Here is a 64,378-nt window from a genome sequence, read left to right as displayed (position 1 = left end):
GGCCTTCATCTTTTTGAGAATGATGTCTTCAAACATCTTCTTACGAGACGTCAGAAGTTGTCTTTGGAACTCCCCTGTTGTATCCGATTACGGAGCAGACTCAGATGTATTTCTTGCACTGTCCATTTGTTAAGTGACTAAAATGATTTAATTTGTGTGTTTGTAGGTATTTATATTTATCTTCGGGGAAGTTGAAGAGTCACCTGACTATTCACCTCCTGCACGAATATCAAGAGTCATCTGTCTTTTCCTCCGATCTCAATTCTTCGCATTTAATATTTTTTTATTTGCATTAATTTAGGGGGAATATTTTTTTTTTATGACTGATATTTCTGTGACAAGTCAAAAACAGAAGAAGATATGTCCTTTAGATAAAACAATGTGTCTACTGGATTTTATCAAAGTGCTGGATATATTTCAGTTTTTATGACTTCCAGTAGATATTATCATAAAACGATAAATCATCTTCTGATTTTCTTTTAGTAACCGCTTTGGATAGCCCGTTTTTATTGATTTTTAAAAATTTTAAATGATGGCCTTACCCACCACTCATCTTTTTAACTTTTCAGATCTCACCGTAAACATATTGACACGTGTCCCTATTTTTTCTCTGACGGCTGTACATTTTGAATTTAACCGCATCTTCTCTCTCCCATTTCACTTTTACGATTTCAAACTATTGCATACTTGCTACTGCTTTCTCTAAAACTTCCTTCTACTACAGAATCTACTTTGAATCCTTCTTATTTATAGAAAATGGCTGGATCTTACACAATCAATGCTTACCAAGTCAACTTTGCATCAGTTCTCACAATCAAGGATGAAAACCTTGTTCAAATGTTCAAGACCATTGAGAAATCTAGTCTTCAAAAATTTCTTGTAGCACCCGCAATCATTTACAAGACCACCCTCCTGGATTTCTATGCCAAGGCAACCATTGAGGATGGAAAGATCATATACTCTCAGGGAGATGCATCCATAACCATCGATGCTGCACTTCTGGGATCAACTTTCTTTCTCCCATTCTCAGGTAATTTTGAATGCTCAGTTATTACTAAGGAGGAGATGTCTATTGCTCTTACCACATTCTCAGCTTCTAGAGAGGAACTCTCTCCCTCTTGCTTTAAGAAGCTTTTGAAAATGGAGTACAAAGTACTCATCGATATTGTGGCAAAGGCACTTCTGGTCAAGGCTGGTACTTTTGATAAGCTGATCAAGGAAAAGATTCAAGTGATGATGGCCATCACTTCTAAAGCTAAAGTGGATTGGATTCGTTTTTTGTTCCAAATCATGAAGGACATGATTGTAAGGAAGGGTATTGGTTTTGCTGTTCAAATCAGCAAAATGTTGAAGGATGCTAGTTTTCTGTTTACATCTCAACAAGACGGATCATATGTCACAATGGCCTATGTTGACAACGTACTTGCTTTAAGGGCAAAGCCAACTATGGCTGAATTTGTTACCCTCAAAAAGGAGATTGGTGATGTTCAAACTGAGGCTCCAGTACCTCAGAAGAAATTCAAGAGGAAGAGAATTGTTGCCTTGACTGATTCAGATAAAACCATATATGAAGAATCTGCTGCTCCCACAAAAGCCTCACTCCCAACCTTTCCGTCCAAAAAGAAACCCCAGAACCACCATCCGCATCAAAAAGATAGCAGCCATTGCTGATCTTGACATTAACCCGTTGAGACAAGTTTTTCTCACAGTCACCTCGACCAAACCAGTATTTATCCCCTCCTCAAAACCAGCAGTCATCCCTACTGCAACCACTTCCACTTCTTTTCAAACTTCAGACTCTCATCTGGAATTTTTATTAGAGAACCTATTGCAGGGTCTTCTGCTTTTATACATGTGCAACATGCCTCCTCATCAGACAAAGGCAAAGGAAAACTCATTGAAGAACCCAAAATTCATGGCACCAAGTCATCTGTTCAAAAAACGTTTGATCTTCACATGGATGAAATAGAAAAATCTGCCAGTGAAGAAATTATTTTCTTCGATGATTGGCTTAAGATTAGAGTTTTCCACCCATTCACGTTTTTAAGAACTCCAGGTTCCTACGAAAAAATGGTGAAAAATGAGAAGCAGTTATTTTCTTTTGCTAAGACCAAAAATGTGATTGAAGCAATTAACAGAATAAGTTACAATCTTGATCAACTAAAGCGTCAAAAGCTGGATTCTGTTTTGAAGACTTTAAAGTCAAATTTTGATGCTGTGAATCCTACTGCTATCCAAGATCAAGATGTAATACAACTTTTGTCTGATCAGTTGAGATTGATGGATGGGCAACTTCTTGCTCATGAAAAAGATTTTTTCCAACCCCTACAGTACGGATCAGGCCTTGTCCCAGACATTCTCAAGATTAAGCCAGTTGAGTAAAGGACTGCAGCTCCTTCTGAAGCCAAAGTCTCCAGTACTCATGCATCTCCGACTTTGCCTACTAAATCTTCTTCACTTATCTCTGTTCATGACTTAGTGTCTGTTGATGAAGTCATTCAGTCGATTTTTCATGCTGCTATTGCACCAGAAATTTCTCAAGCTATTGACGTGGTTCCAGAAGGGCATCCTGAAGCTCAACCAGCAGTACAATCTAGGAAAGAATCAGATGCTGCTCCTTCATCTTCACTGCCAGATTTGGATAAATTTTCTGCTAAACATCAAGCAGAAATGGAAGCTCTGTTGGAGATCTCATTTGAATCTAATCCAGTTGTTGAGCCCATGGAAATACTGAAACAGATACTGGTTCGCACCAACCAGAAGAAAGAGCAGCACTTGAACAATCTAATGCTCCAGAAGACACTTCTGCAGAACCAGCAACAAATCCCTCTTCTGCTCAACCAGAAGTTGTCCCCTCTTCTGCACTGATTATCCCTCTAACTGAGTCTGTTGCACACATTTCTCATATTGCAAATATCATGCAGCGCATTCAAGAAAGATCTTCATCCCCACAAGAACAGTTTGACCTTGAATTTGAGATAGATGTTCTGAAAAGAAATCTTGGAAATCTCTCGGATACAGTAAAATGGTTGTCTCGTGAACATGTTGTTGAAGTTAGTGCTACCAAATTATCTCGTGAACAGCAAAATCGTTGGCCAAGCTGAATGTTGAAACCAGTATATTCAGGCAATCTGTTTTCACAAGTCAGAGTAACATCTTGCTCGGTCAAGCTAAGATAACTAAAACTTTCTCTAATCATGCTTCTTCTATTCCCTCAGTCTCCAACAATGTTACATCTTTGGATTTGAAACTTGAACTTATTGATACCAAGATTGAGTCTCAATCTCAATCTCTTCAGGCTCTTAATGAACGAGTTTCGAGTCAAGCACCATATCTGGAGATGCTGAATCATGGAATTCATACTCTTACTAGCCGAGTGGATGACTTACTCACTCGAATTCAGACTAATGATGCCAAAAAAGGAGAATCAGAAGGCAGAATTGGAGAAGGCAGAAATGGAGATGGTAGACATCATTCATAATCTTCTTTCAGAAATCAAGATCCTCATGACGAGGAAACTTTGTTCAGAGATATTGGAACCACTAATTAAAATCTTTTGTTTAATTACTTATCAATAACTTGTTATTAACTCTATCTGCTTTTTGTTATAACTGTTGTTCTTCATCTTCACTAACATCTAGGTTTTTGCATCACCACAAAGGGGAAAATTGTTAGACTTAATTTAATTGTGGTGATGAGATTCAAAACCAGTAGGCCGTGATATTAAAATCAGAAGACGGTATAAAAGCTGAAGCACTCGTATCGCTTAAACAGAAATAGTACTTTTCGAGTACTTAACGGCTTATAAAAGCAGAAGCAGAACTTAGCTTAAGCAGAAAGCAGAACTTAACGTTTGCCTGATAGTTACAAGTCTTAAATATTACCGTTACTTTACCTAGTACTGGTATTAATTACACCATTTAATGTTATACAAAGTCATTTAAAGCGCCTTACTAATTTTGGTATAAAACTAAGACTGATTATTCTGAAGCTTTCTTGCATGACCCTTTTTTTTGTGATATAATTGATTTACTCAGAAGTCAAAGAAGTCGTTTTTTTATAAGACGTTATATATTAAAGGATCAATCCAATATAGAAAACGATGCTTATCATTATCAAAGAACACATTCCATATCCAACATTGTTTTGAGCAATCAAGAACTACTACTTATCTTCAAGCTCAAACATACAGAAAAGCAGCACACCCTCTATAGCAATTATCTGATGTTCTGAGATCATCTTGTGCTGTTGTTTTGTTATCTCTTCACAAGCTATTCACTTTACTACATCTTATTGAGAAGAGTTTGTAATCTGGAAAAGAATCTTTTCCAGAACTTTGTTGTACCCATTTACTATGTTGTGAAACTAAGAGTTTCAGTAGGCTAAGAGTAATTCCTATTGAAGTGGGTGTGTACAAGAGTTGTACTGTAAAAATCAAAGTTTTTTAGTGATACCTTTCGGAAATAGAAGAAGGGGAGACGTAAAAGATTTCATCTTCGAACTTCCAGAAACAACCATTGTCTATTGCCTATTGTTTTCACCTCAAACCATCAGGTCGTTTCCGTACAAGTTATTGTGACCTACTGGAAATATATTTGAACAAGATAAGATATAATATCTAACATGATTCTAGCACTTTTGCAAAAAAAGATCAATAGAAAGTCTCTCTAAACTCTATATTGATCCCCAACAAGTATATGGATTTGGATAGGCTTTTTTTAGTGCTTTTAAAAGCACTTAATTAAACTAATATTACAGCCTTTTGAGAAGCCCAAGTTATGAAATTCTAATAGCTTTCTAATAACCTAAAATCAGAACATTATCCTTTTATCATCTCTCAACCTAAATTCTCCTCCATTCTACAAGGAAAAATTTTCAAACTCTTCTCTATTTTCATATAAATTTTTCTTTTTAATGCACGACTATTAGCATTTGGATGGGATGAGTCCTTTGATTACTTTTTTTATCTTAATAATGTCCGTTGATTTTTGGGTAGTTGGTCTCAATATTTGGGTTAATCTTGTTGTTCAAGCTCATGCGACCATTTAGTATGTCTTGTTTATCAAATATTTACTGAATCAGTAAATAAAATTTTAGTCTCCAATTTTTATATTTGTTGCTTTGTGGGATTGGAACTTGGAATAGTGACAACGACAATAGTACTAGAGCACATACATGGAATAATTGACAATTACGTTTTCTATTCATATGTTTGTTTTATGATTGAAATGGCATAGAAAAACTAAAAAAATCGAGTTATTAATTAATTATAATTAATCTTAGGAATTATTTGGTCTAATATTTTTCTTTTGCTTTGTTTTTTGAATATAGAATATATTCAAAATTAGCCAAATAAAAGAGGATGATAAGATCCAAGCCAAAATACCTAGGTATACAATTGAGAATATTGATCTCGGAGTTGTTGTTGATGGGAATACTAAGGCGGATTGGTCCGATCAGAAACCAAAATCTTTTTAAAATTGTGTTCTTAGGAAATTGAATAAGTAATAAGCCTAACAAATATTTAAACAAATAGGGTTATGAAAATTTATTTTCAAAATTTCGTGAGAGGACATGACTTTTGTTGAATCACAAAAAATTAAATTTAAAAATAAATGGGACCCTATGAAAAATTGGTACGACTTATCGGAAATAATGAGATCGGTCTTGGTTGTGATAATAACAAGATGCCCGTGCAAGCTAATAATAGTTGGTGGGAGGAGAAGATTGATGTACATAGTTTTTATGATACATTTCAAATTATTTTTATTTATTTTTACTTCACATTAATGGAAAATCCCGAATATGCAAAATTTAGATTGAGGATATCATTTAGAGTTATTGGAATGCATATTTAAAGGTTTTGTAGCAACTGGATATGATACAATAGTATCATCAGAAGATCAACCAGATCATAATAATTTGAATGATGAAGAACCTATATAAGAGTGGGAAAAAATACCGAATTTTCGGTATACTGAGATTATCGTACCGAAAAAATACCGAATTTTCGGTATACCGAAGATTTTGGTACGATACGGTGACAATACCGAATTTTTCGATAAAGTAACAGTATGAAATTTGAAAATTTCGCTATATATTAAAATACTGAAATACCGAAAAAAATATAAAAATTTTAAATTATGTAATATTGTAAAACAATAAAATTATAATTTTAAAAAATATAAGGTTTTTTCAGTATAAAATTGTATATACCGATACCGTACCGAAAATTTCGGTATGTATAACTAGTATACCGATTATACCGAAATTATACAGTATACTGAAAATTTCGATACATTATCAGTATGAATTTTCTTATACCGAAATTTTCGGTGTGGGATATAATTTTCGATACGGTACGGTACGGTATACCACTCTTAATGATGATACAAATGATTGGAATGTTGAGTTAGATGAAGAGTTTCAAAATGATATTTTTATTAACGCCGGAACCAAGAAGTTATGGAAAAATCAAAAATCGATGTTGACAACTTTAAGGAACAATGAAAAGAAAGAGAAAGAGAAAGAGAAATGAGAGTCGGGAAAAAAGGAGTCTTATTGCTACTAGGTTAGCTAATCAACTTGACCGTGTGCTCCAAGAATTTGAGATTCAAAGTTTATACATGAAACACCAAAGGATGTTCCATGTAGCATTAAAAATTGCTTAGAGGTGCTACGTAATTTGCCTGGTATGGTAATTGGTAATGAACATGTTAGGATCGAGAAAGAATTTAGATGAAAGGGTGAATAAACTCTTTAAAAAATATTCGTTTTTAAAATTTGTTTTCAATTGTTGTTAGGCAGTTGAAATTTTCTCAAACGATTAGAAATGTAAACCACTTAAAAAATGTAGAAGGCAGTTCAGAATTTCTATTGATAGCTACAATAGATTGTCTATCATGTTTAACAAGAAACGGTTCAAAATGTAAGTGCTTGCAAAAAGTAAAGACACGGAATTTAATGAATGTTCGGAGATAAAAATCTTACGTGACCCCTTCTTCCTCTTCAAGAAGGATTGCACTAAAAGACTTTGGCTTTACAAACTATTGTAAATATTCACTCCAATCAGGACTTATCTGCTGTAAAGAAACAGTATGTTTTGAGTAGCATGAATTTGATCCTTGAATGATTAGATATATTTCTGATGAGTGCGTGCTTGATGAGTGATTAATTATGTAACTTTAAGTGCGCTCAAAATCTTCAAGTATGCAAACTTAGTAATGAGGCAATAACACGGTTGAAAAGCATGTATATCTTGATGATCGATCTGCCTCTGCATTCAACTCTTCTTTGTATAGGCTATCATTCCAACGGTCGAAAAATGATGTGTGACGTAAAACTGTAGCGTTGAAATAACGTGTCACTATCAGCTACAAAAACATTTAATGTTCTCTTTGCTTGTGCTGCTTTGAATCTCGTTCATATAAAGAGTTTCTGCTCGATATCCTTTTTGTAGTTACTGTTAGCTCCATAAGAACTCGTAGGATATTTGAGCAATCTTTCTATTCTGGGATAATGATATAAATGAAGATCTTTATCGGGACTCGTGCAGACATAGTTGACTTGTAGCGGTGCAAAACTATTGAATGTCATGAGCCGGTTAGAGAATGTTCTTCATTAAGAGTTCAATATATAGCTCGTTAAATGAAGCGATTGAAGTCTTGGAACAACCGGTTGGAAAACTCTAAAGGTTGGAACTCTTTAAGCTGGTGAGATGCTGTAGGCGGTTGAGCTCCAAGCGGTTCGAAGTGTTCCTGTTATACAAGATAAATTGCATATGTTTCCTGAAACAGTTAAGTGTTGTGTGATTTTGTCGATCACCAAAACTTAAGGGTAATACCAATAATTTAACAGAGCAATTTTTCATAGTTACTAAAGTTTTCGATAAAGAAAAAATAAACAAACATTCATCGAATTGAAGGACCCGGAACTGCAGCTTGGTTGGGAATCAACTTTCATTAAAGATGATTTGAATCGCTATTGACACGAGTTTTGTTTTTACGCAAATTATTTGCCACTTTATTTTTCCTTATTGAGGAGTTAATTTTATTTTGTAGCATTTTTATATTTTTTCATTTAAGAATCTAAAACATTTATTGTTTATTGTTATGGGCCATATCTTATTTTAATTTATACCTTTTCACAGAATGTCTAAGAGTTCTGATTCAAGTTTATCAGATAACTCTGATGCACACATCGTGACTCTAATAAAATAATGGTTTTGTTGTCATTGTGTAGTGTTACTAATTATGTTTTGAAATATATTGTTAGAAGAATATAGGACATCGTGGCTATCAAGATTTCCATGAGTGGCGGGGATATTGAGTGACAATGAGACGCGATACTTTAAAATGTTTAGAACGATGAAACATGTGTTTTATAAATTATGTGATGATCTCATAAAAAAATATAACTTACAACCCACATGAGGTATTTAATTATTGTCATTCGATTGGCTCCTAAGTTCAGATTAAGAAATGAAGTATTTAATTAATATCATTCAAATTTAAGAACGATTATTGAAATAACATTTGAAATATGCAAGGCACGATGGAAGTATTACAAAATATGCCGACACTTTCTCTCGATACTCAATTCAAAATCATAGTGTTGTGTTTTGCTTTGCACACTTTCATAAGATGGTATAATGCGACTTGAGATATTCCGGACAACTGGAAAATATTGATGATTTGCAAGAAATCGAGGAAAATTGTGATATTGATTATGTCTATAATAGAAGTACAAGATAGCATGAACCAACATAAGACAATATTAGATAAATGAAAGAAGTGAGAGATTGTATAAGAAATCCACTGCAAATACAACAAGACAAACTTTAAAATAAGTTTTATATAAATAAATTATAGTCAATGGAACGTGAAAACTAACAATTGTTTTTAAGTTTTTTTTATATTTTCAATATGTATGGAAATTTTTTGATTTATAAATTTAATATCTTATTTAAATTATTTATATTTATAAATTACATCTATAGAAGAGGAAAACATATTTCAATTCATGAATTACAAAATACTTCAATGATTTTCATCCATACATATTTTATGAATTTTAAAAATGTTTTTTTTTATCTATTTATCCATACACAAATATATCATTCTTTTGCTTAAAAAACATTTTTTTAATTTTAAAAAATATTTTTAAGTAAAAAGCTACTAAAACCAAACGAGCCATAAAGTGTCTTTTCCTTTTTTTTTTTTAATCAACGTCTTCTCCAAGTGCAAGCGCAAGCGCAGATCGATCAATACATGGCTTCTCTTCTTCTTCAATCAAAAACCTCCGGTAATCATAGATGTAGCTCTCATCGATGAACTGATCCGCAAAGTACGGCCAGCACAAGAACCACACCGGCACACCCCGTTGCTCACACCGCCCATCGTCGAATTCCATCCACAATGGCTCACGAAGCATGACAAAGAAAAATGCGAGAACACCTTCTGTTGAGGCGCCCAACTCACAATCTTCTCGAGATTCTAGACTCTCTGTTCGAATCCTTCTGAGTAGGATTTGCATGTGTCTTCCCTCGCGACCTGTAGGAACGTCCTGTTGGTGCGTTATAGGCCGAGGCTCCATATATATGTTGGCTGCTCCGTTGTTGTGGAATTCCTTCGGTACTGTTGCTGTTCTTTTACAGGCTTGCTTTTAGGAATTATGTATCAACAATTTTACTTGAGTTTCCACGTTAATTGTTTTTGTATTCATCATTGATTAATGCCATGGAATCAAAATTATGTTTCATCGCGAACATGTGATTGGGGGTGAAAAGAAGACAAGTTTTCAGTAGGATCTATATCAAAATCGAGGGACAAGGTTGTGATTGTAGAGTAGGTATCCGACCAGAGATCATGCTTTCTCCTTGTGCGTTGTTTTTGGATGGGTCCAATTTAAGAAGCTATCTCTTTGTACTAATTTAAAGTCATGAACCTTTATTGGATTTGAAAATATAAGTATTTGTTGTGGTCTATGCCAGTAGATATCTTTTGAGACTATCTCACGAATCTTTATCTGTGAGACGGGTCAACCCTATCGATATTTACAATAAAAAATAATATTATTAGCATAAAAAGTAATACTATTTCATGGTGACCCAAATAAGAGATATGTCTCACAAAATACGACCCGTGAGATCATCTCACACAAGTTTTTGTTGTCCGGTAAAGTAGCAGAGTTTGATGATTGAGTGGATCAAAGTTTTAAACAACAATCGAAGCACTGTGATGAGACATGTATGTATTTGTATTCGTTAGTTATCTTGCTTCAAAATGTTACATCATCTCATTGATTTCAATGTCTCTCGCATTTTCAGGTTAATAATAAACATTACTACCAAACCATAGAAAAAGTTCGTGAGGGTTGGCTATTTTCTATTTTAATTAATGAGAATTAGTATATATTTACGACTTTGAATAGATGTGCAATATTTTCAATACTAGATGGAAAGTGAATTACATGGAATGTTGAGTGGTGCAGTGACTATGATGACTAGAGAAAGAGTCACGCCAGGATATGAAGTAGGATTAAAGACTTTTATTAACCATGTAATCTCCCCCATATAAGAGGATATCATGAGGTACTTCGAAGCTTAGATAGCATTTCAGCTGGTAGTCTCCCTTTCTGCTGCCAAACGATCCAATCAAGGTAAATTTCTACCTCCATTAAGTGATTAACATATTGTGCTTGTGTGCTTCATCAAAAATTGTAACACCAGCCACCAATATCAACTTCTATTGCTTCCCGGATGATTGGATTCATATTGTATTCAACAATATATTTATATTTTATACTTTGTATTTGTACTTTTGATTTTGTATTTCAACATTTTACAGCAATATTCGAGAATAAAGAATGATTTTGCCGATAACAATGTCAATTCCTAATCACAAGATCTTCGAAAAGATTCAGCGTAGAATTATGCAACATTAGAAGACCAAAAAAATACCAATAAAGAGAAATGCAATTTTTGAGAGAAAAATAACTAATTGTGGGATTTATCGACATAATCAACATCTTGTTGAAGACAATAAGAATACGAAAACTTGCTCAAGATGTCCAGAACACGTGAAAGAAGAAACCAGTTCTTATATGACAAAAAAGAAAGAACTAAAAAATCAAATGGATGTGATCCCTCACTTTGATGATGTTGCAGAACAACAAGAAAATTCTGAAGTCGAAGAAGAGTTAATGGCAAAAGGGAAACTACCTAAATCAGCTCCATTTTGTCAGCGTTTTAATCTTGCGTCAGATTTTCATGGAAAGAAACTAAAACAAATTGGTCCAAGAGATTTATACTTCCGACAAAATATTGATGATACTATACAACAAGGAAAGAAAAAAGATTAAAAGCAGCGAAGTTGTATGATGAAAATAAGAAGAAACTGAGAGATAATGTGGTGCAAAGGTTCGCTAGATGGATGTATGATGCAGATATTTCATTTAATGTCTTGAATTATGATAGTTTAAAACTATTTATTGAAGTTGTTGGACAATTTGGTTGGGAATGAAAGCCCCTGCTTATCATGAAGTTAGACATACTTAAAAAAAGAATTAGAACATAAAAAACTAATATTGAAAGAATACATTGATGACCATGTTAAATATGGAAAATTTGATGGCAGATGGTGGACTGATAAAAAATTGGACATTGATTATTTTTTTGGTAAATGGTCAAAAAGGGGCTGTGTTGATAGAATATGTAAATGGGTCGAGCTATTCTCACACGGGTCCGAAACTGTTTGATTTGTTCGAAAAATATGTGCAAGAAATTGGGAGCAAATTGTGGTTTAAATTGTTACTCATGGTGCAAGCGCAAATACCTTACTTGGTATGGTTTTAATTTTTACATTTTGATATCAGTTATATTACTTTAAATAATATTATTATACTATTTAAATTAAAGTTCTAACTTCTAATATGTAATTTTTATATTGTATTTAAATTTTAATGAACATGGCGTTATTTGGAAGTACATTATCCTCACTTAGAACATGGCGTTATTTGGAAGTACATTATCCTCACTTATATTGGTCTCCATGAGCTCCTCATTGTTTAGATTTGACGGTTGAAGATTTCATTAAACTTCCTCACTTGAAGAATGTATATGAAAGGGAATAATGGTTCATGGATATTATATATATATATATATATATATATATATATATATATATATATATATATATATATAGTATAACTAACGCACGTACAACAATTTTTCTTTTGAGTTTGTCGCCCTTTTGAGGCTTGAATCAACACACTGATTCAATAAGCCAACTCTCGTTCCCCCGTGTTTAGGTATTTAGTGGATTATCAACTTCAAAGGGCCAACCAAACCCACGCACACTTGCAGAAAGTAAGCAACACAATAGTTTATGGGCTATTGCCCAACCTTGGCATTCATCCACAATCAAGTAAGCAACACAATAGTTTATGGGCTATTGCCCAACCTTTGCATTCATCCACAATCAGAATACAATAGGAAGCCAAGGTTTGCGTACACCAAAGGCTCACGGTCGTGAATATGCCCTTGTGCAACTCATGGCAATGCATATAAACAAAAATACAATGCAATTAAACCAAACTAACTACTTGGGCAACCTGTCTTGTCAGAATTTGGACAAGTGTAACTGTCATGCTAACTGCCCTGCTGCATGCATGGATGACAAGTGTTTCTGATCCTTGCATGCACACTATCCAACTGTCACATATTTTGAATGTTGCCAAGTGTCCAAACTCGAATTGCAATAATTCCAAACCTTCTGAAAAAGATCCCCACGTGTCCAACAATTAGTCAACTCAAATTGGCTTGACTTGCCCAACCAAGCTCAACATGCCAACTTCATATTGCATCAAACACATCCACCTAATGTGTAAACTTTTTTATACACTTCGTCAACTCAAATATGCATTATGTAGAACATAACTAAGTATTAGGCATGCCCCAAGTTTTAAACGTGATGAGAAAATTCAGGAGACAGAAAGATATGGTTACAGCCAGAAAAACTCGTTTTACAACAATTTTTTTTACTTTAAAGTGGTTTCAAAAGCACAAGGCGAGTTTGAGAAAAAAAATTATATTTGATAAATGGATCACTACTTGATTTGCAAAAGAAGCACTATGTAAACGGCAAAATAGGTTATAATAATGTCTTCATTTTGGAATATGGTCGTTTATGTTGTTGAAGTGGGGTCCTATGGTGAAAGTTTTTTGATTGGTCGATAGAGAAAAAAAAGCCTGGCTATATTTATGAGGCAATGGATCAAGTTAAAGAAATTATTGCTAACTAATTTGATCACAAGGAGAATAAGTATAAAAATATTTTTGATATAATTGATCATAGGTGGACGATACAACTCCATCGACCTTTACATGTTGCTAAGCATTTCTTAAACCCGGAGTTCTTCTATTTGGATTCTAATATAGAAAATGACAATAAAGTTGTAATAGATTTGTATAAATGTATCGCTATGATGCGTGAAACTGAGAAGTTACAAGATAAGATCATAGATCGGTTGCTAATGTACAAAATACTGAAGAAATTTTTTGAAGATCCATGGCAGTTAGACAAAGAAACAAAAATCACCATGTAATCAATACTTTTACTTTTATTAATTGATATTTAATAGTTTTAATGTTCAATTTTTAATTTTATTTCAAAATTACCAGCGGAATGGTGGTCGGCTTATGGGTGTTCGACACCCGAATTTCAAGTGTTCGTCTAACCCATCTGATCCTGAACAAAATTGGATCGTGTTTGAACATGTGAATACTAAATATTAGTATTTAATAATATATTAAATAAAGTTATTATTTAAAGCTAAAAATAGTTTATATCAAATATATGCAGCTTCATTCCAAAAGAATAAATAGATTGGAGCAAAAAAAGTTGAACGACTTGGTTTATATCAAGTATAATGAGTCTTTGAGACGTCGATATGATATCGTGATAATATTTCTTCGGCTGATATAGATAATAATAATGAGTGGTTGATGGTACACTAATAATAATAGTGATAGCGAAAATAATCTCGTGTTTGATGATGATAATTTGACTTGGGGTGAAATTTTTACGAACTTCAGAGTTGATGAATATACCTATAATTTTAGATCTCGAAATTCATCATCTGCGAAAGAAGCAACGGCTGGTACAATTATCCGTCTAGATAATCTTGTAATCTAATTTGTTTGCATCACACGTTTATTTCGATATTTCAAAAATATTTTAATAGAATGGTTGAAATTTGTTAAAATATAGATTTAAGGCCCAAATCAGGTTGACGATGGCAACGATCGAGAAAAGGGGCGATTTCTTATTTTTAGATGTCATGAAATTAATAACATTAACATGTCTCTTGTCTCGCTTTTCGAACAATATTACTGTGATTATGCCTTTGATTTTAGCTGGTATATACACTCCGAAGCTCAAATTTTCGGTTTTCGATTTATATTCACACGAACACCCAGTCCTTTATTGCGGCTAGCCATGCTGTGTCCCTTTCGCCCATGGGCCCTTAACTTCGACCAATGTAGCTCATATATTAATTCTAAGAATTTCTTTTATTTTCAAATAAGAAATTGTTAACAAATAAATAATGTTGAAAGATCGTGTTTTTCACACATACAAAAACCGCATGTTAGATTGCTTAATTCTAAAGGATTATTCTCAAGGGGTTATAAAAATTCCAAAGGTTTCAATTAACACAAAAACGTGTTTTGATATCGTCACACTGGTCAATTTTGTTATATAGATATTCTACTTGGGTCATTCACGAAAAAATATTATTTTTTATGTTAAAAGTATTTTTTTATTGTATATATAGACATGATTGACTCGTTTCACGAATAAAATTCATAAAATCGTCTCACATGACTTACTCTTCAATTAATTCCCGCGTCAAAGTGCAAAGAAAATTTTCGCAACGGAAGTTGACGAAAACGCAATTCAGAGTACGTGAGCATTCTAGAATGATTAATTTTCTTTGGCTCAATCAATTCCCTATGTTATAAATCATAACATCTTCTATTATACTATAAATTATAATAAAATACAAAATTTATCTGTCAAATTTCATAGGAAGAACTACCTTCACTATAATAATTTTTATATAAAAAAAATCCATGAATTTTTCATACCCAAATTTAAAACCTATCTTCAAAATCTAATTATTTTTCAAAGTTATATTTCCTTATTAAATTAGATAACTACTGGATTAAAAAATTAATTTGCATAGAAAACTCGATTCAAAAATTTAGAATTTTAAGTTTATTATTTTTAAATAAAATTAAATATTATTTTTGTTCTTAAAAAACATGAAAGCATGTATATAAAATTTCACAGACTACCCACATATTTTTCAAAAAATAATCAAGCAATAATTTTAATATAAAAAATACAATTAAATTGTTTAAATGTTTTTGATAAATCTAATATAATAAATAATTAAATGTTTTTGATAAATCTAATATAATAAATTATGAAGGATGAACAGTAAAAAAAATTGGTGTCACATTGATTTATCAAAATTAGTTAATATGAGATGTTTAGGTTTAATAATATAGTATATAGATTTTAAAAAATGAGAATAACAGATATTTAATGTAGGCAAGATAAACATTCAATTGACAAATCGGCATCCATAATTAATGTTATCACTAATAAGTTTGTTCATTTAATTAAAGAAACCCCACTCCGTCAAAATTCGCACAACCTTCGAACCGACGATGACACGCACAAAACGTCCAAAAGCAAACGTTTAATTTTCCGACCAATCCATATTTAAAAGTATTGCTTCTAATACATATATCCAACCATTTATATTTATTCTTACAGTTCCATGATTTTTATGTAAATCTCATTGACATAAATAACGAGCAATCAACTAATAATGAGTTGGATTAGCCCTCAACAAGGTGTCCACGTTGATGGAATAAGAAAACATATGATCAACTGGTCACATGTTCGATTTTCTACAAATACTATATTGGATGAACTTGTCACATAAAACTTGTCTAAATGTTTTACTTGATTGATGATGTTTGTATACGATTGTTTTTAGCTCGATATTTTATCTAATACACATTTTACAAGTTTTTTCTCAGTTATGAAAAGTAAATAAATAAATAATGAGTTGGATTACTGCCAATATCCAAACTTCGTGTTAATAACACGTTTACGATCGCTAAGTCAATCTCCAACAAGTATGCATTCGGATCTATGAAGATGTATTGATTAATCTGTAAATTTTACATAATGATACTGCGATTTGATTAAAATATATTTCATCAACTCATATTTTGTAATATCTTCTCAATTTTTTTCTGACTGAACACAAATCCATCAACTAGTATGTTAAGAGAAATTTATACATGTTAAAACTCGTGTCTGACCATTTCTTTAAACCAAACCTTTTTTATTTTTACAAACCTAGTTTTAACATATATAATTAAATCCTGATAAAAATAAATATAAAATATAAACTTGAGTAATGAAAAAAAAATTCCTAGAGCTTGAGCACCCGACAAATCCTCGAGCATAGCATAGCAAAACTTGAGGTCGGGTCTCAAATCAAACTTGGTCTAAGAGAATTGTTTTCTTAACAAAGTTAAGATTCACATTCAGAATTCATTACTTGCTTCCCAACTGGATTTGGGTAGCAATACAAAAGAGAGGTTATTCAGCCCTCAAAGGATAAAGATAGTGATAAAACTGGAAGACTGGATTTGAACCATTACTCATACAGCAGAAGGCAATGCAACTCACAAACAAATGAAAGAGACTCTTCAACAAACCGATTCTTCAAACTTCACAAAACACAAAACATAGATGCTAAACACGTAAAAAGCAATAAAGCTCTTCACACAAGCACTCTGTAATACATACCCGTCATTATGATTCTCTAGTTCCTAGAATCGCAATCTTTTACAATCATCTGCTCAAGTAGTCTTCTCCACATCTGCATTGTACAAAAGGTTAATAGATTAGTCTACTCATTGAATCCACATTATAAACGATAATATCAATTCCTGTGCATTTTCTAAGGAGCTATCTTCTCCAACTTGTCTAGGTATGATTTGAACCAACCATCGATGGAGGTCAGGTTGATCCTGCTAACGTAATTCTTCCAACTATATGAAAGTCAAAATGTAAAAAGTAATCGATATTGAGACTGGTTAACAGCAGTTGCACTTCTAGACAGTGGTATCTTTCCCCTGAACGCAAATAGTCAATAAAATATTTGCGGCTATCACCTTCTGTCAAAGAATTTTCTTATGGCCTAGAACAGTTCCACAGTACAACTATTCAATTTGCTTCAGCCATTTATTTATATTGGACAATGTGATATATATGAATGGCTGTGAGATCAAATGCTAGCGTATACTTTGATGCGTTGGTATAATAAAATACATATGTCACATATAGTTTGTCAGTACATTTGTCACGTCCCGAGCCCGGGCCCACGGCTGCATGAGTGCACAATGGGCCCCTATAGCAACTATTTCGTATTCGTCCTCGCTTTACAAAAATGATTAACCCAAATTGACAATTGCTATAGAAGTCCATTGTAAACTATTATAAACTCATTTTAAATATTTCATTTTTAAGATGCGAGGCATCACAATCATCCCTCCTTCAGAACGTGACGTCCTCGTCGCGACCTAACCCCTCGATCCACCAGCGCCGAGAATCTAGAGGTAGGCTCCTATTGGTTAAAGAGGTGGCTCCCGTGATGTAGCACTTTGTCCCGCAGGTTCAAGAGGGAGCTCTCATGCACGTAGCACTTAGCCCCGCATAGCACATAATTCACGGTGTTTCATGCCGGTGAGCGACTCTGATACCATTCTGTCACGTCCCGAGCCCGGGCCCGCGGCTGCATGACTGCACAATGGACCCCTATAGCAACTATTTCGTATCCGTCCTCGCTTTAAGAAAATGATTAACCCAAGTTGCTATAGAAGTCCATCGTAAGCCATTATAAACTCATTTTAAATATTTCATTTTTAAGATGTGGGACATCACAACATCAGATGGTGACTACCTATTAATACATCGATCATAGACATTTGGAGGATTCTAATGTCATTGAAACATTGCTTCTTTCTTCCCTGTGCTCTTCATCCTCCATTTCTCCTTCAACATTTCAATTTATTGGTGTTAATTGCTCAGATGAAGAATGTCGTTATGATATGAATTTGGATGCATCAGGCTCTAAATAGAAGTAGTGTGTTATGCTCTGACATTATAAAGTTTTTCAATAATTTAAAAAAAAACTTCTGTTATTCATCAATTTTGACAAAACACATGTTGATATCATTCTAATGTCAGTTTCAGCTGAATAGTTCATATGTAGGCAACTCATATTTCATAGAACTGAAGAGGTTATCTTGCTTCGTCAATCATTCCTTGCATTAGTCGTAAAATGGGGAGTGATTTCAAAAAAGTGGCCCACAGATGTCAAACAAAGGATCTTGCACTGTAGAAGCAGCAACTATTAAATACCTCTCGCAAAAGTCAGAAAACTATTTAATTGCATAGCCTAGGAACTTGGTCCTCCTCTAATTTGGTTAATAGCAATATATCGACCTTCCTCTTTTCCCTGAGGAGGTTAACTTATCCGCTAGATTGAAAACCTCCAGCCATCAAATGTAAATTGTTAAGTGTTTTAAGCAAGTTTCATGTCAACTAAAGCGAGGGCCGACAAATTGGTAGCCAATTTCTAAATCTGCCACCTGCTACTTATACATCTACAGGATTGTGAGTTTTTCAAACTACAGCTAATGTAAAAATAAACTACTCTTCCTCAGCTACCAAACCTCATTTCCAACTCAAACAACAATTCAAAGTTTATCCATCCACCATAAAATTTACAGTGCACCTTCGAATTCAAGGGCCAATCATTTATTTATTCATTTAGTTTCTTGGAGGTGAACATCACTAATTTACATACAAAGGGTAAAAAGAATCCAAGCCTACAAACAAAGCACTTTGTCGCCATCTTTATTTCCCTCCCTAACATAATATCATTGAACAAGCTATAAGCTTTGCAGATATGTTATGATCTCAAATAACAGGAAATAAACTTTTTAAGTATTTTGGAAGCAAATAATTGCATTTACTTGGTACCTGCATTCTCATCAGAAGCATCAAGATATATAGGTTCTTCTTCCTCCTGCACTGGATGCAGGCCTGAGCTGTTCCTATCCACCGCGTTCACCAGACCTCCTGTAGCATTAGCGGGATCCCCATCTTTCTCATCTGGAAACCTCACAACTACCACGGGGCAAACACAGTGATGCACACAATAATCACTTACACTACCAAGTCTCCCTTTGGTAGTCCTCCTCGACGCTCCAAATCCCCTACTCCCCATAACCATCGCACTCAACCCTAGCCTCTCCACCTCCAAGCATAGCCTCTCCTTCATATCATGATCCTTCACGATATGGATCTTGAACGGAATACTAGCCTCCAACAGCGGCTGCGCCAGGTTGTTCGCTTTCGTGGTGGTGAAATTATCGAAATCGTCCTCGAGTTGCTGCTGTGATTTCTCGCCGTCGGATTCGACCGACACGTCGGTGGCGCCCCAGTCGGCTCCGTATAGGACGGAGGTTGGTCGGACGTGCAGGAGGATGACGGCATCGCCTGGGCGGAGGTAATTCTGAACAGACCACTTAACGGCAAAGGCGCTCTCGTCGCTGAGATCGACGGCGATCGCGATCTTGCGATTGGCGCCAACGGTTGGGGTGACAGGTGGAAAGCGAGGGGAGGCTGGCTGGTGCAGTGTTGCCGCCGATTCCATGCAGTGAAAAGGTAGTGATCAATTGAACGCCGCCGGAAGTTAAGGGGTGGGAATCAGATGTCTTCGGGTGCACCCAATTGCACAACACACCGAGGAAGACATCAACAGCGATGGATTTTATTATTATGATGAGGGCACCGTTTTTTTTAATAATAATAACAACTTTCCATTCGTGTAAATAAATTAATGACAAAAATTCATGTGTGACGGTCTCACGGATCATATTTGTGAGACGCATCTCTTATTTAGGGTCATCTATGAAAAAGTATTATTTTTTATGTTAAGAGTATTATATTTTATTGTGAATATGGGTAGGGTTGACCTGTCTCACAGATTAAGACAGTCTCACATGAGACCCACGATCATAAATTAAAAGTTACATAGATGTTCGAGTTGATGAAATGGTCACACGTCTAGATTCGCACTAGCGTGAAAACCTGATGCACCAGCGCTCCTGTAATCATAGAGGTGTCAAAATCAAACACGATTCATCAACCCGACACGGTTCAACCCGAAAAAAATAAAGTTTGGGTTTGGGGTTTTCGGGTTCGGGTCAGATCGGGTTGGACCCGATAGCTGACCCGAAAAAAATGATCGGGTTAGGTTGTGTTGGGTTCGACCCGAATTGACCCGAAAATTTAATTTAATTTTTTAAAATAGATAATTAATATATATTGTCTACATTTTTTCTATATTTTATGTCTAAAAAAATATTTATTTTATATTTATATCATAAATTTTCATAATTAATATTTATTTTAAAATTTTTTAATTTTTAAATAATTTGATTTAGTAAATATAATTTATTTTTCTACGATTAAACTTTCAAATTTAAATTATATATAGGAGGGAGATTTTGTTATTATGTGTTTAAATTAAAATATTGTTAATTTTTTTTAATTTTATTTAGTTTTCTTTAAAAAATTCAAAATCGGGCTATACGGATTGATCGGGTTGATTCGGGTTCAGGTTCGGGTTGATAATTTTCGAGTTGTCTCGGGTTCGGGTTGATCAATTTTTGAATAATACTATTGCTCGACCCGACTCGACCCACCTAACTCACCCGAATCGACACCCTTATGTAATGGAGAAATATAGGACTCGCGTGCATCGGCGTGCTACAATACATATTTTTTGTATGGAAATCCTAAAGTAGGATTTTGTTTGTAATTTTTTATATATATACATTGTAGAACATTATATGTGAGGTTATGGTTTTTCTCGTGTCCAAATTGTACCGGAAGTTTAAATTTTTATTTTGACTTTCAAAATTTTCTTTGGACACTCGTATAGTTTAAATATAATAAAAATACATAGTATGTTTATAATTTTTACCTTCAATGAATAATTCGTTCGACTCCAACTATTCTGGTATTGACGGATATAGCTCTTGTTGAATTTTCCTACGAACTTTCTACAAGAACTCATAATCCAGTCCACGACTAGAATATTTGTTCCTCTTCTAACTTGCACTAGAAAGTATAAAAGATATTTTTCACGTTGGAGAGCAAAAATTGAGAGGCGGCTCACAAACCTAAAAGTTTGCAAGGCAGCCGAAAAATTGAGAGCATGTGGAGGAGGATTTTCGAAAAAGATTGAATTTATTTTCTCAAAATTTAATTAACATAAAGTCAACTCCTTGAATTTTCTATATTATAATTTTATATAAATTCAACTCCTTCAATTTATTCTCTCAACGAGAACAAATGATTCAGTGCTTGTGTGACTCTCAATGGTTCAGAAACAGCTAGCCGTAAGTACACAATTCTTTGTGATTCAGGACATTTAATTTATTCGTGCTTACTCTATTTTGTTTCATTTCATGAACCAACATTTGGTCATGAGAATGTCAGAAATCATTTTCTGATTAAATCCATCGAATCATGGTAAAATCGTCTAGCAGTACCGCCCCATGATTCACTGGGTATCATTGATAATGCCTGCAAGAACCAGTCGGTTATGATTAACGTACAGTACGGTCCCTTCATCTCATATATCCCGATCGAATTTGCAATCATTTGTTCATCGAAGGTTGTATATTAGATTCGATAGCTATGTTATACAATCATGAAAAATTCATAGTGTCATTGCATGCACAATTAGAGAACTCTTTCTCTAATGTACATCCCACACACTGACCAGATATTTCATGGACTATTTTTTCGTTAGATCATATGGGATATCCACACCTATAAGTGGGCGGTGAATTCTCGACTACAATACACTGACTCCTACATATGTCGCAATTGCATCCAACCTCGCCACCTTTTGACCCGCGTGGAGTCGGTAAACGAGTAAAGCACAATCCTAATATGCAAAGCCTCGATGTTGCCTCGGGTCGTAAGGACTAATCATGAAATACGGTACACAACATCCCAGATGCTAGACTCATACTCAAGCGGCATTTATCTTTATTTTAGGCGGTTGAATCGACTAGAGACCAATCTAGAATATGCAATGATTACAAATGAGTTTCAAGATCGAATTACGATTCATTTGTATTAAAGTATAATCAAAAACTTTATCTATGCTGATTGCATAGGTATATAGATAAAACAAAATGAAACCTTGAAAAGTTATATTATATTAAAATAAATATTTTTTGTTACACTTGAGTCAATAAATTTCTTAGTCAATTATTGACTTTCAGGACATCTACTATAACATTATCAACGTGATTATTGAGTTTAATACAAAAGATTTGGTGAGTTTTCTCTCAAACTTTTTCAAAACCTCGCTCTATTCAATCATTAAAAGCAAACGCGCTCAAAAAATAGAGTCACACCCTTGATTAGATGAAATAAAGAACGTTCTGATGTCCCAATCTTTTGAAACAATCAATGATTTGTGATATTCATCTCTAAGCTATGAAATATTAGCAACAAATATTCACGACTTATACAATTGAAATTCAGATTAACTTTCAAAGAACTTGTCTTTGACAATTCGTATGAAAACAATCGAACAATGCCACAAAGAATAAATCTTTGATAAGACACTTGATGAATGGTAAAGAGTTTGATTCCCAAATGATATCTTCTCGGATGATCTTGTCTATATACTTATCGTGTTTTTCAAGTTATTATGTTTGAAGATTACTCATTGTTCATCGAATGATAGTGGAAGCGGATTCTCATCTCATAAAATAAATAATGAATAATAATAATAAAATAAAACATTGAACCACTTAATTTTCGTATACAAATAATTTGAGATTTTAAGTTAAAGTAGAAAAAACATACGAATTTGGGTACCTTGTAAGTTGTAGCATAGAATTTTCCACGAATTTGATATTTTTTATGTGGTGGGTTATAGTTAAATTTGGATGAGGTGAAAAGAATTCCTTGTAATCTTGGTTAATTTTGTTTAATGTGTTGATAAAGTTATAGTATTCATATTATATAAATTATGAAAATCAAGTGTTGTTTTAATCAACACATTTGCATTAATGTTTTCATTAGAGAAGGGGAGGTAGTGGAGCTGAAGCCTCTACGAGGATGAATGATGAGTTGTGTTTGCTAGAGCTGCTAAAAAATATTAATTTCATTTATAAATTAATTAATAGTTTAGCATAATTTAGTAAAATGTCAAGTATTTTGAGGGAGAAGTAGAGATAAACTCTTTGATCATAAATTCAATTTCATATTCAGTCTATATGTCATAAAATTGTATTTTTTACTTCCTGATGCACAAATTGTTTTTTTTTTTTAAATTCACTCCATATTTCATATTTTATCACATTTTCCTCTTTAATTCTATTTTATTTCTGTTTTTAATTTTATTTCCTCTATTACATCAATTTTTTCTCTTCCTCAATAATTTCTCACGTAAATCTCTAATTCATCTCCATTGATTTTCATGATATAGTTAATTAGTTACTGTTATTTGATAGAATAATAGCATTAATTAAATATAAGTTGGTATATAGTCTGCATGAATTTGTGGTACTAGATCTTCGATAATGTGGTGTACTTTTGACACAAAATGTGGTACTTTATAAGCTAGATTTTGATACAATGAACACGAACATCTGGTACACCTTAACATATACAACAACAATATCATCTCATGTATATAATTTGTTACAAATGTACGATACCATAACAGTTATATTAAAAAATGTTCAAACTATTTTGTACACAACTTCTATTGTTCTCCTCGGAAAAAAAGTTGATGATAAAAATATTTGAATTGTGGCAACAAGACATCATAAGGTGATAAAATAGTATGGATTGTTTGGTAATTTATGATAAATGGTGAAACTAAAACTTAGTTTTATATCTTATTTCATATCATTGCATTAAATTTGCATATAATACATGATATAGTTACTGTTATTTGATCGAATAAAGGTATTAATTAAATCTAATTTGATATATAGTATGCTTGAATTTGTGGTATTAGATCTTCGATAGTGTTGTACATTTTGAGACAAAACGTGATACTTTATAAACTAGATTTTGGGTTTAGATTGTTTTCCTTTGAAAATAAAAAATAGTATTTACTTAGGAAGGTGAAAGTATGATATTATCTCACTAGGGAGTGAATAGTTAAAATATAATTACTAGGGATTGAACTATAGATAGATTTGAACTTTGGCTTTTTCCCCAATTTACAGCTATTTTGACCATTAATTTGTTCTTAAGATATGTGTGCGAATTTTTTAAAATGTTAAGAACTGATGGTGAAGCGTCCATTTTAAATATTTTACTGGGTGGTTTTGTGAAAGAAAAAAAATTGAAAACATGGCTTTGCAAAAAAATATAGTAAAAGATTTGTTCAAAAAAATAAACGGAAAAACATTTGTGACATTTAAAATAACTAACTTCTGGTATTATGGTTGTTTAAAAAAAAATATTTTTTTGTATTAAGGTCTGTTTATATATATATTAATAAAGTTTTAAAACTTTAATGTAAGTTACATATAGTTCAGCGGACATAATCTTTGTTTATTAGACATATGTTCAATTTCTATTGGGTCTTTTTTTATTTCTTTTATTTATTTATTTTTTTAATTCATATGACCTCCTCAAGTATATTTTAAATACACTTGAGGATGTCATTTTCTTAAAAAAAGAGTTGACCGAGGTTATTTAACCAATTTTCCCTCAACAAAATTGCAGTATAGTATCTCATTTTTTTTTATATTTTGATCATCGTTTAAATATTAATCAAATAAATTATAAAAAATACCGTATAGGCGTGGTGCATTAGGGGGGTGTATTCAATCTAAATTTTTAATGACTTTTATGGAATTTTAAAAGCTAGAGGTATTCAATCTAAACTTTTAATGACTCTATGTATGTTTAGTGGTATTCAACATGGATTTTGGTAGAGTTTTAAAAAGTCACGTGGTATTCAAACTTGACTTTTTAAAACTCTACAAAAGTCAAGAGGTATCCAAAAAATCCATGGATTTTCAAGGATTCTTATTTTATTATTCATGTACAAACCTTGAAGCCTTATGTACAATTGCAGAAAATCTAAAATATTCTTCCACTTATACCAAAGATTTTGATGGACTTTCTTTTTTGAAAAATACGCTATCTCTCTTCTATCTCAAGCCATCTCTAGGGTTCTTCTCTCTCTCAAAAAAATTTCTTCTATTCAAATGTATGATTGGTCAATCTTGAATTTATTATATTGCCAATATTTATGTGTAAAAATAGATAAATTGTTGTTTTTTTCTTGAATCATTATGATTATTGTATTTCATAAATTGTTCATTTTAATAAAATTTTATTATGATCTTATAAAAATATTGTTCATTAATATGTTGAATTGACATAAAGAATTGAAATTTTGATTTCAATAAATTGGATAGTTCATTTATCGTTTATCACAAATTAAATTTATTTAACCTTTAAATAAGTAAAATTTATTTACATTTTCATAAATAAAAAAAAAATTAAAATTTAATAGGTTATACATGTCTAATAATTATTTAAAAGAAATTAATAAAAAAATAAATCACAATTATAAAAGTTTACAAAAGTCTACAAAAATCTTGAAAAAAAATTTATAAAAGTCTATGAAATATGTTTTACAATTCCATGAGAATCTATAAAAGGCAATCAAAATCCATCAACTCCACAAAAGTCCACCTTTTAAAAAAAATCATTAAAAATCATTAAAAGTTTAGATTAAATACACCCTTATATATATATATGTATAAAGGAGCTTAAACGGAGTGGAGGCAGATGCTATGCTATCCTTAGTTATTTTGTTAGATTGATTCCCTTCCTTGGAATATCATTTGCTTCAATCCAAGTTCTACTTTTCCAAAAAAACCCATTTCACATTAACCTTACATTCTTTTTTTTTTCCTTGCCTTAAACTCAATGGATCAGCTAATTTCCTCTGCTTTTATATATATGTCCATCTTGTTTCCCCATGGTATTAACAGAGGTTTCATGACAAGAAATAACCATTCCTTGTCTGTCTTTGTTAATTCATATTTTATCTACCAAAATTTTGTAAGTCATGTCCACCGATCAAGAAATGCCACCGGCTAAAAACGAAATCACCTCGAAAGATTCATCCACCGCTGCCCAAAATCTCACACAAAACACCGCAGCCAATGAACCTGAAACTGGGTCCAAGACAGATTCCGTTTCGAGCGTCCCACAAGTCGAAAACGATACCACGTCCCAAAACAGTACTCTCCCTCCAAACGAAGGGGTAAGCAACCGAAAGGAAGAATCTACTGGAACCTTGAAACAGGGTTCTGCTTCTCATGAAATCAAGCCAGCAGAAAATGAGACCTCAAAAGATTCTGATAATACCAACCAGGCTGCGGAAACCAGCAAACAAGAACCCGATCACACTGAAAACGTTAAAAAGGATGCTGACGATGTCAATACGTCCAAAATTTCATCCCCTCCCAACGACGATCCCACACAAGCTCCATCAATTGGCAAACAAGAAGATGGTGGTACTAAAACTTCAAGTCAGGATTATAATCCAAGTGTCCAAAAGATCCCATCAGCCCAAGACGAAAGTGCATCCCAAAACCCACCACCTCCTGAGGATAATGTTTCAAAAACTACAGAAATCAGAAGCCAGGTAACAGAAGAAACTGAAGCTTCTACACAGGATTCTGCCAGTTTGGCTGGTCCAAGTGTCCAACAGATCCCACCAGTCCAAGATGAAAGTGCATCGCAAAACCTACTACCTCCCCAGGACAATGTTTCACAAACTACAAAAATCAGAAGCCAGGAAACAGAAGATACTGAAGCTTCTAGACAGGATTCTGCCAGTTTGGCTGATCCAAGTGTCCAACAGATCCCACCAGCCGAAGATGAAAGTGCATCGCGAAACCCACTACCTCCCGAGGATAATGATCCACAAACTACAGAAATCAGAAGCCAGGAAATAGAAGATACCGACGCTTCTAGACAGGATTCTGCCACTTTGGCTGGTCCCAGTGTCCAACAGATCCCACCAGCCCAAGATGAAAGTGTATCTCAAAACCCACTACCTCCTGAGAATAACGTTTCACAAACTACGGAAATCAGAAGCAAGGAAACAGAGGATAATGACGCTGCTAGACAGGACTCTTCCCACCGTTAGGCTGATCCCCAACCCGTAGATGCCACACTGGCTGAAAATGAAACCAACTCAAAAGAATCTTCCCCACCGAAGGAGGATGTCACCCAATCTACGCAAACCAGAAATCAAGAAATTGATGCCATTGAAGATCATCCCCGTGAGCAAGATGTAACACCATCTGTAAACGAAGCCACCGCTAGACATGCATCGTCTCCAAACAATATTCCTACGCAGTCAATAGCAACCGGCACACCAGAAAAGGTCCCAAACCAGGATACTGCGACGAAGGCTGCTGATTTCCATCCCCCTGTCAATGAAATCTCTCAAGATGAAAAAGTGAACACGGTAAAACTCTCTTCTTCCCTCCCAACTGGCTCCGGCAATGATGCTGATTCCCGTCCAGAGAAAATCTCACGTTGGAAAACGTTTCGTCGTCTCTTTCACCTTTTCAAAAGAAGCAAAGACTCATCGCCCAAACCATCAGGTGTCAGCCCAACCACCAAATCTGAGACTTCTCCGACAAGTTCGTCTGAAGTTAAAGCTCTTCCAAACTTGATAGCAGCAGATCTTGAGTCTGTCGAGAAGGAAATATTAGCGCTCAAAGGAGTACAACGATCGCCTGACTAGTCTGAATAAAGACGCTCTGGAAGAGTTCTCACAGAAAAAGAGCAATCATAGTGAGTTGAGAAAGTCTATGATCAAATTGAAGCTTCTGATTCCTTCGCAGTCGAACGTTGATTCAGATGCGTTTAAAGATTTACAATTACGACTCAAGGCCAGGGAAAGCATTCCTCCGGATGTGCTTGAAAAAATGCCTCGGTTGCACAAGAATGATATCTTTTACAGCAGTCCAGAGATGAAAGATTTCGAAGTTCTTTACAAAAGGCTCGAGACCTCCAAGTTGAGGATTTGTTTGTTATGTTTTTCTATTTTCCCTGGAAATGAAACGATCCGGAAGAGATTAATGACGCGGTGGTGGGTTGCTGAAGGCCTTTCAAGTGAAGAGGAAGCCGAGCAACACTTTCGTATATTAAGGGAAGAGGGGTTCATTGTTCCCGTCAATAACAACAGAAGCCCTTTTGTTGGGCGTTATCGAATGCATACCCTTTATCAATCTATGCTGAAAATTCTCGCTGAGAAGGCCAAATTCTTTAATTTTGATGAAAAAGGAGAGCCAACTCAAAATTACAAAAACTCTTTTCAGGCCTGCTTGGTGGGGGAAGGATTGCTTTCGTACTGAAGATATGAAAATAGGATCACTGACCGTTGATGATTTGGAGAAAATTCATCTGGTGATGAATGTAAATGAACCAATTCTTGATTTCAAACCTAATTGGTTTTCCATGATGAAAAACGTGAATGTGTTGTACTTGGGTAGGTGGCAGGCATCAGATGCGGCTCACATTGAAGTCGAGCAGACAGACTTCTTGGATGGATTGAAGAATATAAATTCCATAAAGTTTTTAAGCCTTCAAGGAATTTCGAATATCATAACACTTGCTGAATCTATCTTGGCTCTCAAAAGACTCGAGTTCTTGGATCTAAGAGCCTGCCACAACCTTGAGGCAATTCCATCACGAATAGGATCCCTTACATGCCTAACACATTTGGATATTTCCGAGTGTTATTTGCTGGATCACATGCCCAAGAGTCTTTCAGAGCTAAAGAATCTGAGGGTATTTAAGGGGTTTGTTGTCAAAGGGAGAAACTCCAAAAACTCGTGCACCCTTGCTGATTTGAAGGAGCTGAAAAACTTAACCAAATTGTGCATCTACACTACTTGGAACCATTTCCCTGATGAAACACAAGTCAGATGTTTGGAAGGTATGACTAAACTTCTCAAGCTAACTATTGCTTGGGGAGGAGAAGCCTTAAAAGCAGAAACAGGAGGCGACACCTCCAACCCTTCAGAAGTTGGAGGAGAAACCTCAAAAGCAAAAATAGAAGGTGGCACCTCCAACCCTTCAGAAGCTGGAGAAGACGCATCAAAAGGAAAAAAAGCCTCCAAACTTCCTTCCCAACTGGCGAAACTGGATCTCAAGTGCTTTCCACTGAAAGCCACTCCAAGTTGGCTGGATATTGCGAATTTGGAGAACTTGAGGAAACTCTACATCAGAGGTGGGAGATTTTCTGATTTAGGTCAGTATCAGTGCACTGATAGTTCAGATACATCGCCACACAAGAAGGATGTGTGGAAGGTAAAAGTGTTGCGTCTCAAGTACTTATCCAATCTAGAAATGGAGTGGAGACAGCTCCATGAGCTGTTTCCTGATTTAATGTACTTGGAGAAAATCAGTTGCCCAAAGCTTACATTATTCAACTGCGGTGCCTGTGGGGTGTGGATCAATCCAACAAAATTGAAGGCTTGGGAAAAGGAAGTTCAAGTTGATGCAGCCACAGAAAAACCCAGCGTGGGCTGATTGACCCCCCTAGCTAGCTCACTTGAAAATATTTAAACGTTCTATGTCAACAATCTGCGTCTGTTTGCGAGATTGTTATATATCTTCATGAATGTGTGAACTTTATTGTATTGTAAATTATATGTATGTATGATTGTAAATGTGCTTCACGAGTACTGAGTGTATATATGAATTGCATGCCTCTATATGCATATGCGTTGTTAAAACAAGTGCTAGCGAGCCAACTTGTAATTTGGATTTTATAGACTTTTGCATAAAAACAATCTTTATTTTCATAATATTTTACGATTTTATCTAATTATGACATTTAATTTATCTGTATACACAGCAAGATACATAGATAAAGTACTTGAATATACATTTTCTCGACAAAAGATAATGAAAATCATTAGGAAGCGTATTGTATATTATAAACTGGTTTATAGTCGATTCAACAACCTAATATAAAAATAAAGATCGCTCAAGTTTAATACTAGCATATGTGATGTAAATTGTTTTAAAACATCATATGAATGTTTAAATCATACGACATCCAGGAATATTTTCAAAGTTAAAGCAAAAAAAAAAAATTAAAATTCTCGTTGTTATTTGAATGCGAGAAAACAGTACACCAACGTATATATGTGTGTGTACGCTGTCACGCACGCACGCGAGTTAACAGTTTGCGCTGTCGTTCGGAACCTGCTCATTCGTCTTGCACTGCCTACGTTATCGCATAAACCTAGAAAAGTTGTCATTTACATAAATTTCAGTATGAATAAAGTCTGAAAACCTATTTTATAGATCTCATTATCAATATTTGAAACAAAATTAGTAAACCGTAAGATCACATATTGTGCATATTTGGTGTATTGGATTTACAAATGTATGAAAAGTTTTATTAAACTCTTCAAATTCATCTTATAGTTACGTGCACTCCTCGATTCTTCTAATATGATCGTATTTTATTATATTATTAACGTATTAAAATAATTAATTGTTGATTTACTTCACCAAAATAAATTATTAAACTTTTACTTTCAATTCTTAATCAGATAAAGGATATACAAATATGTTATAACTAAACTCCGTATCATTACCTTCCATATATCTCCTCGCGACGACATAATTGTTATTTCATTAGAAATTTCAATAAAAGTATATACTTACAAGGAAAATAGAAAGAATTTAAAAAGTCGAAATGCTTAATAAAGAGAGATTAATTGAGAAGACTAAATTATAAAGGAGTTATTCTATATTTTTGAAGTAAATACACATTAATATAAATCATTACAATCAATAAATTATAGTTATATGTGTTCTATTGTTGTACAGTTAATTTTTTTACATGCCTCGTTGAATTACTTGAAGTCAATATGACATAAATCACTACCGTCAATCTAAAATTATAGAGATAATTCACTAGAATTTGTTAAAATATTAATTGTGTATTAGGTCGACGAGGGATTATTCGGATCCTCTACTGTGTTGAAAAGACAACATTTGGTACTGTGATTTTTTACACGAGATGATCACGTGATCATCTTGTGGACATCACACCATATGAGATAAATTTTAAAAGCTGTCAAATTAAACGAGATAATCATGTGATCATCTCGTGTAAAAAGTAAACAGTAATTGGTGATGTGTTTTCAACACAGTAGAAGATCCAAATTCGTCGATGAGAGGCTACATTTAAGATATTTGAAAAACCCGTCACTGACAACTGAATACACACATTAAGTAGGATGGCCAAGCATAAGTGAACTACTTTGTGTTGTCGGAGCCTTCCTCTTTTCCTTGGTCTCCTACAAATGTTTTGACCACAGTTTCCCCCAACATCTTGGCAATCAACGGCAGTCCTGCACATCTTTTCACAATTTCGTCCTCCGCCTTCTCCATGTCGGGGTCCACGTAATACCCTTTCTCTTCAACTGTGTTGGTATAAATTTTCCAGATACTCTTCTTATCTTCCAGAGGTGTGAGTCTATGCAAGTTCTTCTCGCCGACCATATCTACTGCCCAATTCTCAGACCTGCTAGTTACAATCACACAGCCACCACTAGCTTTAGGCAATCCATAGGACAGTCTCGCTTCGTACTTTTCATCATCTTTTGCTAATGAAGAGCAAAATTCTTTAAACCGCTTGTCCAAATGCCAAATATCATCAAGAACAACCAAGTATCTTTTACCCTGCAATTGCTTTCTGAGTGCCAACAGGAGCAAGTCGAGACCTTCTGCTTCGATTTTGTCAATCACACTGTCTTCAAACCCAAGGCTCCTCAAGAAACACTTCACCACCTCTTTCTTGTAATCATCATCGTTCTCGGGCTGTTTCGACATTTCTACCCAAATCCTTGGCAGAAAGTGTTTCTTCACTTCTTCGTTATTGAAAGCAACTTGGCAGAAAGTTGTTTTTCCGACCCCTGTCATCCCTACAATCCCGATGGCTCGAAACCCGTTATTCCTTGAATCTTTCCTCACAAGAAGCCTCTCCATCGCCTTGGATTTATCGTCGATTCCCCAAATCTTTGAACGATCCACGTGATAAGGATTCCCCAATCCGCGGTACTTTTCATCATATTTCTCCTTTTCTTGTGAAGCTTCAACCTTGTGTGCAGCTTTGTCATCTACTTTCTCCTTATGTTTTGAAGACGTTTCATCCTTCTGTTCAGCAGGTTCTTCAAGCTCCTTCCTGATTTTCTTCAACCTTTCAGGAAGCTGGCCGTTCAGAAAGATTTGCGCTGTTGGAGAGCAGTGGTTGTGCTTCTCCAGTACTGCTCGCCACTCGGCTACTATGTTGTTGAGATAGTAGAGATTTTGTTTTCGTGTTGCATCATCTGCCGCACCGGTACCCTCTTTCTTTGCTTTGATCAAATCCTTCAATCTGCTGCATTCATCGAAGACGGAGCTCGGCTGTTTAACGGAGCTCGGCTGTTTAACTTCCTCGATAGCTTTCTCGAGTTGTTCAAGCAGGAAATTTTCAATGTCCTCCATATTTCTATATTTTGTTGTTTTAGTTGGGGGCATGCAAACTGAGTTCACAGAGTCGGTTCCTTTTTATGCTTGGAAGATGACAAAAAGTATATGTGCCGTATACAAGAAGATAGAGATCTTTTTAAGTCATTCTTATTCTTAACTTGGCTTATTGTATTTCACTTTAGGGTCTCTTCTTTTTCTCTAAAGTTCTTCATGTTTGCTTCTTTTTTCTTTTGATGAGATGTTGTAGCTCTCAGCTTCAAGTGCAAGATTTAGAATTTCACGCATTGTATCTATCAAATGTAAATGTGTTAAAGAGTACTGATGCCCCAAAGGAACCCGGGCCCCGGGTACAGACCCTGACCCGAGAGGTTCTCGAACTTGGGCAAGATCAGAGCAGAGAGAAAATATCAAAGTGCAATTGCTTTCATTAAGCCGGGGTGAAAAACGGGATTCCGGATCTTCAGACGCCCGGCAAGTTGTGCATTCAGTTATCTGAGGAATTCACAATGATCCCAGTGAGTAATTAGCCAATACCCGGGGTAAAAACTTCCCGGTCCGAAAAGTACCTCAGAGGCACCCGGATGGAAAATACCCGGGAAGGAGACACGTTCTCTCCCGGACCACCAGGTCTTCCGGATATCGCGGAGCCCATTCTCCCACACTTCATGACCAAGTCCACTCTCAGTACATGGCCCGCTACTTTGCAACGTGGCCCATGACCCCAAGTCATGGACCACCATCCGAACTTTGCGGGCAAGTTATCTACCAGCCTCATCTATAAATACCCTCCGTTGGTATTTCACAGGGGTATCGACTCTTCTCTGAATATTCACAAGCACTCACAAGTATTTTTACTTTCTTCCTCAGTTTTCCTTTGCGTGCATCACTGACTTAAGCGTCGGAGTGGATACGCCGGAACAACTTCCGGCGCCTTACCCCCCCCCCCCCCCCCTTTTTACGTTCTGTGATTTCAGGATTAATACCCAGGTCATCCCGGGCGTTGGTTCTCAGGCTATAGGGAACTCAATCCTCCCGGATCACCGGCCATTCATTATAGAAAATTCAAACACCAGACTTGGCAGATTGCACACCCGGCTATTACCCGATTTGCCCGGTCGACATCATTGGCGCCGTCTGTGGGAAACTGTAGCTAAAGACGTGGATATGGTTACCACTCGTAAAACTACGGGGAACCACTCTGGTCCTCAAAATCCGGAAGGAGGTCAAGAAAATTCATTGCCCAGTCACCTCCCAGAGGAGTTGGCTCAGTTGATAGCTGCTGCGGTCCAGAAAGCCCTCGCAGAAAGGGGCTTACCTGAACCCAGCCACTCAAAGGAAAATGAGGCAATGGGAGAGTCTCCTCTCGAAAAAGAGAGATAGAGAAGAGAATTCCCAGGCGTTTTCCAAAGCTCCTACCCTTGCTATGGCCCAGGAGCTAGAAGATTTGAGGAAGAAAGTGAAAGAGTTGGAAGCTAAAGCAGGGTCATCTCAGGTTTCAACCCCGGCTGCTTCCCAGGGATGCCCTTTCTTCCTGCAGATTGTGAGTGAGCCCCTCCCAGCTCATTTCAAAGCTACCAAAATACGGGAGTATGATGGAAACTCAGACCCTGACGAGCATCTCACCCGGTTTGAGAATATGGCCATGTTACATTGCTACTCTGACCAAATCAAGTGCAAGGTGTTCCTCACCACCCTAGTGGACTCTGCTCAGAGGTGGTTCGAAAAGTTGAAACCCCGGAGCATACAATCTTTTGCAGGTTTCAGAGACACTTTCTTGCATCACTTCAGCAGCAGCAAGAGGTATAAGAAGACTGCCTTTAGCTTGTTCGAGGTAAAGCAATCAGGTGATGAATCTCTTCGGGCATACATTCGCCGGTTTAATAAAGCATCCCTGGAGGTGCCGGCTTGTGCTCCTGAAACCAAAACCACAGCGTTCACTCAGGGACTTAAGGAGGGAGATTTTTTCAGGTCCTTGGTGAAGAAGCAGCCTGGGAATTTTGAAGATCTGCTGTCCCGGGCAGAGAAGTATATAAATATGGAGGAAGCACAGCGGCAGAAAAGGGAATCTACCCGCAAAGAAAGGGGCGATCGGGTGGTAAAAACTGATGACCACACCCGAGGAAACAATCTTGGGCGTTTTTCTCGATACACCCCCACGAAGCCACACCGGGATGAAGGAATCCATATTTGCGACGATGAGAAAAAAGCCAGGTCATACCAGTCGCCCCCAAACCTGCCATATATCACGAAAATATGCTCCTATCACGGAGAATGTGCCCACAGCACGAGCGAATGCCGGAGAATGAAGCGGGCCCCTTCCCAGTCGGGCCCTGGTGCTTCGGAGCAGGTAGCGAAGAAATCCCGGGGACCACCATGGGTGAATAGAGATGCAGGGTATGGGCCGGGGAACAAAGGCCCGGTCAGACAGGAGAGGAATGGTGATGCCAGTCAAGCATCTCAAAGCCGGGAAAATAAGGACGGAGGAAGGTCACCGACCCTCGGGGTGATTAAAATGATCTCGGGAGGATCGACAGATGGAGACTCCAACCGAGCCAGGAAGGCACATTCCCGGCATGAGAGTTTCGGAGTGGAAAATACAGTAAGGGGTGAGGGACCAGTCATCAGTTTCAGCCCTCGGGATCTTCAAGGAGTCAGTCTCCCACACAACGATGCCCTAGTCATCCAAGCGAAGGTGGCGAATTATGACATTCGCCGGGTCTTCGTCGATTCGGGGAGCTCAGTGAACGTTATTTTCCAGGAGGCCCTGGATCAGATGAACCTGGAAGACTACCGTTTGCAGCCAGTAGAAACAGCGTTATTCGGATTTGCTGGCCACACTGTTTATCCCCGGGGGGAAATCACCTTGCCCCTCACCATAGGAGCTGAAGAACTCCGAAAGACGGTGATGACGGTTTTCACGGTGGTAAGTGCCCCCACATCTTATAATATCATCTTGGGCAGGCCTGCTATGAATGCCTTGCGGGCCGTGGCCTCGGCTTACCACCAGAAGCTAAAATTCCCAGTGGGGAATAGAATCGGAGAAGTAAAGGGGGACCAGCCGTCCTCCCGCAAGTGCTATGCGGAAACCGTCAAAGTTGAAAATAAAAGAGCCCGACGAAGTGGAGAGAGTAGAAGACCAGGGAAGGAGGAGGTGCACTCTATCCAACAGGTATACATGATGGAGGGAGAGGAGCAGGAGGAAGTAAGCATCTTACCCGGGCAGCCCCTGAAAACAACAAGGATAGCCCGGGATCTTGAGCCAGTCACCCGGGCTCAATTGCTACAGTGCCTAGCAAAGAATGCGGATATCTTTGCATGGTCCTCATCAGAGTTGACAGGGATCTCCCCTCACGTGGCAGAGCACAGGTTAAATATCATCCCGGGCTCCCGGGCGATAAAGCAGAAGAAGAGGCACTTTGGTCCCGAAAAGGACAAAGTAATTGCTGAACAGGTGGGAGAATTATTGAAAGCCGGGCAGATCAGAGAGGTCCAGTTCCCCACCTGGCTATCCAACGTGGTCTTGGTTCAAAAATCAGCCGGCAAGTGGCGAATGTGCGTTGATTTCAGGGACTTGAATAAAGCGTGCCCAAAAGACTGCTACCCCCCTGCCCCGGATTGATCAATTGGTGGACTCAACATCGGGATATGAGCTGTTGTATTTCATGGATGCATACCAGGGATACCATCAGATTCCCCTGGCCCGGGAAGATCAAGAAAAGGTTAGTTTCATTACCTCGGGAGGAACCTTCTGCTATGTGGTCATGCCCTTCGGGTTGAAGAATGCTGGGGCCACATACCAGAGGTTGATGGACCGGATATTCATCAAGCAGGCCGGAAGGAATGTTGAAGTTTACGTGGACGATATCTTGGTGAAATCCCGGGCACAACTTGACTTCATCCCAGACCTCGAAGAAACCTTCTCTACTCTTCGGGAGTATGGGGTGAAGTTAAACCCCGCCAGATGCACATTTGGGGTAAAGAGCGGCAATTTCCTCGGGTTCATGGTAACTGAGAGAGGAATTGAAGTCAATCCGGAGAAAGTCAGGTCTATCACTGAAATGACGTCCCCAAAGTCAATCAAGGATGTGCAGAGACTCACGGGAAGAATCGCCGGCCCTGTCACGTTTCATTTCCCGATCTGCACACCGGAGTTACCCTTTCTTTCAAGCTCTAAGGAGGGCCCAAAAATTTGGTTGGGATGAAAAATGTGAAAGGGCTTTCGAAGAATTGAAGATCCACCTAGCCAGGCTCCCTATCCTGGAGAAGCCTGGACCCGGAGAGAAGCTCTGGGTATACCTTTCTGCCACCGAATATGCTGTCAGCTCTGTACTAGTCCGAGAAGAAGGTACCGATCAAAGGCCGGTCTATTATGTGAGTCACGCGCTCAAAGGGCCCGAGATCAGATATACGGAGGTAGAGAAGGTGGCCCTGGCTCTGGTGATTACAGCACGGAAACTCCGCCCATACTTCTTGTCCCATCCTATCACCGTGCTGACTAACACCCCCCTCGGGAAAATCATGACTCAGCCCGAGATCTCGGGAAGGCTAGTGAAGTGGACTGTAGAATTGGGAGAATATGACATCGAGTACCAGCCCAGGAAGGCAATTAAGGCCAGGCCTTGTCAGATTTTATCACAGAGATGATTGTTCCCGAGGCAGGCGGAATTTGGAGAATATTTGCAGACGGGGCTTCCTGTAAAGATGGCATTGGAGTGGGAGTATTGCTGATATCCCCTACCGAGGAGAGAATACAGCTGGCAGTGAGGCTGGACTTCCGGGCCTCCAATAATGAAGCGGAATATGAGGCAGTTATCATTGGGATAAAAGCGGCCCAGAATGTTGGAGCTACCCGGGTCCTTATCTATACGGATTCGCAGTTGGTAGCCCAACAGGTGAGAGGAGGGTACGAAGCACGGGAAGAAAAGTTTGTAAAATATCTAGCTATCATCAAGGAGTTGTCGACACACTTTGCAGACTGGAGTATAGAGCAAATTCCCCGGGAGAAAAACAATGAGGCTGATGCCCTGGCAAAAATGGCAGCTTCACTTTCGGATTGCAGGAAGCCAGGTGTCGCTTGCCACACTAACCTGGTGTCTTCAGTAGATACCAGGCCTACTCCTACCCGGGATGATAGCTGGACCACCCCAATTCTCGACTACATCTCCCGATCATACCTACCCGAGGATAGCAAGGAAGCTAGTCAAATCAAAAGAAGAGCGGCTCAATTTGTTGTGATCGAGGATAATTTGTACCGGCGGTCCTTTCAGGGTCCCCTTCTCAAGTGCATTTCCGGAGATGATTCCACTTATGTTCTAAGGGAAATCCATGAGGGTTGCTGTGGGGATCATATTGGAGCAATTTCCCTGGCAAGGAAGGCTTTGCTTGCCGGGTTTTGGTGGCCTACTATGCATAGAGACGCTGCCCAGGTAGTTCGCTCCTGCGAAGGGTGCCAAAGGCATAGCAACATTAACCACCACCCGACTGCCCTGATGAAACCCATCTGGGCATCCTGTCCTTTTGACCAGTGGGGCCTGGATATTGTGGGATCCTTCCCTGTGGCCCGAGCTCAGAAAAAATTCCTGCTAGTAGGGATCGACTACTTTTCCAAGTGGGTAGAAGCCGAACCCTTGGATAGAATCACCGAGGAGGAAGTACTCAAATTTTTATGGAAAAATATTGTCTGCCGATTTGGGATACCCCGGAATCTCATATCTGATAATGGCAGGCAATTTCAAGGGAATAAGGTTAGAGCTTGGTGCGAGGAGATGAGGATTACTCAGGCTTTTACCTCAGTCGCCTACCCGCAATCCAATGGACAAACCGAGGTGACCAACCGCACTATTGTCCAAGCGCTCAGAGCCCGGTTATTTGGGGTTGGTAAGGATTGGGTAGAGGAACTTCCCAGTGTTCTTTGGGCATACCGGACTACGCCTCGGACAGCTACCGGGGAGACACCGTTCAGCTTAGTGTATGGCTCTGAAGCTGTGCTCCCAGCCGAGATCGGACAGACTTCACCCCGGGTAAACCGCTATCCAGAAGACAATGATGAGGCCCGATCCAATGAACTTGATCTCATTGAAGAAAGGAGAGAAAGAGCGGCAATCAGAATGGAAGCTTATCGACGGCGGGTGATGAAAGCTTATAACCAGAGGGTTCGACACCGAGAATTCCAGATCGGAGACATGGTCCTCAAGAGAGCAAACCCGGCTGGAGATGTAGGCAAGCTCGAGGCTCGATGGGAAGGACCCTACAAAGTGCTGCGCAGAGTCAGCTCGGGCACCTATTATCTTGAAGATGGGCAGGGCCATCCTCTCAAAAGACCCTGGAACGCTTCCCATCTCAAAAAGTACTTTCCTTAGAAAACAGTTGTAAATCTCTTGTAATTATTCAGTAATAAAAGATCAAGTTTCTGGGAAGATTATGCGTAAGCCCGTCAAGTCCCGAACCCCGGCACATATAAGGGCCCGGGTGATACCATTCCCTGGCTTCCCTTCAACCCATTATTAAGGGCCCGGGTGATACCATTCCCCGGCTTCCCTTCAACTCGTTATTAAGGGCCCGGGTGACACCAGGCCCCGGCTTCCCTTCAATCCGTTATTAAGGGCCCGGGTGATACCATTCCCCGGCTTCCCTTCAACTCATTATTAAGGGCCCGGGTGGTACCAGGCCCCGGCTTCCCTTCAATCCGTTATCAAGGGCCCGGGTGATACCATTCCCCGGCTTCCCTTCAACTCATTATTAAGGGCCCGGGTGATAACAGGCCCCGGCTTCCCTTCAATCCGTTATTAAGGGCCCGGGTGATACCATTCCCCGGCTTCCCTTCAACTCATTATTAAGGGCCCGGGTGATACCAGGCCCCGGCTTCCCTTCAATCCGTTATGGAGTGCCCGGGTGATACCAGACCTTGTTTTCTCTTCAATTTATTATTACGTTGGGGTCAAAAGCCTCAGATTGCTTATCTTTCGGGGCTTAATATTATTAAGTATTATCATTCAGAGGTTATCCGAGCCCGATTATTGACCGCTAATCGGTAGATTTTTAGTATTTACAGGCTAAGGCAGGGACACAGGGATGAACGGAAAAAGTTTTTTACATCAAGAAAACTATTACAACTACGACGAAAAGAAGAGGGGTGGAAATACAACAGATCTAGGCGGCAGACTCCGACTCTGAGTCCTCCTCCGCCTCGGACTCTTCTTCGTCTGGGAACTCAGCACCACCATCCGGCAGGGAGTTGGCGGCTCGGGCCAAGTTTAGCAGGCCTTTCTTTTCTGGAGGTAAAAGGCCGGCTTCTTTCACCTGCTCCTAGCATTTGTTGAAACCCACCTTGAAATAAGGAAAGGCTTTGTCGGCTACTAGCTGCTGGAATTCTGCAGTTACAAGGAAAGTAGCCCGCCACTCCTCCTCTAGGGTGGCCCGAGTTGCCAGGTCCACCTCCCGTTCCACAAGAGTAGCCGCCAACTTATCCGCTTTCTCGGTGGCCAACCGGAAATCATCCAGAGCGGCCCGAGCGTCTAAATCTAGCTTCTCTGCTCGGGCCTCCATCTTTTCCAAGTGGGCCTTTAGGGAGCCAATCTCTGCCCGGGCTTCCTCAAGCTGGCCCTGCAAGCAAGTTATGGTGGTCCCCTGACCGTGGGCCTCCTCCGCATGGAGGTCCCGGAGCTGAGCTAGGCGGGCCAGGGCCTCGGCATGAAGGGCTTGGTCGGAGGCGGCCCTGGCCTCGGTGCTCTTTTGCCAGGCACCAAACTTCTCAAAGGCAGCTCTAGCCATCTGCCCGCTCTGCGAGTAGACAGAAAATACGTAAGGAAGAAGGTATACCGCTGCAACAAAGAAATAGGAGTAGAGTAAAGAAAGTACTTACAGCCAGCAGGAGATTGAAGCTCTCCAGCATGAGATCCCCTGCCTTCGAAGCCAGAAGGATGGTCTCCTCGGCAGGAGTTGCCACCCGCTTCAACATGTCGAAGCCCAGCGACGAGCTTCCGGCCGAAAAGATGGTCTCGGGCATGGTAGGAGGAGGGGACGTAGTTGTGGTAGGGATCAGAGAAGACCCAGTGGGAGAAACTGGTGGGACGAGCCCTGAACTCTGAACCACTCGGGTAACCACCTGGGGTTCCACACGAACAGGCTCTTTTGAAGCCTTCCTTTTTCTGGAGGTCTGAAGGAGTTGGTTCGGGACCTCATCCTCCTCCTCAATTGTAATAACCCCAAGCTCTTTAGGCCCGGTGGCCTCAACAGTAGCAGGGGTCTCTCGTTTAGCGGGCACCTGGACGGCCCGCTCTTCCTCAGCCTGGTCCTCAGGAGCCTCACGGGATGTAGCCTCCCGACGTTCCCGGGCCTTTCGCTCAGCAGCAGCAGCCTTATGAGCAGCCTTTCTAGATGCCTTTTCCTCAGCTATCTTCCGGACAAAGGCCTCTTTCATCTCGGAGTCTGCAGAAAATAAAATAGCCCATCAGAAACAGATAAAACGGAAGAGCAAATAAAGGAAGAACAAAAAGAGCAAGCAGAAAAAACCTACCGGGGCGAGAGGTATCGAACTCCTCGATGATACAATCGGTAGATTCCTCCACCCCGGGGCTCACCCATAGGCTACCAATAACTTTTCACTGAGGAGGGCAGAGGAGTTATACACCTTACCCCCTATCACCTCCTCGCCTAGGGTGTAAGAGTCAAGTGTGCGGTAATTTTCGGGAAGACCCGGCTGAGCAGGAAGGGCAGAAATAAACCCAACCGGGCAGGGAGGGAGGTCGGCGGGACGGATGTAAAAAAACCGACGTTTCCAGTCCTTAACGGAGGAGGGAATATCTCCGAAAAGTTTATGGTGAGACCGGCTCTTGAAAGAAAAGGCGTAATCGCCAATGTAGCAGATAAAGAAAAAATTAAAGAGTGATGGCTCAAGGGGGATATCGGGGTGCATGGAGATGATAGTGAAAAAACAGGTAATCATCCTAATGGCAATAGGATGAAACTGGTTGAGAGGAATGCCGAGAAGGGAGGATATCCCAATAAAAAAGGGATGAAGAGGAAACCTGAGACCATTGATCACCTGGTCTCGAAAGAAGGTAAGATATCCCTCTGGTGGCTTATCAGCCCGGTCGCCAGGGCCCGGGATGACAATAGTGTGGGTAGTAGGGATTGAGCCGAGGAGACGTATCTCCTCGGCAGATTTGGCTCGGAGGGAGCTCGTCATGGTGGTAAACCATGGCAAGGGGCCAGGAGCAACATCCCGAGGGGGAGAGGTGACTACCCGGGATGAGGGTGTTAAAAAGGTTGCCTTCTTTTCCTTTTTCTTCTGGGAGCTTGAAGGCCCAGCCCCATGGGAGATTTTAAGCTTTTTGAGGGGAGGGGGAGAAAGAGTTGGATTCCGAGGGCGATAGGCGGAAACAGGGGAAGCGGAAAGTGGACTATCACGCAGGGCGTCTGACTCGAAGTCCGGGGAGCCCCGGCGATTCTGGTCCGATGTGGAAGAAGTATTAGAAGAAGACATGACAAAAAAATGAACTTACAAGGATTTTGTGAAGAAAAACGATGGTCTGAACGCCGAAGGTGCAGTGGAGTTTTTGCAGAATTTCGAGACGCGGGAGCTTTAGTTTGCTGAAAAGTGGAGAGGGGTGGAGGAGAAGGCATATATATAGGAGTGGGGAAATGATCTGAGCCGTATATCTAACCATCATCCGAGGGTCCACGTTGGTTCAGAAGAAGGCACCCGGATCATAGGTCTCCACCGTTGATCTGGATAGGTATGGACGGGCGGGATACACCTCGTAAGTCGTACCAGGCATGTGAAAGGACATGTAATCATGAAGGTGTCAGACTTATCAGATCCTCGGAAGACGGAACGTTACCAGCCGTTGGGAGAAGAGAGGGGGCACACGTCGTCATAGCATCATGCGCATTATTCAAAAAAGATGGCCGACGAGTTATTTTAAGCCCGGGAAGTTTTAGGCCCCGGCACGTTATCTTAAGCCCGGGAGGTTTTAGGCCCCGGCACATTATCTTAAGCCCGGGAGGTTTAAGGCCCCGGTACGTTATTTTAAGCCCGGGAGATTTGAGGTCCCGGCGTATTGTATTAAGCCCGGGAGGTTTAAGGCCCCGGTACGTTATTTTAAGCCCGGGAGATTTGAGGCCCCGGCGCATTATATTAAGCCCGGGAGATTTTAGGCCCGGCACATTATCTTAAGCCCGGGAGGTTTAAGGCCCCGGTACGTTATTTTAAGCCCGGGATACTTAGGACCCGAGCGTGTTATCTTAAAGTTTTGGGAGGTTTTAGGCCCCGGTCTTTTATCCTAAGCCAGTAAATTCAAGAAAAGTGAAAAGCAAAATACGCGAAATAAAGTATTATTAATGGAACCGGCGCCGTATTACAGCTGCCATCCTAGAGTCTACACGAGCTTGCCACGCAGACATCCAGTGATGCAGTTCAGGGAGTGGGAGATTGGCAAGGGACTCGGTCGCAGCAAGCTTGTTCAGCTGATTCCTTTCCTTCCGCAGCATCGCCTGCCGCAGAACCTGATCAGTGGCTAGCTCCGCCACGCGCGCCACATGAAATTCCCGCTTGTATCTCCTCGCCAGTGCCCTCTGCGGCCGGGTGAAGGCCAGGCCCTCCCGGTGGGAGCACACAAGATCGTGAATCTTACGCCGAGTGGACATGACTTTCAAATGAATAAACTCCTCGATAGTCCTCTTCAGCGAGTTTAGGCGAGCACGCGTTGAGGGGGGCAAAGGGCCATAGGGGCTGCTGCAGACAGTGGATTCGCTCGAACTCGGCATATTGAAATGTTGTTTTCACCTCACCTGCATCTGCTTATTTATAGGTAAATGGTACTGAGTACGGGGGAAGCTGAAGAGTTCCCGACCATACCAAACGACTGCGCATTTATGCAGCGAAAAAGTTAAGCGCCGCCGTTGGTTTAAGAATACGTGTATGGTCAGGAAGCGCCTCGTAAGTTGTTACGATCAGTGGAAGGGATGTGAACAAATATCTATGTCGCAGTGTCATCATTGCCTCGGAAAATGAAACGTCTCTCGATAAGATTTCAAGGTTAATAATCAGAGGGGTGTGGTGGTGACACCATACCAGGGGTCGGGAAGTCTTAGGTTACCGGCATTTCGTGAAGCCCGGGGGACACGAGGCCCAGGCGTGTCATTTGCGGCCCGGAAAACACGAGGCCCCGGCGTTTGTGTTAATGTCTCGGGAGGTATTAGGTGTGGGAATTCTAGTGAGTCAGTTCATCAGATAATGGTATACAATTTGTGATATACATGTCAATTGATGGATTCATAAATGGTCATATCCGAGCAGTAACAGAGAAGGGAACTGAAATAAAATTTTTATACATTGGCCCGTACTACATCGTCATATTTCTCTTCTATTACAATTATTCGTATCTTCAACCAAGCCGACAGCGGGGGAGTGGAGCCTTGCATGAAGCTAGGAGAACCGAGAATGTTCTTCAGGAGCTTCAATTCCTTCCGAAGCATTAGTTGATATACACGGCCATCAGTAAAGATGTCCACCCACTCAGCTATGTGTAGTTGTTGGCGCACTTTCCTTAGTTTGGATACCAGGGCCGGGGTGACGGCTCTCCCAGAATCGTAGAGGAGTTTCAGTTCTTGAAGCTCTTCCCAATATCCGAGAACTTCGTTAAGCACTTCGTCTTCTATGAGGGATTTTTGGACTTCCAGGTTGGGCTCCCTAAGGGCTTCAATCATCCCTGGAGTTCTGGAGTTGCTGGTACCGGCCATATCTGTTGAAGTAATCGGCAAGGGATAGTGGAAGGGTGGGAGGACACCATATATATATAGGGAGGAGGAGTGTATCACGATCGTCAATTCCCGAATATATCAACGGTTGAGATGAGTATTGGAAGTTGCACCGAGCAGGCGAAAAGACAGGCTTAAATATCGAGATATCATAACAGTCTTCGAAACGCGAAACATTGCGGATAAGTTTGAATTTTAGGGCTTACGACAGCATCAACAATGATATCCACATTTGTAGGATTCTAGAAGACTCCGCTATTACCAGGAGAACTGCTAATCGGGACAGCGAGACAGACTCTAGCCCGACTTTTTTAGGAGGGAGTGGTGATGCCCCAAAGGAACCCGGGCCCCGGGTACAGACCCTGACCCGAGAGGTTCTCGAACTCGGGCAAGATCAGAGCAGAGAGAAAATATCAAAGTGCAATTGCTTTCATTAAGCCGGGGTGAAAAACGGGATTCCGGATCTTCAGACGCCCGGCAAGTTGTGCACTCAGTTATCTGAGGAATTCACAATGATCCCAGTGAGTAATTAGCCAATACCCGGGGTAAAAACTTCCCGGTCCGAAAAGTACCTCAGAGGCACCCGGATGGAAAATACCCGGGAAGGAGACACGTTCTCTCCCGGACCACCAGGTCTTCCGGATATCGCGGAGCCCATCCTCCCACACTTCATGACCAAGTCCACTCTCAGTACATGGCCCGCTACTTTGCAACGTGGCCCATGACCCCAAGTCATGTACCACCATCCGAACTTTGCGGGCAAGTTATCTACCAGCCTCATCTATGAATACCCTCCGTTGGTATTTCACAGGGGTATCGACTCTTCTCTGAATATTCACAAGCACTCACAAGTATTTTTACTTTCTTCCTCAGTTTTCCTTTGCGTGCATCACTGACTTAAGCGTCGGAGTGGATACGCCGGAACAACTTCCGGCGCCTTCCCCCTCCCCCCCCCCCCCCCCCCCCCCCTTTTTACGTTCTGTGATTTCAGGATTAATACCCAGGTCATCCCGGGCGTTGGTTCTCAGGCTATAGGGAACTCAATCCTCCCGGATCACCGACCATTCATTATAGAAAATTCAAACACCAGACTTGGCAGATTTCACACCCGGCTATTACCCGATTTGCCCGGTCAACATCAAGTACATTTTTCTCGTACCCAAAAAACATCATAAATTTAACAAAAAATTCTTTTGACGTTTTTTGGGCATCTTGTGATTTAATGACATTCATAGGACGTTAGAATATTTATCTTTGCGTTCTAAACATTGGATATCAAACTATTACAAATTTTAAGCAAAGATAGTTCTTCTTGTATTTCCTTGTGAATTTTCTTCAATCTCCTAATCAGATCCACGATTAGAAACTATATTCCTCGTGTTGACTGCACTAGAAATCTACACGAATTTGCGTCGAGACTGGGTCGCCGAAATTTCAGAAATCTGACGGAGGTGCGGTGGAAGAATGGCCGAAATTTTCTCTCATGTATGTGTTTGCTATTATTGAAAATAATATGCATAATTAAATGATTATCAACTTTTGATATAAATGTGTGTGTGTGTGTGTGTTTTAAACATTGTTATTCCATTATTTAAAATCTATCATTATGTATTTTCTACTCTTGAAAATATTATGCATAATTAAATCAATCATCTAGAGCTTTTTAGAATGTTTCATATGAATTTTGCACTTAGTGGTAATTACTACTAATATTATATTAATGAGTAGATTCTAAATTTACTAAATAAATAATTGTGAACTTATTATAACTTCTATCGGCAATCACACGACGACAATGTGTTGATTGTATAAATCCCGTTCACATAATAAAAAATGAAAATTTTCAAGGACAAAATTTTCCACTGGCTCATTTTTTGTCGCTGTTAGTTTTGTAACTTTTTCACTAAAATTGAAATTTTCACTCTCCTCACTTAATTAGTTGTTAAGCCAACTTCCGCATCTTTCATCATATGGAATTAACTCATAAACTACTTTATAAGCAATCTGTTTGATCTCCATCAAACTACAGTTGCCAAATTCAACTCCTTAAAATTGACAATCTCAACGGGAACAGAAAATCCGATATTTGTATGACCCTCAATGGTTCAAGAATACGGCTAGTCTGGGTTCATAAGTTCATGTGATTCAGAATAATAATTATTCTTATCCGGGCTTACCCTATTTAGCTTCATTATTTTCATCAACCCTTTGATAAAAAAACTTTAGAAATCGAATCGGATTGCACTCATCGGATCATGGTAAGAGCGTCTAGTAGTATCGCCTTATGATCCGTTAAGTATAATTGATATTGTCTTCAATAACCTTAAGTTATGGTTAGAATACAGTATGATCCCTTCAATTCATATATCTTGATCGAATTTGCCATCATTGGCATATAGAGAGTTGCAAATGAATTTGATAACGATGTGTTATATCTTTAAGTAATAACAGTGACATGGTATGTGCAACTGAGGAAACATCTTTCAAAATGCACATGTCTTACTCTGACCAGAGATTTATTGTACTATTAACTCATCAGATCACATATAATATCTTCTCACGTGGGCGGACAGTGAATCCCCTACTACAATGCATTGACTCCTACATATTTCAAAACTACTCCCAATCTCGCCACTTGATGACCCTCAATGGAGTCAATACATAAGCCAAAGTGCAGTGCTAGAATGTAAAGCCTTCATGTTGTCCCGAGTCAAATGACTAATTGTGTACAACCATAACCATCGACTTTTTCAATCGATAAGTGATAACCACTTAGACAGTTCGATGGTGAATTATTCAGTGCATCATCAAATGATCACTCGTCTGTATTAATGAACATCTTCATTCCATTATCAATGAAACATGGCGTTTACATCACAGATATTGGTCTCAAGCTCCAGATACATTTATCCATATTTTAGGCGGCTTCGACTAGAAACTTGTTTAGAATATACGGTACACTTCCTAATGAGTTTAATTATCTTACGTTGTAAGGCAAACCTCATGGTACCTATTTTATATTCAATGATTTTATCTATACAACTTGAATGAATATACAGATAAATAAAATGTCATAATTGAATAAAAATCATAAAATATTATTAAAATAAAGATTGTTGTTCATTAAAAGTCATTAAAGCACACGCCACAAATTAGCTCGCTAGGCACCTACTCAAACAAAATGATCAATAAATACTTACATGGATGGAAAAAGTGGAAAATCCATAATTTGTCTCATTTTGAGTTTTTATCATTGAGTATTCGAATTTAAGTTTAGGTTTAGGTTTCATAACTTTGATTTTACTTGGTTTTAATCTAAATTCGTCGAAGTACTAATGTAACACGGAGAAAAAGCCAACGTGACATTGAAAAATTCTGATATGAGATAAGAAATTGTTGATGTATTCAGTGTCATATCAGCAATTTAACCAAAAAAATAACCATGAATTAGAAGTTATTGTATCAAAATCAATTTAAATACTTAATGAATTCAAATCTCAAAATAGGTAGGTTAATGGACCAAATAAGTTAATTTACTTTGTAGAAAATGAATGTGTTCGTAGCTTGAATTAATTTTTTTTAAAAAAAAATCGATTAATATTGTATCAATCAAACATCGTGTACAATCTTAGTAAATGATATCACAAATAATTTCTGAGACATTATACAATTATTTTTCATTTTATATATATTAAGTAAATCAAGTTTCAATTAAAACTGTAATATAAAATTTGAATTAAGTAAATTCAAATTTTATTTATTAAAAAAACAAAATATTTTTACATCTACTTCAATAGTCTAGACTAATAAAAATTTATCAGATTTTTTTAATTAGAAAACTTAATAATATTATATAAATTTATAAAAGTTCGATTTGTTTGATTTAATCAAATTTTTATACTAAAACCAAAATCAAACCGACATAACAAAGTTAACCAATATTATTTATAAAAATAATAAACCGAATTTCTGAACAAACCGAATCTAATTTTCCATTAATTCCGTTTGTTCAATTAATTTGCTTTGGGCACCCTGACCACACTGCATAGCATTGTTGGACTCTGCTTCTGGTCCGACCGATGGCTTCGGCCCAGTTGTATCGAGTCCCAATTGGTTTTATGTGAGCAGCCAATCTAGTGAATCCAAGTACGATTTCTATGCTAAAAAAGTCAGTATCAGTTCGAGTTGTTTTTTATACATACAATATAAATTCAAGCACAAATTTCAGAAATCATTTAGGTTGTGTTTGAATAGAAAAATATGAAATACATGGATTTAAATATATTTTTATTTATTAGATAACTTACATTTAAGAAATTTAAAATCATCTATCTACTTATTTACAATATAATTATATTAATCACGATGAATTTCAAAACCTTAGAATATTAAAATCATTTGAAATCAATTGTTTTTAATATCATTATAATGTAAATGAGTTGAAGATGGATTGAGTTTCCTCTACAAAATTTATTTAACAATAAAACTAAATTCGAAATAATGTATTTCAAATGGCTCGATCCAACTGTTAGTGACATGATAATACCATTCAAAATACTTTTGAAAATGAGTTTAAATATAAATAAGTATGATCTAAAGCGGTTCAAAGCACTCGTCAATCCATTGGAACTGTTCATTTGTTTATATCCCAGTTTGATGAGTAAAGCAAAGTGATATTTCATGGATGTGCTCATCTAAATCAGGCCTAAACTCCCGGTCCATCCCTAATCCAGGTGGAGGGCTCATGAAAGATCCATGTATTCTCCTATAAATATCAGTTTTGAGCGTACGATTCATATATTCACTATATTATTTTCAGCAGCACCCTTAGCTGCTATTTTTAGTCTCTGACTTGAGCGTCGGAGGGGCTACGCCAAGACGCCTCCTGGCCTCCTTCTAACGGTCTTATTCGTGATTTCAGGCTCAGGATAATTTCGAAATCTGCGTCAGAACTAGTGACACTTGCTGGAATCGGACCCAAAATTTCCCGTGAGTATCACAAAGATTAATAAAAATTAATTTTATAATAGACGTATATATACCACTAAATGGTGATTACCATTGCTTCCAACGATACTAAAGGTTTATCCTTTGGAAGAGACACTTCAACCTGGATGACATCAACCCTTCCCTCCCTCTTATTTATCATATTATCACACTGCAAATTTTATAGCACAAACAACAAACATAAATAAAACATTCTTTTTTAAAAAATATATATAAATAATAAGCATTCTTTTAGTCTCTTCTCTTGAACGTCAAAACATCAACATGACCTTTTATGCTTTTGTTTATACATTTTGGAAGCTAAGTTTGACAAATTGAAGTACCCTGAGTTCGGCTTTTATGATGAAACTCATTAGGAAATGTTATTGGGTATAGTTCAGATTTAGAGATTTTCGCAAAACCCAAACATCGATAGAAGTATTTATAAACTACAAATATAAGTGAATACGAGGATACTATTCTGAAATATAGTATTTCAGTCGTTCTTGTTTTTTTTTTTTTTGTGTTTAATGTTTATCTCGTCTTATTTTAAGTATTTCATTATAAAAAGAGTGTGAAGAACACAATATGAAAGACGAATAATATTAATCTCGAGGAAATTTTGAGCTGGCGGCGAGTGTATTGCTTCCGGAGCTTGTGCATTGCCGATCGAGTACACTTGGTGGTGTCAAAGTACAACTCCCCGTAGCATTAGGGCTTGCCTCACAACCCGCCGTCGCTATCTCCTGCATCAAACCCAAGCATTCCAACAGTCTATCCTGCAGTAAATAATTATGACAGCAAAATTAATCAAATGACCAAAAACAAATAAATAAAAAATTGATTCAGCATCGAAATGCAGAATTGTTTGAAGAAGATTTGGAGTGAAATTAAAACAGTGAAAACTTCATCCTCCGCTTACTTTGTCCAAATATTCACATGAAGAAATCGCGGATACGGAAGAAGAAATTTTGTGCGGCATCAAGTCCTGAATGGCGCAGAGAAGAGCTGAAGCTGAAGTTGTTGATGGGTTGTGCTCTGAAATCTTCAACACTGCGATTAATAAAAAACAATTAAGCATGGAAAAAAGAGCAAAATTATGCGTGAAAAAATCTGGTAATTGAAATAGAAATACCATGTTGAACGTTGAAGATGATATCTGAAGCTCTGTGTATGAGAGCTTGGGTTAAAGAAGAGTCTTCGACCTCCAAAAGGGAAATGAAATAGCGAAGGAAGGAGAAAGGAGTGATAGATCGCATCCTCCATTGCAGAGTCGATAGAATAATAGCCTCCATTCGTTGAACCGATCGTGCATCAAACTCCAAGCCTTCTTCCCTCTGCTTCATCATGAGAGTAGATAATAGAACCTTCAACGTAATCCATATTCTAAAAACTTCCACAATTTATTGAATTATAGAGTGTAAAATTGGTAATAATACCGTTAAATCGGTGAGGATAACTGATAAATCAGAGTTCCTCATCTTGGCAGCAAGTGAAAGGCATGCGACAACCAGAATGTGCGAAATCCATGGCCTTTTCTCCTGATTCACATCAGTTCCCAATACAAGTTAATCACAAAAATCGATTATCTCAGTACTGAAAATACATGAATCCTCGAAACAAAATTTACCAGAATCTCGTGTTTCGATACGAAGCGATCGATGTAATTGACAGCTAGGTATACTAGCAACGGATCTAAATTATAGGAGAACTTCGCCTGCGGAAACAACACCACCACCAAACAAAATGAAGCAAACTTCACCAACATATGAAATGAAATCAAATTCCAATCGCTAAAACTTACGTGGGAGATGAGGGCGAGAGCACGGCGGCGAACTGTAAATCTTAATTCGGAGGATGGGAAGGAGATTAGACAGGGCATGTGTTCGGACTCGTTGGCGAAGAGCGACGGAACGCCGTCGTATTGCTGGATTGTCCATGGATTCTGAAGATCCAGTTCCATTTTTATATTTTCAAGGGAAAAATCAGAGTGGGCGAATTTTTAGTGTGTGTGTGGAAGTACAACTGTCTGAAACGTTGAAACGCCAAGTGTTCTCTTATATATTAAGCCAAATTCATCGTTGATTAATATATACTAGTAACCGTGTCACATTGTGTTGTGTGTGTCCTGAATATATGTGGCTAATATATTAAATATTCATGATATTACAACATAAAGAAGAGAGTTTATTTTTCACGGTAGCTAGTTTGGAGAAGAAATAATATTATTTTTCACGTGAACAGTTTCCTTATGACGGTGAATATAATATTATTTGTTAAGAAAAAATATAATATAAAATATGAGAAAGGATAAAATAGGAAAAAAAGTTGGTGTTCTCATAGAGCGGTTATTATTAGGAAACCAACTATAATAAAATAGTAAATAGTAAATATAAAAAATTAAAAAAGGTAAAACAGAAAAGAAAGTTGGTGTCCTCATAGAGCGGTTATTATTAGGGCCTCATACTTAATATAATAGTATACAATATATATGGTTTTATATATATATATATATATATATATATATATATATATATATATATATATATATATATATATATATATATATATGATTAATTAATTAAAATGTATTCTATTTGCGGCGTATTGTCATTTGGACATGAATCTCTAATTAAGCATAAATTAAGCAATGATTTTAATAACGTGAACTTTAAATGTTAAATCCCAATTGTACATGTCACACGGTGAGGCATATGTTATATATAATGATTAATATTAAATAATAATAATTATGCATAGTTTAAGATGATCAACAATCTTTTCAATAGAGAAACTAAATGAAATATATTTTTATCATCATATTAATAATTTTTTGTCTATTTTTTATTTTTGGATATGATTTTTGTTCTTGGTATATTATTTTTGCATATTTGACTATTTCGGTACATTTTGTCTCGTAATGATTAATTTTCGATGAAAAAAACTTACTAGAATTGGATATTAAATTGCATCTTAGTGAAAATGGATATGAAGTAAATCAAGAAATCATTAATGTTTTAATCTCATCGGCTTTAGTCACCATCTAAAATTGATTACTCCAGGAGAATATGGACCAAATAGCCAAATATGAAAAAATAATGTACCGAGAATCAAAATCGAAAAATTAATGGACCGAAACCCAAACATTATAAAATTATTGGACCAAAAATATGAAACATTTGCAATATATGTATTTTAGGTATGGTGGGAAATAATATATGTTGTAACTAGGAAAACCATCATACATAACTCCGAGATATTATACGATGAATCACGTTATGTAAAAATTGACACACATATTGTATGTTATGAAATTAAATATTGAGATAAATTGATAAGTCTATGTTACATCGGGAGTAGACCAATGTATTTTTATAAGATGATCGACAGATCATATTACTGTAAAATAAAAAAATATTGATAAACTTTATATTTTTTATTTTTAAGTTAGACGATACGTCAATAATTTTGTATAAAACAAAAAATCAGATTAAATTTATCTGTATAATAGATTCAGATCAAGACAAAATGATGTGCCCACAAGTCACAACTCGTGCAGGAACTCTTCCGTACCAGCAATTGAAGCACCAGTGCATTGAGTGGTTTGGATTTCACATCAAGATTGGCTTTTCTGACCAATTTTTCGGTGACTTGAGGTTTAATTTAGGACCATAGCTACGATATAAAATTTCTTCCTTAAAAATAAATAATTCGATAAGAAGAGCAACATAAATCAATAAATTTCAAGAAGAAAATTGAAACGAAAATTGATAATTTTTTAAAGCGAAAACTATATTTTTCGGTATATATTATTATAAAGTCGTAACTCAGTCATGGAGTTCTGCCATTGCCCCAAAAATTCACACTTTGACCATATTTGCTGCACAACTAATTCAAACCTATAAAATTGAATATATCGATCAAAATTAGAGATGACAATGAGATGAGACGGATTTACCATCATCATTCTCATCTTCGTCCTCGAATTCTATCCACACCCGCATCCCGTCCCGATCCCCGCTTCTCCGAACCCAAAACCGAGGGAATCAACATCTCATCCTCGTCTCAAAAATATTAATGGAACAAGACGAGGACGAGTTGAGGATTTTCTCAACCAAAACCTATTATTATCTATTATTAGTGATAATATTAATATTAATATTAATATTATTATTATTAATATTTTTAAAAATAATATTATAATTTTATTATTAATATTAAAAAAATTATTATTTTATTATTGATATTACTTTCGAGACGGGTTCGAGGATGTGGATAGTAATTACATACTCGCCATGAACTATTTCGGGGATTTTTTTTAACCAGAACCCAAACCCGAAAAAATCAGAAATCCCCGTGTCCCCAATTCGGGTTTTTCTCACGGGACCCCAAACATGTGGGAAAATTGTCATCCCTAATCAAAACCCTAAAACTGAGGCCTCAAATAATTTCCCGACAATCCAAAAGGTTTTTTCAAATCGATGGTTAGAACCCGGCCAAATGGGCGTGTCCATTCTACCATCAGACGAGTAATAGCTACATGGTAGTGTGAGAATTGCAATTTTTATCTAAGCCAGACTCAAATAAGAACCGAAATTTCAAGATCCAAACAAGCCCTGATCGAAATTTACAATCAAGCCCTCATATTTTCGAAAAGATACATACTTGGGCACCGAGTTTTCAACGTTTAGTAAGACAATGCTTATGGAAGAAATATAATTAAAATTATGGAAGAAATATCAACCGAATTATGATAAGATTGACATCTCATCACTTATAAATACCGAACATATGCCATTCGAAAATCACATCTAAATTCACTTTATATTTTCGAGAATGCTCTCCAATGTTCTGCCAAATTTTCGAAGATTTTGGAAGGTGGAGTTCTGTTCAATCGCTGTCAAAAATTCAAGCAGTAATTTCAAGCCAAGCAAGAGTTCATTCACGTTTTGATTCAAGACTAAACTTAGGGAGCTTATGTTTTTAAATAATTTGTTGATGAATTGTTTCATTTTTCAAAAGTTCGTTCGAGCGTGAGTTATAGGTTTTGTATTGTGTTGAAAATACTCTATGATTTGAGCATTGATAATATTCAAATGAATATGGGTAGAAATTCCAAAATACGATAAGTTTATGGCTCTTATACGGTGTGATTATAATCGTTGTTATGGTCTCGTCCTTTTAGATAATTAGAAATTAGGAATTGATATCAATAAACCATGAAAAACAAATAAATTTCAATGCTTACGATGAATTATGTATAATGTCGAGATTATGAAGTATGAATATGTTTTACGATTCAATTTATGAAATGATATGTCATTATTTTCGAAATTACATATATTTTTTTTTGTTATATGTCTCAAATGACCCCCACTTACTGAGTATTTCACAAAATTCTCATCATTTACATTCACTCCCAGATAAGGATGAGAAACAAGTAAAAGAAGATGAGCAAAATTTTTTTTGAGGATGATGATAAATCCTTGTTTATCAAAAACGTGTCATGGTAATCGTTATTTGATGTACGATGTAAATATGATAACGCCATCATATTTATTTTTATTCGCTATTATTTTGGATATTTAAATTGTAAAAATAATATTCATTGCAGTATTTATAAAATAAACTGATTTTGGTTATATTGTACTACGTTTCATTTTTTTTTTCCGATTGTGTACTTTCGAATCCAATATCTCGTCCAAGCCATAAGTACTTGAGTTAAAGAGAACTGGTACCAATTGAGCTACTTAGGGTGCTATGGGCTATCATGAGGGCTTTGATTGCATGACCCAAAAGAGGTAGGTCCATGGACCTTACATAGTAGCTCAATTAGTACAAGTTCTCTTTAATCAAAGTACGTATGGTCTGGACAGAAGTCTTGGGTTCGAGACTGGGGAGGCGCTCATGCCTTACAATAAAAGACGTCTTTCTTGTAAGGCCCATGAGCCTACCCTTTTTGAGTCCTACAATCATAGCCCTCATGATAATCCATGACCTCTTACTCACAGAACTCCCCACACCTGGCTGTGGAGTACGTGCCTCCCTAGTCTCGAACCCAATACTTCTGTCCAGACAATAAGTACTTGGATTAAAGAGAACTTGTACCAATTGAGAAGGTACGTTTTCAGTTCGCCAGTGTAATTACTTTGTGCTAAGTTGTTGCATGGTTTTGTCGTTATATCCTGGGAAAAAATTATCCATCCTGATCCTCAAAGCACATTCGGATACAAATCTATTTTAAGAAACTGTACTTCGTATAAATCTCGTTTTGTTTTACTATTTTAGTTTTGCCTACTGCATTTTCTCACGACATTATTCATTAGTTTATGTTGGAATTTTTGTATCTTTTACAAGTTTACTATTGTACTTTGATTTTCTTTTGAAAACTGCCATGTTTGCTTACAGCTAGATTGAAGTAGTCCAACTCAAAAATTATAATAGCTGAAATTGCAGAAAACGAGGTCAGGTGATAAGGAGTATTTCTCGCATCGATCATTGGCAAACATGGTGTAGAAGGTGCCTTTTCAAAAGCAAGAGGTACGTAGCAATTTTCTTTTTCTTTATATGCAGAAGAGGTCTCAATCTTTTGAAACCGATACTTAAATAAAGTTGACCATTTACGTGAAACATGCACACCTATTGCTTTATTGTAATTAAGTATATATCATGCCAAATTAGTCGTCAAGTACACCATATATTTGTTCAGGTATAGTATATAACGTAAATTATTTTCAATTTTAGTTCAATATTCATCGAGTTGTGATATTTTTAGTCCTCTATTTTTTTGTTAAATCAGTTATGATCGTATAACTATATCTTGATGATCAACGTGGTCCTTCTCCTCAAAATTATGTAATTAAATAACTAATATCATTGTTAAATTTTATAATTTTGTGGTCAAGAAATTTCTTGTGACATATAAGTATGTTTAAAAATCTAATTACAAAAATTTAACAATATCAATTATATTAGTAATTTAATTATATAATTTTGATTAAAAAAAGACTAAAATTAATCATTGAAACATGTACTAAATTATAATTGATTCCATAAAATATACAATTATAAAAATGCCGTACATCAATACATACAAAAATAAAAAATGACATTTTACTTAAATTATTATTATTATATATATATATATATATACACACACACATCACGCACATATATTGTACCCATAATCGGAACATATATGTTGTGTGTGTGTGTGTGTGTTAGTGATTTTTCCTTATTCTCTTTTTGCAAAAATGTGTTTAATTTTAATTTAACAAAATAATCTCCATATGATATGAGTATATGTATATGAAAGGAATATTTTATTCCTTTATTATTTTGTTAAATTGATAATATCAATTTAAGATTTTACCTTTCTAGACTAAAAAGATTTTATTTGATTTATTTCTAGATTATCAAATCTTGCTTGATTTATTTCTAAATGATAATATATTGGTTTACTAATTTCTATATGATAAGATCTTGATTGATATATATATAGATATTATATGATTTGTTTTAATATGATTTTTATCTCCAAGATATTTTATCTTTGTTTAAAATAGTTTTATATCTAATGAAATCTTGTTTCCATATTTTTTAGGACTCTTTTATGGAATTGTTTCTAGGTCAAGCATTGGATATATATACATAGAGGATGGACGGCCGCAGTAGAGTTTTGAGGAGAGAGTTGGAGAGCTGAAGCTTTTCGTGTGAGTCCTTTGCTGTGACTCTTTCGTGAGGTCGGCAGAAGAATGCATACATAGAAGAAAAATACAAAAGTCGAACCTATATTTTGTTGAGGCGTTTTTGTGTGATTGTGTGATCACTTTGTTGTGGAGAGGATCTGCTGGAGGTTTTTCGGAAGTGCACATATAGAGTTCAGATTGTGCAAAGTTTGTGTGATTGATTCACTGTTATACCGTGTTGCCGATTGGTGTTGCCAACACTCAAGAACAACACTGACGCAGAGTGTTGATCGAAGAGTGTCGTCGTTTGGTTTTAAGCAACACGCTTTTTATTTTATGCATCTAGTTTTTATTGGTTTGTTTTGATGCATTTTTAATTCCTTGGAGTGTCAAGGAATTTGGTTTTGTTTTCTCACTAGTATTGTTGTTTTTGGTGTAAACGATTTACATAATTTTTCTAGTGAATTTTTTGCCATGAGGCACCGCACAAGTATTCGTACTTGTGCATAATTTAAATCTGGTGTTAATTTATTAAAGTTATATTTGTGTGTTAAATAATTAATTTCCGCTGCCGTGTTGTGTACAGTGTTGACAACACCGGACACAACACTAACTTCTGATACACACATTATAATGTTTTAATATTTTAATTTCCTGTACAACAATTCCTTACAAGTGGTATCAGAGCCAACGCTTGATACACTAAGTGATTGATTCTGGTTTATTGTTGTTTTTTTTTACAGGAAATTTAACAGAATCCCAATGGACGTACTATCCACGAAAATTGCTGTTTTGAAGGAAAAATGCTGGCTGCAAGTCAACCCGCACGGTGTTGCCTCTGGTGTTGCAACACCGGGCCGCAACACCACTTCAAAATCCTTGTGTCTCAATGCTAAATCTCACGGTGACTCAGGTAATCATGAAATCCAGGATAATTATTCTGATGAACTCACATTTGAATGTGTGCAGGCTATGTATGAGGAGCTATACGAAGATTGGATCAAACGAAATAAAATAAATTTGATCCTCACCAAGGAGAATACTGATCTGAAAGAATCTGTGTCTCGACTCGAAGTCTTATTGAATAGAAGAGATCTTGAATTGTGCAAAGTCAAGGATGAGCTTGAGAAGGCCTCAAAGACTATTGGAAAATTCAACTCAAGTTCGTCAAAACTTGACTCAATGCTAACAATGGGAAAGGATGGCAGAACTGGTCTTGGATATGTTGAAAGCGCATATGAACATGGTAAATCTTCCAACTCCGGATCAAAATCAACTGTGTTTGTAAAGGGAATTAAAGACAATTTTGTCCCTTTAATGGTGAACCCTCCTATGGAGAATCTGCCAATCTCAAAGCTAGCATTGGAACAAAGGCCGAAACAAAATAGAGCTTCTTCCTCTCCTTTGAAAGTTGATCCTCCGGTGAAGATATCACAAATCAAGAAACCAGTGTCAACGTCCAAAACAAAGCAAAGAAAGCGACATTTTATCTGCCACTACTGCTATAAGCCTGGGCACATCAGACCCTTCTGCTACAAACTAAGAGACGACTACCTGAATTGGAAATCAAATCAGGTGTTGCCACCGTGTTGTCCAACACCAGGCGCAACACCACAGTCAAGAAATCTTCCACAAGGAAAGTTTGGGTACCTAAAACTGTTATTCGATGCAATATTATTTATACTTCTTTAAAAACTGACATTGCAGGTGCATGGTACTTCGACAGTGGGTGCTCACGCCACATGACCGGATCTAAAGAACACCTCACGGATTATGTTGAAATAAAAAGTGGGAGTGTAACCTATGGTGGTGGTTCCAAAGGAAGAATTGTAGGCAAAGGAACCCTGAACATTGATGGGCTTCCTGAACTTCACAATGTTCTACATGTTGAAGGACTTAACTCAAACTTAATAAGCATAAGTCAACTTTGTGATGATGATTTACATGTTAAGTTCAATAAAAATAATTGTGAAGTTTTTAATGATGCCAATGTTTGTGTAATATCAGGTACTCGTTCTGCTGAAAATTGCTATCAATTGGAAGAAGGTGATGATTGCCGAAGTGCCAAGGTGAGTGATTTAGACATATGGCATCAAAAACTGGGACACGTGAGTATCAATACCTTGAAGAATCTGCGTAAGTTTGATGCTGTGAGAGGTATGCCCAATTTAAATTTAGGTGTTGTGTATGTCTGTGGTCCATGCCAGAAAAGTAAACAAACCCGTGTTGCGCACCCGGTGTTGCAACATTTTGGGACAACACAGTGCCTTGAACTTTTGCATATGGATATACTGGGTCCAATGGATGTTGAGAGTTTGGGTGGTAAGAAATATTCGTTTGTTTGTGTTGATGATTTTTCTCACTTTACTTGGGTAAGTTTTCTTAGAGAAAAATCAGATACATTTGATGCTTTTAAGAAGTTGCATGCTAGGATAAAAAATCTGTATGATATGAGGGTGGTTAAAATAAGAACCGATCATGGTGAGGAGTTTGAAAATTCTCATTTTATTTCTTTGTGCCATAAGAAAGGTATCACTCATGATTATTCATCTCCGAAGACCCCTCAAAAAATCGGCATAGCTAAAAGGAAAAATCGAACCCTCCTAGAAATGGCTCGGGTCATGCTTAGTTCTAAGAATGTGTCAAAATGTTTTTGGGCCGAAGCTTTAAATACGACATGTCACATTTCCAACCGTGTTTATTTAAGGAGTGGTTCTACAATGACTGTTACGCCTTAAACGCATACAAATCTCGAGGATGAGATTAATGTTTTTAATGCTGTAACATATCCCAAAGTTTTTGTTTTGATGATACCAAAACTTGGCTTAAAAATGTACTAATGTTTTATATTGAGGCTTGCAGGAAATTAAGAACAAAGTTAAGTTCGGATGATCCGAAGTTGGTTCGGACGTTCCGAAAAGGTGCCGATCAGAAGCAAAGTAGAAGCTGTTCGGAAGCTGCGAGGAGCCAGTTCGGACGTTCCGAAGACGTGATCGGACGTTCCGAACACAAGCAATCAAATCACTTCAATGCGGAGACAAATTGATCTGACTGTTGATTGAGTAAATTTCGGACGCTACGAAGGACATGATCGGACGCTACGAAGTGTTGAAGATTTCAAATCTCCGGAAACGCGGGAATGTTCGGACGGTACGAACTTGAGTTCGGACCTTCCGAAGCTGTTCATACACTGTCTGAAAGAACTGTTCGGAAGAAACGAAGTTTGATCGGTCCCTCCGAAGCATATGTTCGGACCCTACGAAGTCAAGAACGGACGATCCGAAGTCATCCCAGAATTACGCAAATTGATTTCAATCACATCGGACGTTCCGAAGCATAAACAGAAGATCCGAACCTTGGCGTCCAAGATTAGTATAAATAGGCCTTTGAGGATGCATTCTCAATCATCCCACTCCACTCTCTCTTGTCTCTTACAAACCTTTCTACTATCTTTTGTGTGCGTTGATTAAAAGAGTTGTAATATCAAAAGAGTTGTAGAAAAAGAGTGAAAGTAATACTCTCGAGTGGGTTGTAAAGTTCGTGGCTATCCTTGGAGCCCTCAAGGCCAAGTAGACGCATCGAGGCGTGGTTGTAAAAGCTAGCTTGGAGCTCCTAAAGCCAAGTCGATATAGTGATACCTCGATCCTCATCGAGAAGGGGAGACGTAGACGATTCTTCGTCGAACTTCCATAAACATCTCTATCCCTCTTTACTTTACGCATTTACTTTACTACGCATTTATTTTACGCACTTACTTTACGCATTCATTTTTTATTTGTGATTGTCCCTCAGGTCTTCCGCTTGCAATTTTTGCAAACTCGTTTTAAAAACGCTAAAGGGCCTAAAAGAACCTATTCACCCCCCTTTAGGTTCTTCAAGTGGTATCAGAGCCAGATTTTTCAAAATCTTTTAAATGGCCAATCTAGCAAGCGAGTATGCCCAAGGACAATCCACAAATCGTCCCCCTCTTTTCAATGGTACTAATTACGGATATTGGAAGAATAGAATATCTCTATACATCCAATCCGTCGATTACGACCTTTGGAAAATAACGGTGAAAGGTCCCTATATCCCCATGAAAACGGTGGATGATAAGGAAATTCCTAAGGGAATGGATGACTTCACCAAGGACGATATGAAACTTATCTCTCAAAATGCTAAAGCTATGAATATTCTTCATTGTTCCCTAGATATGAATGAATACAACCGAATCTCGGCTTGCACCTCCGCCAAAGAGATTTGGGACAAATTGGAGATTTGCCACGAGGGAACCAATCAAGTCAAAGAAACAAAGATAGACCTTCTCCAACTCAAGTACGAGACCCTTGAGATGGAACCCAAGGAGGATATCGACACCATGTTTCGGCGGCTCACCCAAATCATCAATGAGCTTGCCCAACTTGGTGAGAACTACCCAACTAAACAAGTGTGGAGGAGAGCCCTTCGAGCACTACCGGTGGAATGGGATGCAAAGCGCACGGCTATCATTGAATCCAACAAGGGAGATGCGGCATCCTACGACCTTGATCAACTTCATGGGACCCTAAAGACCCATGAACTTGAAGTATCTACCCGGAAGGAGACAAAGAAAGATGACGACAAAGTAAAGGAGAAAGGGATCGCCTTGACCAGTCAACTTGAAGATAGCGACGATGAAGAAATGACATTCCTCACTAGAAAGTTCAAAAGATTCATGCGGAGTTCCAACTTCAACAAGAAGGACAAAAAGATTGAGAAGGAAGTGACCTGCTACAACTGTCAACAAAAAGGTCACTATGCAAACGAGTGTCCCTCCAAGAAGAAGGCCGGCAAAGACAAGAAGAAGGCCCTTCTAGCCACGTGGAGCGACAGCGACAACGAAGAGGAGTCTACCCTATGCTTCATGGCGAAGGAAGATCATCTGACCGACTCGGATGACGACGAGGTACCCTCTTACGATGAACTACTCTCCGCTTACACTAGTATGTACAATAAGGCTAAGTCACTTAGAAATGAGAATAAGCAACTTAAAACTGAACTAGAAGCTAGGATGCATGACAACACTAAGCTCAAGACAAACCTAAAAGACTTAGAGAAAGCCATCAACAAGTTCAATGTGAGTAGCGGTAAACTAGAAAACCTCTTGAGCATGCAAAGGTGTAACTTCGACAAAGGAGGTCTAGGATATGAAAAGAAATCAGTCAACTTCGCTAGTCTTATCGCAAAGGCAAAACCAAGAACACCACCAACATGCACTTACTGTTGTAAGATAGGCCACATAAGACCTAAATGCAAGAAACTTAGACACCAACACAACAAGAATAGTTATTGGAAATGGATCCCCAAATCCCCAACTACTACTAACCTCAAAGGACCCAAAGAAACGGGTACCAACTATCAAACTGTATCTCAATCTTGTAGGGACAAAGGGGAGACAAGTCATCGAGCACTTGGTATCTTGACAGTGGATGCTCTCGACATATGACGGGAGAAAAGAAGCTGCTACAATCCATTCGACCAAAAGAAAAGGGATCGGTGACCTTTGGAGACAACAGCAAAGGGATCATAGAAGGCATCGGCTCAATAGGTATATCTAACTCTACTATTATTGATGATGTACTTCTTGTGAAAGGACTTAAACATAACCTCCTAAGCATTAGTCAATTGTGCGATAGGGGTTATGAAGTCAAATTCACACCACACGATTGCACTGTATCACTCACAACTGACAAATCCATTAGTTTCAAAGGTTATAGAAGTGAAAATGTTTACAAGGTCGATTTAAAGATTTCATCTTTTTCAAAAATAAAAAGCCTTGTAACATTAAATGTTGATGACAACATTCTTTGGCATAGACGACTTGGTCATGTTGGGATGAGCACCATAGACAAACTTTTAAAACTTGACCTAGTTTCCGGAATGCCAAAGCTGAATTTAAAATTAGATTCTTTTTGTGATGCTTGTCAACTTGGTAAACACACAAAGGAATCTTTCAAAAATAAAACTTTTGTATCCACTTCTATGCCCCTTGAATTACTTCACCTAGATTTATGTGGTCCCTCGAGGACAACTAGTCTAGGAGGTAAATCCTATGCTTTTGTCATTGTGGATGATTTTTCACGTTTTACTTGGACATTGTTTTTAGCCCACAAAAGTGATGCCTTTGATCATTTCAAAATTTTTGTCAAAAAGGTTGAAAATGAGAAAAATCTGTTGATCAAACAAATCCGTAGTGACCACGGAACGGAATTTCAAAATGAAAATTTTTCAAATTTTTGTCAAAGCAAAGGCATTGGTCACAACTTTTCTTGTCCTAGAACTCCTCAACAAAACGGTGTCGTTGAGAGGAAGAATAGGACCCTAGTAGAGATCGCAAGGACCATGCTATGTGAGCATTCTCTACCAAAATATTTTTGGGCTGAAGCGATGAGTTCTGCTTGTTACATCATCAATCGCGTATCAATAAGGCCAATTCTCAAGAAAACTCCATACGAACTATGGAGAGGGAGAAAGCCTAACATTTCTTACTTCCGCGCTTTTGGATCAAAATGCTTCATCCACAACAATGGTAAGGACAACTTGGGTAAGTTCGATGCTAAATCGGACAAAGGTATCTTTCTTGGTTACTCTACTTCTAGCAAAGCATATAGAGTCTTTAATAAATGCACTTTACTAGTTGAAGAATCTATTCATGTCATATTTGATGAAACTAACCCTTGCTTGCCTAGACCTGTTGTTTCTGATGATGATGATATAGATATCCTTGGCGAAAAGTTGGAGTCCACAAGCCTAGATGATGTTCCTAAAGATCAAGAGGACGCACCTCTTCCGAAGGAGTGGACTACGGACAAGGATCATCCCATGGACCTCATCATTGGTAGCCCATCGAAGGGAGTATCTACTCGCTCTTCTAATATGTGCAATTATCTTGCTTTTCTTTCTCACATAGAGCCTAAGAACATAGAAGAAGCTTTACTTGATGATTCTTGGATTATTGCTATGCAAGATGAACTAAATGAATTTAGAAGAAATAAAGTTTGGAATCTTGTACCTAGACCCACTGATAGACCTGTCATAGGAACTAAATGGGTATTTAGGAACAAGTTAGATGAGCATGGTACAATCACTAGAAATAAAGCTAGGCTAGTAGCTAAAGGATATAGTCAAGAAGAGGGAATTGATTATGATGAGACTTATGCCCCTGTCGCTAGACTAGAATCC

The 64,378-nt window shown here is 37.6% G+C and overlaps 4 protein-coding genes and 1 pseudogene across 4 annotated transcripts; 2 read left to right on the top strand and 3 right to left on the bottom strand.

Moving 5' to 3' along the window:
- Positions 1-16,716: 16,716 nt before the first annotated feature.
- LOC140838800 (universal stress protein PHOS32-like) lies at positions 16,717-19,954 on the bottom strand. Its single transcript, XM_073205363.1, has 2 exons — positions 19,137-19,954; positions 16,717-16,968 (listed from the first exon to the last, which is right to left on the bottom strand). The coding sequence occupies exons 1-2, from the start codon at positions 19,810-19,812 to the stop codon at positions 16,949-16,951; spliced, it is 696 nt and encodes a 231-aa protein (XP_073061464.1). The 5' UTR covers positions 19,813-19,954; the 3' UTR covers positions 16,717-16,948.
- An 8,101-nt stretch (positions 19,955-28,055) lies between these two features.
- On the top strand, positions 28,056-29,989 carry LOC140838799 (disease resistance RPP13-like protein 4; annotated as a pseudogene).
- Positions 29,990-31,318: 1,329 nt separating this feature from the next.
- LOC140837764 (probable disease resistance protein At5g45490) lies at positions 31,319-32,815 on the bottom strand. The gene has a single exon (XM_073203875.1). The coding sequence runs from the start codon at positions 32,790-32,792 to the stop codon at positions 31,530-31,532; it is 1,263 nt and encodes a 420-aa protein (XP_073059976.1). The 5' UTR covers positions 32,793-32,815; the 3' UTR covers positions 31,319-31,529.
- Positions 32,816-34,083: 1,268 nt separating this feature from the next.
- LOC140838958 (uncharacterized) lies at positions 34,084-36,946 on the top strand. The gene is given in 2 exon segments (XM_073205589.1): positions 34,084-36,345; positions 36,347-36,946. Coding segments are annotated over 2 exon segments (2,862 nt in total).
- A 13,013-nt stretch (positions 36,947-49,959) lies between these two features.
- On the bottom strand, positions 49,960-51,488 carry LOC140837762 (putative cyclin-D6-1). The gene is made up of 6 exons (XM_073203873.1): positions 51,295-51,488; positions 51,121-51,207; positions 50,930-51,031; positions 50,626-50,827; positions 50,413-50,543; positions 49,960-50,269 (listed from the first exon to the last, which is right to left on the bottom strand). The coding sequence occupies exons 1-6, from the start codon at positions 51,451-51,453 to the stop codon at positions 50,096-50,098; spliced, it is 855 nt and encodes a 284-aa protein (XP_073059974.1). The 5' UTR covers positions 51,454-51,488; the 3' UTR covers positions 49,960-50,095.
- Positions 51,489-64,378: the final 12,890 nt, after the last annotated feature.

The sequence above is a fragment of the Primulina eburnea genome, chromosome 8 (genome assembly GCF_022965805.1).
Source record: "Primulina eburnea isolate SZY01 chromosome 8, ASM2296580v1, whole genome shotgun sequence".
Lineage (NCBI taxonomy): Eukaryota > Viridiplantae > Streptophyta > Magnoliopsida > Lamiales > Gesneriaceae > Primulina > Primulina eburnea.
The sequence above is the reverse complement of the archived record's forward strand: the minus strand, read 5'-3'. Positions and strand labels throughout refer to the sequence as shown.

Excerpts from the sequence above, each read along its gene's own strand:
- LOC140837762 (XM_073203873.1), bottom strand. The coding sequence starts at position 51,453 with ATGGAACTGGATCTTCAGAATCCATGGACAATCCAGCAATACGACGGC. Across the intron at positions 51,208-51,294 it reads CTCTCGCCCTCATCTCCCAC|GCGAAGTTCTCCTATAATTT; the intron begins GTAAGTTTTAGC and ends TTGTTTCCGCAG. Across the intron at positions 50,544-50,625 it reads CATCTTCAACGTTCAACATG|TGTTGAAGATTTCAGAGCAC; the intron begins GTATTTCTATTT and ends TATTAATCGCAG.
- LOC140838800 (XM_073205363.1), bottom strand. The coding sequence starts at position 19,812 with ATGGAATCGGCGGCAACACTGCACCAGCCAGCCTCCCCTCGCTTTCCA. Across the intron at positions 16,969-19,136 it reads TGCTTCTGATGAGAATGCAG|ATGTGGAGAAGACTACTTGA; the intron begins GTACCAAGTAAA and ends TGTACAATGCAG.
- LOC140837764 (XM_073203875.1), bottom strand. The coding sequence starts at position 32,792 with ATGCCCCCAACTAAAACAACAAAATATAGAAATATGGAGGACATTGAA.